Source organism: Carassius auratus, chromosome 28, assembly GCF_003368295.1.
Source record: "Carassius auratus strain Wakin chromosome 28, ASM336829v1, whole genome shotgun sequence".
NCBI classification, from domain to species: domain Eukaryota; kingdom Metazoa; phylum Chordata; class Actinopteri; order Cypriniformes; family Cyprinidae; genus Carassius; species Carassius auratus.
This window is the reverse complement of record NC_039270.1, coordinates 24,961,899-25,033,987: the sequence shown is the minus strand read 5'-3', so window position 1 is coordinate 25,033,987 and position 72,089 is coordinate 24,961,899. Positions and strand designations below refer to the sequence as shown.

Sequence of the window (72,089 nt, the reverse complement as noted above, 5' to 3'; positions counted from 1 at the left end):
TGCCTAAAACGGACGGCTCAGTGCGCTTTTGTGTGGACTATCGCAGGGTGAACGCAGTGTCAAAGTTTGATGCTTATCCAATGCCACGGATTGACGAGTTGCTCGATCGGTTAGGCACGGCTCGTTTTTATTCGACACTGGACTTAACAAAGGGATATTGGCAGATCCCCTTATCTCCCATGTCCAAAGAAAAAACAGCCTTCACAACGCCGTTTGGATTGCACCAATTTGTGACGCTTCCGTTCAGGGCACCGGCTACGTTTCAGCGCCTCATGGATCGGGTGCTAAGACCCCATGCTGCATATGCCGCGGCCTATCTGGCTGATATTATCATCTATAGTGGAGACTGGCAGCGGCATATGGAGCATGTGAGGGCCGTACTTGGGGCGCTGAGACGGGCGGGGCTAACGGCCAATCCGAAGAAGTGCGCAGTTGGGCGGGTGGAGGTAAGGTATCTGGGCTTCCACTTGGGTCACGGGCAGGTGCGTCCCCAAATTGACAAGACGGCAGCAATTGCAGCCTGCCCCAGGCCCAAGACCAAAAAGGAGGTGAGGCAGTTCCTGGGGCTGGTGGGATATTACAGGAGGTTTATCCCTGACTATTCGGACCTCACCAGCCCGCTGACTGACCTCACTAAAAAGGGGGTACCAGATACGGTCCAGTGGACGGAGCAGTGCCAACAGGCTTTCACCCGGGTTAAGGCTGCCCTGTGTGGCGGATGGCTCCTGCACTCTCCTAACTTTTCTCTCCCCTTTTTTTTGCAGACTGACGCGTCGGACAGGGGGCTGGGCGCAGTCCTGTCCCAGGAGGTGGAGGGGGTGGACCGGCCGGTGCTGTACATTAGTCGAAAGCTCTCAAAGAGAGAGACTAAGTACAGCACCATAGAAAAGGAGTGTTTGGCCATCAGGTGGGTGGTTCTCACCCTTCGCTATTACCTCCTGGGGCGGGAGTTCACCCTCTGCTCGGACCATGCGCCCCTCCAGTGGCTCCACCGCATGAAGGATACCAACGCGCGAATCACTTGTTGGTATCTGGCTCTGCAGCCGTTTAAGTTCAAGGTGATTCACAGGCCGGGGCGCAGATGGCTGTGGCCGACTTCCTCTCCAGGAATGGGGGGTGGGGAGCTGCAGGCCGGATGGCTCCCCGGCCTGAGTCGGGCGGTGGGGGTATGTGGCGGCGGAGGCGTGGTTCAGCGAGGTCTGCGACGGGAGAGAGAGTGATGAGACGAGAGGTGGTAAGTGGCTCAAGTGAGAAACAAGTAACACCTGCTTCTCGTTGCAGTGATTGGCGTGGGGAATCGGCATTTAAGCCGCCCGCGAACCGGCAGAGACCGAGAGAGCTGAGGACTCGTGGGAGGAAGCAGCAGACGTGCGGGAGAGACCGTAACCCAGATTAGTGTTCAGTGAACGTGATTGATGCGCATGTGGCGCGAGTTTTGTTTTCTTTTTGAACTAATAAATATTCCCACGAGCCTCAGAATGCCGACTCCGTCCTCCTTCCTTCTCAGCTGATCCTGAGCTTAATATCTTTACAGTGGTGCCGAAGCCCGGGAGAAGGAGGGACGCGCTGCTGAAGATCCCTCGCCGCTGTGGTGAATCCGCGGTGCCCTCGAGCTGGCGAGGTATGTGCCGCCAGGGACGCTCGAGCCGGTGGGCTGGAGCGAGTTGCCGGGGACGGGCGAGCTCGCTGCTGGCCGCCCACGATATGGAGGGGCGGCTGCCGTCCGTGAGGGAGCGGAGGAGTCGGCGCCGTTCGCCAGGGGGCCGGAGCCTGCCGCCTCCGTGAAGGAATCCGGAGGGGCAGGGAACGGGGGACTCCTGCCGGCTGCCCAAAACCGGAGGAGCCGTCGCCGTCCATCGGGCGGCGGAGGAGTGTCGCGCCGTCCGCCGAGGGCCGTCCAGTGCCACCGCCAGGCACCGCGGAGGAGATCACCCAGCTGGTGGAGGGCCGAGCAGCAGTGCGTCTGGGAACCGGATTTTTTTTTTTCCTCTCTCCCCTCTCTCGTCCTTGTCGCTCCTCCTTCCATCTCCTTTTCTCTCGCCTCGCCTGTCCTACCCCCAGGTTCCTGCAGGTCCCCGTGTGCGGTCCCCCCCGGAGGGAAGGGGGGGGGGGGGGAGTAGAGCGCAGTCTCGAGGGTACCCCCCGGCCTGCGAGTCTTGAGTCCCACGTAGGAGATGGAAGGATATAAAACTGGAGTGACGACCGTGAAGGACGAGAGAGGACAAGGCCTGGGATATTATTTTATGTTTGCTTTTTATTTGTGTGCGTCAGTCGCCGTGAGGGGCTGACGCGCTGCTTTGTGTTTATTTTGAATATTAAAATGGGTTTTGATTGTGCGCCGGTTCCCGCCTCCTTCTTCCCGATGAATATGGAGATTTGTGTATCGTTACAAACAGTAAATATGAGGACATCAAACACAACACAATCTGACTGTAGTAACCCGAACCTGGATCTTCACCCAACCCCCACAACATGACATCAACTGTAAATATGAGGACATCAAACACAACACACATCCCAATCTGACTGTAGTAACCCGAACCTGGATCTACACCCAACCCCCACAGCATGACATCAACAGTAAATATGAGGACATTAAACACAACACACATCCCAATCTGACTGTAGTAACCCGAACCTGGGTCTTCACCCAACCCCCACAACATGACATCAACAGTAAATATGAGGAAATTAAACACAACACACATCCCAATCTGACCGTAGTAACCTAAACCTGGATCTACACAAAACCCCCACAACATGACATCAACAGTAAAATGAGGAAATTAAATGGGTAGTATGGAATTTTTGGCCACCAGGGGTCACTCAATCAAAATAATAACATAAGACGTACTTTGATGACGTCGGGAAAGAGCGTAAGGCTCATGGGAGTTGTTGTTCATTGGAACACGCGCTCTGCCGCTCCCTGTCATTCCTCACTCATTCTAACTTAGTATTTTGACAATCACGTCTTTTCGAACGGAAAGATATAGACTGTTTCAACGGCAACAACATAAACAAACGTTACTGCGCATGAGCGCTTTTGTGGACCTAACTTAACTTCCAGTAGACTTCCAAATAGAATCAATAACAACAGCCAAGTCCCTCTAGAGTAGATATTTTTTGATAACAAACAAAATGTTTGCTGCGTGGATCAGGCGGACTTAATAAATGCAAATGCTATCAGGCATATAACATGCAAGTCCTCCTTCAGAAATACAGCGATATAAAAACACCTGTGCCTCGCTTTGATATTTAAACATATAAATGTAAGGAATTATTATTATTAAACGTGCAGTACGTAACGTTACTCAATGAAGCCTTTTTGAAAAAAGATCAGTTTTAAAATTGTGGCGAGTCTCCAAAAATAAATAAATGTATGGGAAACACAGCCCGCAGCACAACCACCTGAGCCCAACTTCAGTCTACTCATCACCTTGCCTTTAACTGCGTTTGTAGAAGGCACTCCAGCCAGACCGATATACACAACACAGACCGGAAGTTAACTTAGGTCCAGGCGCGTGCGCCCGTTGAAACCAGTCTATATGAATTATGAGACCCCTATCAAATATTTCATCTAGCTAGTAGTAATATATGTAATATATGCCTTTCGTTAATAATTATAATTACGTTATACTATGATATCGGACAAGTTAGAGAATTGCATTTGAAGCTACTTTATTCAGCTAGATGTAGAACAAATGTAGATTTACATGAGAGCTAGTCCGTCTGCGTTTTACACAAGACATCATCGTTTCACAAAATATAGATAGATAAAGTTATCTGAATGGATGCATACCTGTTTATCAGAATGCAAGCGAGTTCGGCATCTCTCTGTAGTTTCAGCTTGTCACGAAGCTCTCTCTATCTTGGAAATGCAACTCCAATATTTACCCGTGTCTTGTTGCTTCTCTTGTCCCAAAACCATCTCGGGTCATTTATTTCACCCGTGCATTTGTGCTTCACAGAACGTGCAGGCAAAGCATAATCATGATCCATAACTAAGTTATTGATTGAGGTTTAAATACGAATATAAACAATATAAATATAAAATATAATAGTCTCGATAAAGGCTACTACTTTTTCTTCTTCGTCTCGTCTTTGTTTCTGTTCGCCTTTGTATTTGGCGGTTCCGCAGGAAGTTAGATAAACTAGAGGGGTCAAAGTTTATATTACGCCATAGACGGGCGACAAAACGGAAATAAAGAAACGTGCCGTGTCTTCTAATTAAACTATAATTTTCTCCGGATTTGAAAGTTCGTGGAAACTGTCGGGATTGTCAGAACCTTTGTTTTGCAATGTGTTATTTTGGCCACTAGAGGTCCCCAATGTGCACTCACGTCAACATTGTGCCTTTTGTAATCAGTGTAATTGTTTTCACATGTTTCTCATTCTGGGCTGTCTATTTAAGCTGATCACTTCCTTTGTATCTTTGCCTAGTTATTATTGTTCCTAAGCAAGTTGCTGCCGTAAGTCTGCTCTAGTTCCAAGATCTATTCTTTGAAAGTATTTTTTGAATTGTTTTCCTGTGAATAGTTTTGCAGTTTTTTCTCTGAGTTTTTGTTTTGGAGACTATTTTACTATTTTTGACCCGTTCTGGTCTGAGGATTTTCCTGTTTTGTAACCTAACTCTATACAAAGGATATTTTGTTCCCTTTTGCTGTTTTTGTTGAATAAACTCTTCTGAGTTAAGTTTACAAGGCGTCTGACTATTGGGTTCAACTACCTTCTGTGGCTCAGCGGTAGAAATTAAGACTCTGGCATCAGAGACCCAAGTTCGAGCCCCGGTCCTCACAGAATAACCAGACCACATTATGAACCCAGAGGCGCCAAATCCTCAAGAACTCCTTGCCACAGCTGCTCAGTATGAGTCCACAGTCCAACGCCATGAGTCAGCACTAGCTCAGCAGGAGACTTTGATGGCTAGACACTCCCAGTTGCTGTCTGATCTCATGACTTCGGTCCGTCAGATCTTTGACCGGCTGCCCTCTACCTCAGTTACTGCTTCTCCTGCTGCCTCTGTACCCCTTCCAGATTCTCGAGTGCTCTCTCCTCTAAGTGAACCCCGCCTACGTCCACCACAACATTTCTCAGGTGACCCTAGTGCATGTGATGGGTTCCTGACTCAATGCTCTCTCACGTTTGAACTACAACCATCGTCCTTCCCCTCAGACCGAGCCAAGATCGCATACGTCATTACCCTCCTTTCTGGCAAAGCTCTTTCTTGGGCAACCGCGGTCTGGAAGGCACAAGCCCCCTTCTGTACAAGTTATTCCGCATTCGAAAAGGAGTTCAAGCGAGTCTTCGATCACCCCTTCAGTGGCCGACAAGCCTCAAAGAGACTTCTCACCCTCCGTCAAGGTAATGGCAGTGCAGCTGAATATGCCATTCAGTTTCGGACCGTTGCAGCAGGGAGTGGTTGGAACAATGAGGCCCTCATGGTGTGTTTCCTGAATGGTCTGTCAGAGGCAATCAAGGATGATCTGGCTACCAGAGAACCTGCTGTTGATCTGGAAACTCTCATGGATCAAGCAATCCGACTGGATAATCGCCTGAGAGAGAAAAGCCGGAACCGCCCATCTGTTTCCTCATGGTCTGTCAGTCCAGCTCTTGCTCAAATGCCACCAGTGCCCCAAGATTCTTCGGAACCCATGCAATTGGGTAGGGCTAGACTTTCCCCATCGGAATGAGACCGTCGTATGAGAGAGCGCTGTTGTCTTTATTGTGGATTGTATGGTCATTTTCGCTCCACCTGCCCCGAGCTTTCGGGAAACGCCCAGTCCCGTACAGACAAGGAAGGACTGTGACGAGAGTTACACGCACCACTTCACCTTCCAACTCTGGGCTGTTCCTTCCAATCACACTCACTTGGAGAGGACAAAAACACCAACTAGAGGCATTGATTGATTCTGGCGTTGCCGGGAATTTCATGGTTGTTTCTCTTGCTAAGAGTCTTCAGATCTCTACTTATTCTCTTCCTGCACCCCTAACTGTGACAGCCTTGGATGGAAGACCATTGTCTCCCGGGAAAGTAACCCACCTCATCTCTCTCCTTGGTCTCACCACTTACCAGCACCAGGAGAGAATGTGCTTTCACCTTATACAGTCTCCAGAGTTCCCTGTTATCCTCGGTCACCCATGGCTTCTCCAGCATAATCCACACGTTGACTGGTCGACTGGCACTGTTCTAGGTTGGGGTCCCACCTGTCAGACTAAATGCTTGGCCCAGAACCCCCCTGACCTTATTCTCGAGTCCCAAGAAACCATAGATCTGTCTCAAGTCCCTGCTCCATACCACCACCTCAAAGCAGTGTTCAGTAAAAGGAAGGCCACCTCCTTACCACCTCATCGGCCTTATGACTGTGCCATTGAGCTACTCCCGGGTACCTGTCCCCCCAGAGGTCGTATATTCTCTTTGTCTCCCCCTGAACGAACTGCTATGGACAGATACATTAATGAAGCTCTTGTGGCAGGCATCATCCAACCATCCACTTCCCCTGCTGGAGCTGGATTCTTTTTTGTTGGGAAAAAGGATGGCGGACTTCAACCATGTATTGATTACAGGGGCCTTAACCTGATAACTGTCACTCACGTTTTTGAAGATAGACTTGAATGTGCATGATACAAACCTAAATGTTTATATTTCATGACTGAAAACATTTTTTAACATGATTTTGATGTGCCATTTACATGGTAATTCAATGTCTGATTTTAAAATGGGTTTTGAAGGATGAATTTTGAGATTTTATGTTTTCAAGTGATATATAACTTCTGATGATTTCTAAAAAGTGATAGAGAAAAAGGCAACGAGGAAGTCTTTTTTTTAAACAAAGGTCAAAGCTCCTTTTGTAATGTAGATTTCTGAGGCTGCACTCTTGTCATAAATTGATCTATTACTTTTCCTACATAATTTTTAACAAAAAATATTGGTATAATATATATTTGGGAGTCTTAGACCTTTCCAACGATATATAGTTTGTCAAGATTAGATTAAAATTGATTTTAATATAGTATAGTCAACGTAGACGTCCCGTATACGGGACGGGGTGACATTTAACAGGTTAATAAGATAACCATTCGAAACCGCTATCCCTTGCCACTAATGACAACTGCATTTGAAATGCTGCAAGAAGCCTCCATCTTCACTAAGCTTGACTTGCACAATGCCTACAATCTTGTTCGCATTAGGCAAGGAGATGAGTGGAAAACTGCCTTCAACGCCCACTGGGCACTATGAATATTAAGTTATGCCCTTTGGCCTCACTAATGCTCCCGCAGTATTTCAAGCTCTCATCAATGATGTTCTCAGAGACATGTTAAACAAATTTGTTTTTGTCTACTTAGACGATATCCTCATCTTCTCGAGTTCCCTCCAAGAGCATGTAAAACACGTCAGTAAGGTTCTGAGACGCCTTCTTGATAACCATCTTTATGTTAAACCTGAGAAATGTGAGTTTCATGTGACCAAGGTTCAGTTCCTGGGGTTCATCATCAAGCCTGGCCAAATACAAATGGATCCTCAAAAGGTTCAAGCTGTTGTGGATTGGCCCTCCCCCTCATCGGTAAAAGAGGTACAGCGTTTCCTTGGCTTTGCCAATTTTTATCGCAAATTCATCCGGAACTTCAGTACTGTGGCGGCTCCTTTATCTGCTCTCACCAAGGGGAATACAACCAGCTTTTCTTGGGGACCTGAAGCAGAGTTGGCTTTCAACAAACTGAAGAAATATTTCACCTCTGCACCTATTCTCATTCTCCCAAACCCAGATAGACCATTCATCGTGGAAGTCGATGCTTCAGATGTAGGGGTTGGAGCTGTATTATCCCAGAGAGGAGAGGACAACAAGCTGCAATCATGTGCATTCCTTTCCCAACGCCTTACACCAACTGAAAGGAACTATCATGTAGGGGATCGAGAGTTACTGGCAGTCAAGTTAGCACTTGAAGAGTGAAGACATTGGCTTGAGGGGGCCAAACACCCATTCCAAGTACTGACGGACCACAAAAATCTCGAATATATTCAGCAGGCAAAGCGACTCAACCCCCGCCAGGCACGTTGGTCCTTATTTTTCAATAGATTCCAGTTCATCTTGTCCTACCGCCCTGGCTCTAAGAACCTAAAGCCTGATGCTTTGTCCCGAGCATATGTTAAAACTCCACAGGAAGATTGTGTTGCACCAATTATCCCAAGTTCCAAGATATTAGCCCCTATCAGGTGGAATCTGGAAGATACAGTAAAACAAGCCCAAGCCAGAGAACCAGACCCAGGAGGGGGGCCTACCCACTGTCTGTTTGTCCCTAAAGCAGTCCGCCTCTCAGATCCTCCAGTGGGGACACTCCTCTCGTCTCACTTGTCATCCTGGTACCTCACGCACTCTTGAGTTCCTCCAAAGACGATTTTGGTGGCCAACTATAAAGGAGGATGTGACCACATTTGTGAACGCATGTCCCACATGCAACCAAAATAAAATCTCTCACCGCTCTCCTCAAGGGCTATTGCACCCTCTCCCCATACCTCATAGACCTTGGTCCCATCTTTCCATGGATTTTATCACTGGTCTTCCACTATCACAAGGCAACACCACTATCATGGTCATAGTAGATAGATTTTCCAAGGCCGCCAGATTTATTCCTCTGCCTAAACTACCCACCGCAAAACAAACTGCTGAATTGGTCATAAATAATGTGTTCAGAATCTTTGGAATTCCACAAGACATCGTCTCTGATCGAGGACCCCAGTTTTCCTCCCGATTCTGGTGGGCTTTTTGTCAATCTCTGGGGGCTACAGTGAGCCTGTCTTCTGGGTTTCACCCAGAGTCCAATGGACAAACTGAGCGGCTTAACCAAGATCTTGAGACTACACTGAGATGTATGGCAGCTAACAGTCCTTCCTCTTGGTCTTCATTCATCATGTGGGCAGAATACGCATACAATACCCTTCGCTCCTCTGCAACAGGCATGTCCCCTTTCGAGTGCCAGTTTGCTTACACCCATCCACTATTCCCTGAACAAGTGGTGGAGGTTGCAGTTCCCTCTGCTCATCAATTTGTTAAACGCTGCCGCCAGACATGGAAAAAAGCCAGACTCAAGCTCCTTGGGGCCTCTCAGCAATACCAGCACCAGGCTAATCGCAGACGCAGACCTGCCCCCACTCTGCGCCCTGGCCAAAGAGTCTGGCTCTCCACTAAGAACATTCCCTTGCGGGTGGAGTCCCGCAAACTTTCCCAGAGATTCATTGGCCCCTTCAGGATTGCCAGGAAAGTGAACCCAGTTACCTATGAATTGTACTTGCCTAAGTCTTTGAAAATTAATCCAACTTTTTATGTCTCCCTGTTAAAACCTGTTTTGTCTTCTCCTTTTCTTGCGACAGGAAGACCTCCTCCTCCTCGTATCATCAGGGGCCAGCCAGCTTACACAGTCCACAGAATACTAGATGTCCGTCAAGTACGTGGATCCCGGCAGTATCTTGTGGACTGGGAAGGCTATGGTCCCGAGGAGCGCTCCTGGGTTCCTGCTAAGGACATCTTAGACCCCAAACTAGCGCAAGAATTTTACGCTAGCAAGACCAGTTGTCCTGGAGGGAACGTCAGGAGCAGTTCCTAGAGGGAGGGGTCCTGTCAGAACCTTTTTTTTTAATGTGTTATTTTGGCCACTAGAGGTCCCCAATGTGCACTCACGTCAACATTGTGCCTTTTGTAATCAGTGTAATTGTTTTCACATGTTTCTCATTCTGGGCGGTCTATTTAAGCTGATCACTTCCTTTGTATCTTTGCCTGGTTATTATTGTTCCTAAGCAAGTTGCTGCCGTAAGTCTGCTCTAGTTCCAAGATCTATTCTTTGAAAGTATTTTCTGAATTGTTTTCCTGTGAATAGTTTTGCAGTTTTTTCTCTGAGTTTTTGTTTTGGAGACTATTTTACTATTTTTGACCCGTTCTGGTCTGAGGATTTTCCTGTTTTGTAACCTAACTCTATACAAAGGATATTTTGTTCCCTTTTGCTGTTTTTGTTGAATAAACTCTTCTGAGTTAAGTTTACAAGGCGTCTGACTATTGGGTTCAACTACCTCCTGTGGCTCAGTGTTAGAAATTAAGACTCTGGCATCAGAGACCCAAGTTCGAGCCCCGGTCCTGACAGGGATGATGTAAGTACACAACTAAAAAATATATATAACATACATATAGTGATTTCTGCTATTTTTAAAGCAGAAAAATTACATATTGCGCCTTTAAACACAAAGGGAACAAAGGGCCATTTTATTTGTCCTCTGTTTAACCCTCTGGGGACGGATTGGGCGGTACCGCCCAAAATGGCATACTTTTACAAATGTGTAGTTATCTCAAAAACTATTAATGCTAGAGAGATGCGGGTTTTTTTGCCGTCTTCCTCAGATTCCGCTGAAAACAGCGGTGTCCAGTTTGTATATTAAACACTTCCCTTATTGCGCAATACCACTGCGTAAACAGGCCAATGAAAACGATTGTACTAGGCAGATTCAACAAGCAACAGCCAATGGAAAAATTGCCGCTGGGAGGAGTCTTTTTCTAACCCAATCAGAGGAAGGTTATGTCTTCTAGCGATTCAGAGGACTGTGTAGCTCTGCTGTAGCCTTGTAAAAGCTGGCTGGACGAAAGTAAAAGACATGTAATCAATAAGCGTTCAGAGAATCAGCATCAGGGTGGAGAAAGCAGAACGCGATTGGAGTGTTACAGAGAGCGATCGGAGTATTAGCGAGCACAAAGAGCTAAATTCGAGCGATCGGAGAATCAGCATCACGTGGAGAAAGCAGAAAGCAATCGGAGTGTTAGCGAGCACAAAGAGATAAATTCGAGAGAGATACAGCATTATTACAGAATTGTTTTATCAAAATGGCAAGCAGTAAAAGATTTACGGCAGAACAAATTCTGGAACAATTACTGGAAAGGCCTGGAGAGGCCTTGCTTTGCTCACTGGCATGCCTAGGACTGTTTTTAAAAAAAAGTTAATTATTGAATTGTTCTTTACACATTTGATTAAACAATAACACATTTCTGTCAAGCAAAGAGTTTGAAAAAATATATTTTCTTTGTTCAAAAACTGTTCTATATTGTGTGTTTTTCAGTAATAAATGACAAAAATCTAATTTTCGTTTTTGAAATTCTCTAGTTTATTGTAAAATTTTTCACTCATACTTCCTTTATATAAACATATTGCATGCATGCTTATGGTAGCTTAGGGTCTTCTGAATCCATAGATACCAAACACAGGGTGTTTCATCTCCTTTACATATGATTTATAAGCCCAAATATAAAAATAGAGAAAACAGACCAAAAAGGGCTTAGTCCCAAAAATAAAAAAAAAACGCCTAGGACTGTTTGTAAATAAAGTTAATTATTTAATTGTTCTTTACACATTTGATTGAACATTAACCCATTTCTGTCAAGCAAAGAGTTTGAAAAATATATTTTTGGGTCAAAAACTTTTAACTATTGTTGTGTGAGGTAGGATTTTCAGTAATAAATGACAAAAATCTAATTTTCGTCTTTGAAATTCTCTAGTTTATTGTACAATTTTTCACTCATACTTCCTTTATAGACATATTGCATGCATGCTTATGGTAGCTTAGGGTCTTCTGAATCCATTGATACCAAATACATGGTGGTCCATCCTCATTACATATGGTTTATAAGCCGAAATGTAAAAATAGAGAAAACGGACCAAAAAGGGCTTAGTCCCCTAAGGGTTAAGGTATTCCCATACTTTTGATAACAGTGATCTCTGTTTTTGTGATAGAATGCAACTTTCTTAACTCCCAGTATGCCATTACGCGAGATGTAAACAAACAGTTTGACGCATCGACGCATTTCACGCACGTCGACGTATTTTTGTAGTCGACGTAATCGATGACGTCGAAGCGTTGTTGCAGCACTAATACAGATACACACCCAAGTATCGGATCAGTACTCGGTATCGGCTGATACCCTGAGCCCAGGAATCGGAATCGGTATCGGGAAGAGAAAAAGGGTATCGGAACATCTCTAGAGAATTATATAGAATAAATGGATTCACTTTTCATAAATACTTACCATCTGTGATGTTTTACTACCATCTCCACAGACGAGTGAGGCAGGTTCTTGCATCTCTGAAGTTATCTGTGTAGATTAACAACAGAGTATTGACAAATTAAATTCTCAACATGACTGATAAACCATTTCAACAAAAACCTGTGTGTTTGTGTATATCAACAGTAAATATGAGGACATTAAACACTAGAGATGTACCCTTTTTATCTTCCCGATACCGATTCCAATACCTGGGCTATCGTCCGATACCGAGTACTGATCCGATACCTGGGTGTGTATCTGTATATACAGCTGTATATACTACTAGCCCTGTGTAAATTGCTAGAATTATTTTATGGTGTGCTTCAGACTGGTCCCTTAATAAAACATGAACAAATACATGGTGAACTACTGTATTCATTACAGTATTTTCATTATCTGACATGAATTTGACAGTATTATTTATTTTCTTAAGCAAAAAAGAACTTCAAATGCAGCCAAAAATCTAACACCGCAAACTAAAAAAGGTATTTTAGTTTTACAATATAACTGTATAGAAAATAGCAACAAATAAGTCTAGGAATATTAAAAAAAATATATTAATCAAATAATCTCTTTACAACAAAACAAGTAAAAAACAAGCAACCGTCTAGGCATAATTATTATTATTAATAGAGATGTATTATTATTTCTACATAGAGACATAGCTAAATCTACTGTAGGCTACAACAGTAGCTTAATATATTGTCAATTTACTCATGTTAAACCAAACATTTATTTTAATGGGCTGCCATGAAGATCTTTGAGTGTCTGTGTTTATGATATGACAGTTTTCTCAAATGAAACAGTAAATTCTCATGAAGTGACGGTTTATGCGTTCGTGTCCTCATATAGTGACACACAGCAGAGACTACAAAACAGCGAGCTCTAGTGCATCTGCTCCCATCACCGACAGAGATGTAGAAATTGCAGGAGTAATATTTAAATAATATTTCGCAGTTTAATATTCACAGACACTAGTATATATTCGGCCACTGTCTGGAGCCCTGCACTTTGACTAACAAGGAGATGACTGAACACAGCTGCGGGTACCGAATATACTCGGGAGTCTGTAACTACCGGTACTACAGAGACATACTGTAGTAACCTTAACCTGGATCTAAACCCAATCCCCACAACATGACTTTAACAATAAATATGAGGACATTAAACACAACACACATCCCAATCTGATTGTAGTAACCTAAACCTGGATCTTCAGCCTTTGACAAATTAAATTCTCAACCTGATTGATAAACTATTTCAACAAAAACCTGTGTTTGAATGAGAATATATAGAATGAATGGATTCACTTCTCATAAATACTTACCATCTGTGATGTTTTACTACCATCTCCACAGACGAGTGAGGCAGGTTCTTCCATCTCTGAAGTTATCTGTGTAGATTAACAACAGAGTATTGACAAATTAAATTCTCAACATGATTGATAAACCATTTCAACAAAAACCTGTGTGTTTGTGTACATCAACAGTAAATATGAGGACATTAAACACAACACACATCCCAATCTGACTGTAGTAACCCCAACCTGGATCTTCACCCAACCCCCACAACATGACATCAAGAGTAAATATGAGGACATTAAACACAGTAGAGCTGAAGATCTTTGCCCGAACCCGATGGGACCCGTCGGGACCCGACGGGTTCGGTTGGGTTCGGGCTTAATTTCTATCATCTTACTCGGGCTCGGGCCGGGCTCGGGCTTGCGCTCCGGTTTGCGAGGTAAACGAGCGGTCATGTGATGTGTTTCGATTAGCGCGAGAAAGATGCAAAAATGAATGCTGAGCAGGTGTAATAGAGGCTTGCCTCTGGTGATTATGTTTTGGTTGCACCAGCAACTAAAGCAAACTCTGAGGCGTGGAAAAGTTTTGACCATGCTTATAATGAGAATAATGAGTGAATAATGACGCACCATCAGTGAGCGCAGGAACGCGCTGAAGACATCTACAGTGGATTCAATCATTTTCCTCCAGAAAAACATGTAGACCTAGCCTAATCTCTGTGAGTAAAGGTTTTTCAAATGATAACTAAATATTCATTGAGTCTTAAATGCATAATGTTGACAGAGTATTTACGCTAATGTTGGCATTATTCTTTTATTAAATAAAGCAAATCCGGCGGAGCCTCAATCTTAATTTCGTTATTGCCAAATACCCATCTTAATTTAAAATTTATCTTAATTTATATTTTTTTAAATGACTCGTTTTTATTGGTGCGTTGGTCTGTTGGTTATAGGTTAAATGAGCCTATGTCTAGAATGCTGAGATGTTACGATGTGACACAGGACTTATTTTATTTCTTTATTCCAACTTCCAAGTGGTCTAGTCTACGTTAGTTATGAGTAAATTATGTTAAAACATGAATAAATTACTCATTGTTGACAAAAGGCAAAAGAGCTGTGTGTGTGCGCACATTTGAATAATGTCGGGCTGTAATCGGGCTCGGGCTTTAAAAAAGCTGTCAATCAAAATGTACTTGTCGGGCTCGGGCCGAAACCTGTCGGGCTCGGGTCCTTTCGGGCCTAACTTTTAAGGCCCGATTACAGCTCTAAAACACAGCACACATCCCAATCTGACTGTAGTAACCCGAACCTGGATCTACACCCAACCCCCACAACATGACATCAACAGTAAATATGAGGACATTAAACACAACACACATCCCAATCTGACTGTAGTAACCCGAACCTGGATCTTCACCCAACCCCCACAACATGACATCAACAGTAATTATGAGGACATTAAACACAACACACATCCCAATCTGACCGTAGTAACCCGAACCTGGATCTACACCCAACTCCCACAACATGACATCAACAGTAATTATGAGGACATTAAACACAACACACATCCCGATCTGACTGTAGTAACCTGAACCTGTATCTTCAGCCTTTATTGACAAATTAAATTCTCAACCTGATTGATAAACCATTTCAACAAAAACCTGTGTTTGAATGAGAATATATAGAATAAATGGATTCACTTTTCATAAATTCTTACCATCTGTGATGTTTTACTACCATCTCCACAGACGAGTGAGGCAGGTTCTTCCATCTCTGAAGTTATCTGTATAGATTAACAACAGAGTATTGACAAATTAAATACTCAACATGATTGATAAACCATTTCAACAAAAACCTGTGTGTTTGTGTACATCAACAGTAAATATGAGGAAATTAAACACAACACACATCCCAATCTGACTGTAGTAACCCGAACCTGGATCTACACCCAACCCCCACAACATGGCATCAACAGTAAATATGAGGACATTAAACACAAAACACATCCCAATCTGACTGTAGTAACCTAAACCTGGATCTTCAGCCTTTGACAAATTAAATTCTCAACCTGATTGATAAACCATTTCAACAAAAACCTGTGTTTGAATGAGAATATATAGAATGAATCAATTCACTTTTCATAAATACTTACCATCTGTGATGTTTTACTACCATCTCCACAGACGATTAAGGCAGGTTCTTGCATCTCTGAAGTTATCTGTATAGATTAACAACAGAGTATTGACAAATTAAATTCTCAACATGATTAAAGCTTATGTTTGAATAACTGTTTAGAGCAAAAATATAATTTAAGAAATTAGTGTTATCTATACCTGGTGTCTCCATGGCCATTCAGAGTCCCCGTAGTTATAACTGATTTCTTCCCCAGGACTAATGTCCTTTTTAGCAAATAAACACAAATGGGGCTCTTTGTCCACTTTGATAATTCTTAATTTGCTGTTGGGGTTCACGTGATCATCATTCACCAGACGTCCTAAAGAGCCATCTTCTTTGGCAGCATCAACCCTGAAACATATAAAAACCATAATGCTACTATAACTAAAGGTATATTAACAGAACAACACAGCATGTAAATTTAAGTTACTAGTTTACCAGGACTTTTACTATTACTTGCAGAAAATGCAGTTTGTATTTCTGGATTACTTATAACTTTATATTCATAAGACATTGTACATTAAATAAAACCATATACATACCATAATTGTTTTCCATTAAAACGGAATTCAAATAAAAACACTTCAAGTCATACAATTTGAGTCTTTTTTCAAACTCTTCTTTTTTTATGACCTCTCCTTTATATTCAATCAGAAAATCTCCTTTCCGAAGCTGAGATGTGGTGAACACTCCCCGACCTAACAAAGAAATAGTCTGATTAGTCACAGAAAAGTTTTAACTAAAGATTTAGGGCATGGTTGGAAATCTCTGACTTAAGGCCTGTGTTACTTACCTTTGAATGAATTGATATATTTAGCTTCAAATCCACCCTTGTCTTTACCAATTGAAGCATAATATCCTGCCTCCTCCTCTGGGTTTTTTTTTCGTCTCGTGGGCCTTATTCCTGCCATTTTCTACAAAGGTATATTTATGAAGGTATATATATATATATATATATATATATATATATATATATATATATATATATATATATATATATATATAGACAAGGTTATATATGAAGATTAAACATTAAAGACATGAATCCTTAAGAACATTATTTATAACTCATAGTGATCTATAAGCTCAAACTAAGTAAAATGACAACCTTAAAGTTACCATACAGTTACAGAAGCTGTTGCATTTCTTAGGGATGCACAAATAAGTATTTCAGTAACATTAGCATTCAGATTAACGTTAGATTAATGGATTACAGTAACAGCTAGGAACATAAATTTAATTTGACTGTTGGGGGGCACAATAAACATAACATTTATTAAGAGCAATTTTTGAAGGGTACACAAATAATACAGACAAAATTTTACTTATAAAAGGATATATGTAAGGTAACACAGAAGAAAACCTTACAACTATTATAAGTGTAGCATGCAGACTGTGCCATATGCTCATTATTTCTCTTTGGTTCAATGAAAAAACTGACTAAATTGACCAAAATATTCTTCTTCAAAACCATTTAACTTATTTAATGAAATATTTTTTAAGTTGTTTACAACCAAGTAACGTTAACAAAAACACAATGAATACACATTGAGCAAAACCCAACACACAACAGTAAATCTATTAGCCTTATTACAGATATGCTTATCTCTATCTCTATAACTAATTACACCGCATCGTCAGTATTAAACATAAAATAATCATTTCATCCAATGTTTTTGAATAAAATATCCTTTACAGCCTACTTACTCGAACTCCTTTCAACCACTATCTATACAGTAGAAATGCTCTTTCGAGCCAATAGTCTCTTTCCCGCCGGCGCCAACGGTGGACCAAACCACTGTGAGGCAAGTGAGGGGTGATTCAAAATGTTTCTAAACTTAAAACGCCTGTTTGCATTTGTATTGCTATACTACTTACACAATTATTTTACGTATTTAAAATACTTAGCGTGGTTTTTAATTATATTTTTGGGGGGGACAACACTCAGATAGGGGTGACCTGAACCCCCCCTCCTCTCCCGCGATTTACGCCCCTGGTAACAGCTAAAGCCATGAAGCACTATTATGACATTTCATAAAATAATGTGATCTTAAACGACCATAATGTGAAAACCAATATTGTTGATTGTTATCTTTTTGGATGTCATGTTATTGTTGTAATTATTTTGTGTTATGTCTATTGTTCAATAATAATAAAAAATATATATATTTTAAAAAACTTAAAGTGATGAGCTACTTAATATGATAAAAGTATGTTTTATCCCGAAATTATCACACCACTACGGTTTACTTAGTATGTAAGTTATCTTTTTGATCCTGAAGGACGACGAGAGCCCGAGAGCGGTCGTGCTTCACGCCGGGGTTAACGACACCACGCTGCGGCAGACGGAGACGCTGAAGAGGGACTTCAGCAGCCTGATCGAGACGGTTCGCAGCACGACGCCCGCGGCGACGATCGTCATGTCAGGACCACTGCCCACGTATCGACGAGGACACGAAAGGTTCAGTAGACTTTTTGCTTTAAATGAATGGTTGTTGTCATGGTGTAAAGAACAGAAACTGCTATTTGTTAATAACTGGAATCTTTTCTGGGAGCGTCCTAGACTGTTTCGCGCTGATGGATTACACCCCAGTCGAGTCGGAGCGGAGCTTCTCTCTGACAACATCTCCAGGACACTTCGCTCCATGTGACTAGTAAGTCAATTCTCAAATAACCATTATGATGAGTTTTGTTCCACCCGCTTAAATGATAAAAGTACTTGTGCTGTAAAACCTATTAAGACTGTGTCTGTTCCCCGAATAGTGAGGTCAAAATATAAATATAATGTAGGATCTAGAAAAAATCTTATCGTAATTAAACCAGAAAAATGTAAAGTAAATGAACAAAAACAATTTTTAAAGTTTGGGCTCATAAATATTAGATCACTCACACCAAAAGCAGTTATTGTAAATGAAATGATCACAGATAATAGTTTTGATTTACTCTGCTTGACTGAAACCTGGCTAAAACCAAAAGATTATTTTGGTCTAAATGAGTCTACTCCACCAAACTACTGTTATAAGCATGAGCCCCGTCAGACTGGTCGTGGCGGGGGTGTTGCAACAATATATAGTGATATTCTCAATGTTACCCAGAAAACAGGATACAGGTTTAACTCTTTTGAAATACTAATGCTAAATGTTACTCTGTCAGACACGCAAAAGAAATCTAATGTATCTCTTGCTCTGGCTACTGTGTATAGACCACCAGGGCCGTATACAGAATTCCTAAAAGAATTTGCAGATTTCCTCTCAGACCTTCTAGTTACAGTTGATAAGGCGCTAATCATGGGAGATTTTAATATTCACGTTGATAATACAAATGATACATTAGGACTTGCGTTTACTGACCTAATAAACTCCTTTGGAGTCAAGCAAAATGTCACCGGGCCCACTCATCGTTTTAATCATACACTAGATTTAATTATATCGCATGGCATCGATCTTACTGCTATAGATATTGTACCTCAAAGTGATGATATTACAGACCATTTCCTCGTATCGTGCATGCTGCGTATAACTGATATTAACTATATGTCGCAGCGATACCGTCTGGGCAGAACTATTGTTCCAGCCACCAAAGACAGATTCGCAAATAACCTGCCTGATCTATCTCAACTGCTATTTGTACCCAAAAATACACATGAATTAGACAAAATTACTGACAACATGGGCACTATTTTCTCTAATACATTAGAAGCTGTTGCCCCAATCAAATTGAAAAAAGTTAGAGAAAAACGTACTGTACCATGGTATAACAGTAATACTCACTCTCTCAAGAAAGTAACTCGTAGTCTTGAACGCAAATGGAGAAAAACTAACTTAGAAGTTTTTAGAATTGCATGGAAAAACAGTATGTCCAGCTATAGACAGGCTCTAAAAACTGCTAGGGCAGAGCATATACACAAACTCATTGAAAATAACCAAAACAATCCAAGGTTTTTATTTAGCACAGTGGCTAAGTTAACAAATTACCAGACGCCACCTGATTCAAATATTCCACCAACGTTAAATAGTAATGACTTTATGAATTTCTTCACTGATAAAATAGATAACATTAAAAATACAATAGCGAATGTAGATTCTACAGCATCTAACACTTCAGTTTCATCCATCGCACCCAAACATAAACTGCAGTGCTTTACAACCATAGGACAGGAGGAGCTAAATAAACTTATCACTGTATCTAAACCAACAACATGTTTATTAGATCCTGTACCCACTAAATTACTGAAAGAGCTGTTACCTGTAGCTGAAGAACCGCTTCTCAATATCATTAACTCGTCGTTATCTTTAGGACACGTCCCAAAACCATTCAAGCTGGCGGTTATCAAGCCTCTTATTAAGAAACCAAAACTAGATCCTAGTGTACTGGCAAATTATAGGCCTATTTCAAATCTTCCATTTATGTCTAAAATTTTAGAAAAAGTTGTGTCTGCTCAATTGAGCACCTTCCTGCATAAAAATGATCTGTATGAAGAATTTCAGTCAGGTTTTAGGCCCCACCATAGCACAGAAACTGCACTTGTTAAAATTACAAATGACCTGCTCCTTGCGTCAGACCAAGGCTGCATCTCATTTCTAGTCTTACTTGATCTTAGTGCTGCGTTCGACACCATAGATCATGACATACTCATAGATCGATTACAAAACTATTCAGGTATTCAAGGGCAGGCTCTAAGATGGTTTAGATCCTACCTGTCCGATCGCTACCATTTTGTTTACTTAAATGGGGAGTCATCTCATTTATCATCAGTAAAATATGGAGTGCCACAAGGATCTGTCCTAGGTCCCCTTCTATTTTCAATATACATGTTGCCCCTTGGTAATATTATTAGAAAATACGGAATTAGCTTCCACTGTTATGCTGATGATACTCAGCTATATATATCAACGAGACCAGATGAAACTTCCCAATTATCTAAGCTAACAGAGTGTGTTAAAAATGTAAAAGATTGGATGACAAATAATTTTCTCCAATTAAATTCGGATAAGACGGAGATATTAATTATTGGACCAAAAAACACTACACAGAATCTTGTAGATTACAATCTGCAACTAGACGGATGTACTGTTACTTCCTCTACAGTCAGAAATCTGGGTGTTATATTAGACAGCAATTTGTCTTTTGAAAATCATATTTCCAATGTTACAAAAACTGCATTCTTCCATCTTAGAAACATTGCCAAGCTACGAAACATGTTATCTGTTTCTGATGCAGAAAAGGTAGTTCCTAGGATAGCAAAGTCCACTAAAGGAGGTAGAGCCTTCTCACATTTGGCTCCCAAACTCTGGAATAGCCTTCCTGATAATGTTCGGGGTTCAGACACACTCTCTTTGTTTAAATCTAGATTAAAAACACATCTCTTTCGCCAAGCATTCGAATAATGTATCTTTTTAATTGTGAGTGTAGTTGCTTCTGATCAAAGGTGCATTTTTATTCATTAGCTTGGGTTAAACTAATTTTACTTTGTTGGATCAGCAGCTATGCTAATGATGTCTGTATTTTGTTTCTATGTTTTGCCACGGGATTCACATCCTGTGGTAACTAGGATTTACACAAGCTCCAGTCTGGATCCAGAACACCTGAGAAGAGATGATGCTGACCCTCAGAGGACCTCAGATGATGCTAACCCTGAATGAACAAACAGAACTAACAATTATTCCTAAATGTGTGACTTAATCATCTAATAACTTAATTAATAATATTGATAGTTCATCGTCTAGCTGACTACGTCTTGTATTATTATTATTATTTTTTAGTTTTTCTAAAATCCTGTCAAATGTGCACAAACTACTACTACTAAATATTGTAGAAACATAATTTTCTGTAAAGTTGCTTTGTAACGATTTGTTTTGTAAAAAGCGCTATACAAATAAACTTGAATTGAATTGAATTGAACTTGTAAGTGGCAATAAAGCTGCCGATTTTACTGTTAATAAATGACTAAAAATTATTAATCTACACTAAATTATGAATTCATTCATAACAGAGATAAATCATGTTTTCGCTTACAAAAATGAACCATACCTGCTAATATTCAGAGATCGGGCATTGACTCTATTTTTTGGCAAATTATTATATACTAAGAGAAAAATTAGTAACAAAATTAACAAATAAAAACCCCAAAACATGGTTATTATAGTTAAACCATGGTAACTATAAATTAACCATGGCTTTGCTAAATGGTAACATTAATCATTTTGCCAAAAAAACATGTTTACTACACTTTTACACTTACCTTCATAAAACCATGGTTAATTTTCGTAAGAGATGTTTCACCAAAGCTAACTTGATTAACAGTTCATGCTCTTAATTTCACAATAGTTTTATTAACAATAATAGTTTAAATCGTTATAAACTAAAACAGATTTTAACAACGCGTAGCTCTGTGCTTATCATTAATCTTACCTTACAGCGATGAGTGATATCGTCGTCGTCAGACATCCACAGAGAAAAGGCATCGGTCAGGTGGGAGAAGAGAGTTCAGTGTGCAGGGTTTTTAATATATAACTTAGTAAATGTAATATATGGCTATTGTTTTATACTTAGATTATATATTTTCCAATACCATCGTCGTCATAGTTCTGTGTTAACATGGCGTGATTTGACAAAATCCGACATTATGAGGACTTCTGCCGGTCAGCCAATCAGAAGCCGCGATTTCATACACACGCATGAATAATTAATGAGTAAGCGCAGTACCAAGTCCGGCCTCCAGAGGCGCACTTCGATACACATGTCATACACAAATTCAGGTTTATGTGTATTATAAAGACATGTGGAGAAACTTTGGATTTCAGCTCCCCCTAGCTGTTGGAGCACTTCTACATTGGCCGAATTATGAGGACAGGGGCCATGTCCTTGTAATTCAAAATGTCCTCATAATGTGGCGTGTATTCATATGAAATGTCCTCATAAATCACAAAGACCAACACACACAGGTAACGAGCCGCCACACAGCAGCAAAACAACAGCGGGCAGATATCTATAAAATAATTAACCAATTTAGCCATTAACCCCCCACATACACTAACTAAAATTACATCTTCGATTAAAAAAACAAAACACAAAGTACTATATAAACTTACCTGCAGCACAATTGACTGACCCTCGGTACGATCGTTAAGAACAGCCACCAATACGACAGTCTTCACACTTAAAATGTTTAGACATTCACAGGCCCACGGCAAGAGTCAAAAGAAGTGAATTTCCCACTTATGCAGCCTACTATCTCACTCAATGCTTAACGCCTATTAGGTAGCCTCTTTTTCTGCGACACAGTGCATACCATGCCAGAGGGAGAACGGAAATAAAAGTAAATCTCTGTGTTTTTAAAGGGGCCGTGAGCTTCCGCCCGGCTCCACCTACTTTGAAGGGTCACCCCATTACATATGTACAGATCTTAAACCCTCAAACACTTTGTGTATATCATGTAGATCTAGAAATTAATTCAATTGTCCAAATACAAAAAAGTATATTGGCCTCAATCTTATTAGTAAAAGATTTAAGATTTAAAAAAGCTTTTAGCCAGAGGCTTGGTGGGACAGCACAAATGGATATTAAAATCCCCAGCAATTAAAACCCAATCATATTTTGGCATGATTCCAGCCAGACAATCAGAAAAATCATGTATAAAGTCCTTGTTGTATTTGGATGGGCGATAAATGACAGTGCACAGCACTGGATAACCCAGACTTAGTTCAAAACTACTGACTTCAAAGCTGGAATAGGAGTAAGATGGCAGATGCGGACAGTTTAAATATTCTTTAAAAATAGTTGCTATTCCACCTCCTCTTGGAGAGTTAAAATAGGTACAGTTCAAAAGACCGAAGGAGAGAAGCATCCACACCACCTCTTCTGAGTCGGGGTGGCCAATAAAAATTAACCGGAGGCTCCTTATCTACGCCGATTACAGGTACCAGCCACTTGCGCATGGGATCCCAAGAGCATCAAAGCACATACTGGCGATAATCCACATCAAGACCTGCTAAAATCCAGCCAAGATTGGCATTTGGGAAGTAAATCATATAAGAAAATATTTTAATCTAAAAAGTTCTTAAACCAATAATTATTTTATAAAGTGTCAAATATGTTGCCACAATCTCAAAAGTGAAACAGATTTTTTCAGTGATCACATTTTCTGTTATTTAAAAGTTTTTAAATCATGATTTCAGTAGTGTCATGTGCTCGTAGCATTTCTGCTAGCAAGCTAAATTTTAGGCAAAAAAAAAAAATTGTCAAACTCTGTTACAGTTAAAAAGCCAGTAAGATGAAAATTCTAAGCTTCCTATCACTGTTTATAAGTCCTGTACAACATATTTAAATCCATCCAAGGTTAAAAAACATTGTCATTTTGTCAAAATATCATTTTAAAATGACCTCAATTCTCAGAGATCCCCAAACGGTTCGCGCTGTTCAAAAGATTCAGTTTCCTTAAACCCCACCTTTCGGTAGCATACTGTGTTCTGATTGGTCAACTAACATAGTCAGTTTTGATTGGTTGTTCCGGACACAACTTCATGGTAAACAATGTGTTAGTGTCACAAGGTGACGATCTTTAGGGGCGGAACCAAAATTCGGGAAGTTTGGTTCCGCCCGGAAGTGTTTCCGCCCGGACCGGAAAAACAGAACACCGGAACGTCAGGGAATTCGATGCACCTGTGCCTAGTTAGGGACAGAGGTTGGTGATTGGAGGATACGCTGGACAAGGCAGTACTTAAGGCCAAGTTATTTCACAGTCTGGGAGCTCTTTCTGGTGTGTGTGAAGCACTGTGTCGTGCACGTCTTGGTGCGCTGCTGGTGGCTGTCTAACTCTCTCTCTCCCTCAGGCTGGAATTGTATGATTGTGAAGACATCGCGAACCTTAAAGGTTGAGAAGTGAACGGATTATACGGCGAATTGAGACGACGTGAAAAAGGGGATTGGAAGCGGCATTGATGTGAGTACTAAGAGCAAGCCGAAAGTGCCCTGTATATTGACCTGGCGTTGTGTAGATCTCCCCAGGAGGAGGAGGGCGGCCCTACCCCTAATATAGCGTGGTGGGAGAGCCGAAGGAATACTTATTGAAGTAGTCACAACGACGACATCACTAGCTAGGCCGCATATTCCATCGCCAGATCCGAACCAAGCGAAGTGAAGGAAGACGGGTGTCCTTTTCGTACACTGAGTGTGGTGGGTGAGTCTTCGTGCTGTGAAAACCTAAAATTTTGACGTGGTGCTGTATATTGCTGTGGGTTGCTGTGTATTGCCGTGTGTCCTGTCAGATAAACCCCCGCCTTCACGCACTCCGTCGCGGGAGGACAAGGAGACTGCTGGTTCTAGCCTAGTTCAGTACAGTATATGTTGTGAGCGTGCTTCAGATCTCCGGAGATAGCACGGTACGCTGTGTTCAGCCCAGAGGTGGGAGCTATTCAAAGCAAACTAACTGTGCTTTGTGTCCAATCTGATACCTGTGGAGAGAAAAGGAAAAAGAGAGTGAGTAACACAAGGAGAAACAGAGGAAACCTGTACTTACAGTACGCTGTGTTCAGCCCAGAGGTGAGAGTCATTCAAAGCAAACTAACTGTGCTATTGTGCCCAAGTTGATACCTGTGGAGAGAAAAGGAGAGAGAGTGAATAACATGAGGAGGAATAGAGCGAACCCTGTACTTACAGTACGTTGTGTCCAGCCCAGAGGTGAAAGCCATCCAAAGCAGAGTAACTGTGTTTTGTGTCCAAGTTGATACCTGTAGAGAGGAGGAGAGAGAGTGGATAACGCGAGGAGAAATAGAGCGAAACCTGTACTTACAGTACGCTGTGTCCAGCCCAGAGGTGAGAGCCATTAAAAGCAAACTAACTGTGCTATTGTGCCCAAGTTGATACCTGTGGAGAGAAAAGGAGAGAGAGTGAATAACACGAGGAGGAATAGAGCGAACCCTGTACTTACAGTACGTTGTGTCCAGCCCAGAGGTGAAAGCCATCCAAAGCAGAGTAACTGTGTTTTGTGTCCAAGTTGATACCTGTAGAGAGGAGGAGAGAGAGTGGATAACGCGAGGAGAAATAGAGCGAAACCTGTACTTACAGTACGCTGTGTCCAGCCCAGAGGTGAGAGCCATTCAAAGCAAACTAACTGTGCTATTGTGCCCAAGTTGATACCTGTGGAGAGAAAAGGAGAGAGAGTGGGTAACACAAGGAGAGACCGAGGAAACTTGTACTTACGCCGCTGCCTGTGGAGAAAGAGAAAGCGAGTGAGCACCCAAGGAACGAACTGTGTGAACCAGTACTTACTGTGAGCTGCATTTAGCGAAGAGGTGAGAGCAAAACCAAGCCGAATTAACTGTGCCTTTGCGTCCCAGCCGTTGCCTGTGGAGGAAGAGAAAGAGAGTGGGCACCCCGAGAACGAACTGTGTGAACCAGTACTTACCGTGAGTTGTATTCAGCGAAGAGGAGGAAGAAGGAGGGCGCTACGGATACCTAAGACTCTGGCCGGGCCCCGAGTCCCACGCCCCGGATCCCCGTGGCCCCCTTGCTCCCTGACCTCTTCCCGGCCATAGCCCATCTGGAGGGCCGAGTCAGAGTGTAGTTTTAATTGCCCTTTCCCTATTCCCCAAGCTATTTTTAAATATTTAAATAAAGATTGTTTTATCACTTACTTGTTCTCGTGTTGTTTGGCCATTGGGTTGGCTTTGGGGACCTCCTCGAGGTGGAAGTTGAGAAGGGGTGTGGCTTAGTCAAAGCATAGCCGCCCCTGGGTGTGACAGATTTGGCATAGTCGGCAGGGTTTCCACCTCGAGTTGAGTAACCAAGGTCGTCCAATGACCAACGACGCGGGGCCTTCAGCCCAACCCCGTGCTATGCCCGTTTTTATGGGGAGCCCCTGGATCCAAAAGTATGGGGGGACAGAATCCGAGGTACGATTGTCTGAATGGAAGGCCCAACTAGAGTACCTGGCCGACCTACAGGGCCTTAGTGCAGCCCAGCGGCTTCAATTTGTGTTAAACTCCCTGGATGGAGAAGCGCGGCGAGAGGTGCATGCCGCCCCCGAAGCCGTTAGAGCCAACGCCCAAACCGTGTTCCAGTTCCTCACTGAACAGTATGGTGACCACACCCCCGTAGCTGTCCTTCGCTCCCAGTTGTAAGCAGGGCCCCCGTCAACCGATTAGAGCTTTCGCCCTGAGGTTGCGAGAGCAATTTGCCCGACTACAGACCCGTCAGGACCACGGGTTGGGAGATGGAGAGACTCTATTGCGGGACCAGTTTCTTCTGGGGCTGAAGGAGGGTCCGGTGAGACAGAGCCTACGTATCCAGTTTCGAAGGGACCCGGGTCTTACGTTCGAAGATCTGAAGAAAGAGGCACTGGCCCTGGAAGGTGATGAGTCTGAGGTGAGTGGTCCCCCAGTGTGTGCGGCCGTCAGTGAAGTAGCACCAGCACAACCCGGAGGCCCTGACTGGAAGCAAGCACTGAAGGCTGAACTTTTGAAAGATGTCCGCGATCAGATGTCTGAACTGTCTAAAGCCCTCGTAGGAGAATTGCGCCAAGGACGGGCGCGGGAGGAACCACGGCCGGCGCCCCGAGACCGAGTGTACTCAGAGGGAGGCCGAGAGCCGTTCAGGCGCCCGAACCACTTTAATCGTCCCCGTTTTGAATGGGACGAGCAAGGGCGACCCATCTGCAACCGCTGTGGCAAACCAGGTCACTATAGCCGCCAGTGTGGGCCCCGCAGGGCGTCAGAAGGGGGTTTTTAGGTCGGCCGGCCACTGTGGGTCGTGTGGCCGGGACCCCTCGAGAAGACCCTGGAAGAGGATATGGCTCTAGGAGCCAGATGATTGGGCGTAGCCCAGTGACGAAGGTGAGAGTGTGCGGCAAGGAGATTCAATGCCTGGTAGACACAGGCTCCCAAGTGACGTTATTTGCTGAGAGTTCATCCGAAGAAGTGTTTGGGAAACAAGGGGCACCAGGGGCGGAGGCCCCCTGGCTTACTCTGAAGGGCGCAAACGGCCTCGACATCCCATATATTGGCTACCGATTGACGGACCTAGAGGTTCACGGAGTGATGGTCCCCCAGAAAGGTGTGATTATCGTGCAAGACCATTGTCTGGGTGCACATCGAGCCCTGTTGGGCATGAATGTCCTCGCTGATTGCTGGGAAGAGCTATTTCGGGCTAGGCCCGTATCGAAGATACCACCTGCAGAGAGGCCCAAGTGGGAGTGTGTGGTAGCTGACTGACGAATGGGGGCAAATGAGCCAAGTCCGCAGAGAACAGGAAGAGGTAGGAAGAGTGATGTGTCGTTTTGCTTTGTCTGTCCCCGCAAAAAGTGAGGCTGTTGTGTGGGCGCGAGTACCGCCCCGAAGAGCGGGCCCAGAAGAGTGGGTGCTGGTGGAGCCCCATGTGGATTGTCCACAAGTGGAAGTGGCACGAGGACTAGCGACGGTCCGGCGGGGGAGAGTCCCCGTGAGGATACGGAATGTACACCCATACGCGGTGCAACTACATCGGCACCAACGATTAGCCCGTCTGACAACGGTTACACCCCACCAAGTAAGGGAAGAGAGGGATATTAGTTTTCGTCAGGTGTGCCCCACTGTCATCGAGGTGGCCCTGACACAAGTAGACACCCCATGGGGTGGTATGGAGAGGAGTGTGCCGAGCCACCTGGTGGGTGAGTCATTACAAGGGGAGGATTTAGAACAAGCACAGACACAGAAGTTACAGGCCCTCCTTCGGAGATGGCAGCATGTGTTCGCCACCCACGATGAAGACCAAGGATGCACCCAGGTGGTACAACATCATATACCTACCGGGGATGCAGGGCCCAGCCGGGAGAGGTATCGCCCAATTCCGCCCACTTTGTATACCGAGGTACGTACACTCCTGCAAGGCATGCTGAAGCAAGGAGTTGTCAGGGAAAGCAGAAGCCCGTGGGCGGCCCCCATAGTGCTGGTGCAAAAGAAGACGGGGGCTTGGAGATTCTGCGTGGACTACCGTAAGCTGAACCTCGTGACTAAGAAAGACGCTTTCCCTTTGCTGCGGATCGAAGATTCGCTTGCCAGCCTCACGCAGTCGGCATGGTACTCTACCCTAGATTTGGCCAGTGGCTACTGGCAGGTGCAGGTGGCCGAAGCAGACCGGGAGAAGACTGCCTTTACAACCCCGTTTGGACTATTTGAATGGGACCGGATGCCTTTCGGGCTCTGTAACGCTCCGGCCACCTTCCAGCGGCTGATGCAGCGGTGCTTGGGAGGTCAGTTAATGGAGTCGGTATTAGTTTACCTGGATGATGTGATTGTCTACTCCCCAGATTTTGATTCACACCTGAGGCACCTCGAGGAAGTCTTTCGGGCCATGGAGAAGTACGGATTGAAACTACAGCCCAATAAGTGTCACTTACTACGGAGAGAAGTCAACTTTTTGGGCCACGTGGTCAGTGCGGCTGGAGTGTCCGTAGATCCTGGAAAGGTATCGGCCGTGAAAGACTGGAAGGCCCCGAGGACAGTGAGGCAAGTGCGATCCTTTTTAGGATTTGTGGGATACTATAGGCGTTTCATAAAGGACTTTTCAAAAATTGCTAAACCCCTTAATCAGTTGCTGGTTGGCACAGGTCGTAACCGGGGCCGGGGGTCGCCCAACGTAGACTGGGATGCAAATTGTGAGTCGGCGTTCCAGACATTGAAGCAGGAGCTGCTACAGGCCCCTATCTTGGCATACGCAGATTTCACAAAACCATTCCTTCTCTATACAGATGCCAGCAATCTCGGGCTGGGAGCGGTGTTGGCTCAAAGGCAGGACGGAGTCGAGAGGGTCATCGCGTACGCCAGCCGGAGCCTCCACCCAGCCGAGAGGAACGATGCGAACTATAGTTCTTTCAAATTGGAGCTGCTGGCATTGAAGTGGGCCCTAAGTGAGAAATTTAAAGACTACCTCTGGGGTGCCAAGGTGACGATCATTACAGACAATAACCCATTAGTACACTTACAGACGGCGAAGCTGGGAGCCGTGGAGCAGCGGTGGGTGGCCCAACTGGCCAACTTTGACTATTAACTACAGTACCGACCAGGGCGTGAACACACGAACGCGGACGTCCTCTCAAGGCTGCCCGAAGCGGAAAGCCCCGGAGGGGCCCGCCCGGAGGAGGGCTATATGGTAGGAGCAGTAGAGGCACCAGGCAGCAGACAAGAGGCCGTGCCTGAGAACTGGGGATGGGATCCCCGTCGGTGGAGGGAGAGACAGGCCAGGGATCAAGATGTGCGGCTGGTAAGAGAATGGCTGGAACAGGGCCGACGGCTGACGCCAGCGGAGAGGTTAGCCCAGACGGATACTGGGAGGAGGCTGCTGGGGCAATGGGACCGGCTGGAGCTGAGAGATGGCGTTCTGTGCAGAAGGGTCAGTGACCCGAAGTTGGGCGAAGAAGTACGCCAGATCGTGGTACCCGTAGATGAGGTAACGGCGTTAGTTTCGGCGTACCACAACCAGTTGGGGCACCAGGGACAGGAGAGGACCGTGTCCCTGCTTAGGAGATTCTTCTTTTGGCCCGGGCTAGAGGCATCGGTGCATGCCCTAATTCAAGCTTGCCCGAGATGCATATTGTTTAAGTCCAGACGGGAGGTCCGAGCGCCAATGGTACCCATCCATGCGAAGGCCCCCCTTCATATCATGGCTATGGACTTCTTGACACTGGGCCGACCACGAGATCGCTACCAGAACATCTTGGTTATAACGGATTTGTTCACAAAGTACGCTTGGGCTATCCCCACCCTCGACCAGACTGCAACTACCACCGCTACAGTTTTATGGCGGGCCGTCTTCCAGACGTTCGGATGCCCGGAGTTTCTGCACTCCGATCAAGGAGCCAACTTTGAGTCCAGGGTAATTAGAGAACTATGCCAGTTGTACGGTTGCACGAAAACTCACACCACTTCGTATCATCCTCAGGGGAACGGCGGCTGCGAGAGATTCAATCAGACCCTATTGGGGCTGCTGGGGACCTTGGACCAACAACGGCAGGACGATTGGGTGAGTGCATTGCCAAACCTCCTACAGGCCTATAACAACAGTATACATAGTACTACGGGTTACGCCCCCACGTACCTGATGTTTGGCAGACACATACGAATGCCTACTGACCTGGTCCTAGGAGTGACAGCCGACCAAGAGGAAGCAAGTGTAACGGAGTGGGTGGGGCGCCATCACCAGCGCTTGCATTTCGCCTACGAGCAGGTGTCGAAAAGGATACAGACGGCAGGAGAGAAAAGTAAGCGGTTGTATGATCGGACTGCTAGAGAAGCCCCTCTACTGCCAGGAGAAGAGGGTGTTGGTGAGAGATAATCGGCGGCAGGGGAAGGGGAAACTGAGTGACCGTTGGGAGGCCACCCCTTATGTAGTCTGCCGGCAGCAGAGGCCGGGCCAGCCGGTCTATACCATCCGGCCAGAAGGGAAGTCAGGCCCCGACCGTGTGGTGCACCGGAACATGATTCGCCCATGCCCTAACTACCCTGAAGCCGTGGAAGAAGTCTCCACGGAACCTGTACCAGCGGCCCCCTGGATTGAAGGTTGGGCTGTGGTACCAGGGAGACCCGTGGTGGCACCACCCCCGATCGCCCCGAGAGAACCAGAAGCAGCCCCTGAACAAGCTGAGCCCGATTCACCAGTGAGACGATCCCAGCGAGAGAACCGAGGCCGACCCCCTGCCCGCTATGGTGAGTGGACAGCCCGAGGACGTTCTAGGGACTAGAACGGATTGGCGGGGGAGGATGTCACAAGGTGATGATCTTTAGGGGCGGAACCAAAATTCGGGAAGTTTGGTTCCGCCCGGAAGTGTTTCCGCCCGGACCGGAAAAACAGAACACCGGAACGTCCGTTAGCGCCGTAAGAGGGAAAATCAGGGAATTCGATGCACCTGTGCCTAGTTAGGGACAGCGGTTGGTGATTGGAGGATACGCTGGACAAGGCAGTACTTAAGGCCAAGTTATTTCACAGTCTGGGAGCTCTTTCTGGTGTGTGTGAAGCACTGTGTCGTGCCCGTCTTGGTGCGCTGCTGGTGGCTGTCTAACTCTCTCTCTCCCTCAGGCTGGAATTGTATGATTGTGAAGACATCGCGAACCTTAAAGGTTGAGAAGTGAACGGATTATACGGCGAATTGAGACGACGTGAAAAAGGGGATTGGAAGCGGCATTGATGTGAGTACTAAGAGCAAGCCGAAAGTGCCCTGTATATTGACCTGGCGTTGTGTAGATCTTCCCAGGAGGAGGAGGGCGGCCCTACCCCTAATATAGCGTGGTGGGAGAGCCGAAGGAATACTTATTGAAGTAGTCACAACGACGACATCACTAGCTAGGCCGCATATTCCATCGCCAGATCCGAACCAAGCGAAGTGAAGGAAGACGGGTGTCCTTTTCGTACACTGAGTGTGGTGGGTGAGTCTTCGTGCTGTGAAAACCTAAAATTTTGACGTGGTGCTGTATATTGCTGTGGGTTGCTGTGTATTGCCGTGTGTCCTGTCAGATAAACCCCCGCCTTCACGCACTCCGTCGCGGGAGGACAAGGAGACTGCTGGTTCTAGCCTAGTTCAGTACAGTATATGTTGTGAGCGTGCTTCAGATCTCCGGAGATAGCACGGTACGCTGTGTTCAGCCCAGAGGTGGGAGCTATTCAAAGCAAACTAACTGTGCCTTTGCGTCCCAGCCGTTGCCTGTGGAGGAAGAGAAAGAGAGTGGGCACCCCGAGAACGAACTGTGTGAACCAGTACTTACCGTGAGTTGTATTCAGCGAAGAGGAGGAAGAAGGAGGGCGCTACGGATACCTAAGACTCTGGCCGGGCCCCGAGTCCCACGCCCCGGATCCCCGTGGCCCCCTTGCTCCCTGACCTCTTCCCGGCCATAGCCCATCTGGAGGGCCGAGTCAGAGTGTAGTTTTAATTGCCCTTTCCCTATTCCCCAAGCTATTTTTAAATATTTAAATAAAGATTGTTTTATCACTTACTTGTTCTCGTGTTGTTTGGCCATTGGGTTGGCTTTGGGGACCTCCTCGAGGTGGAAGTTGAGAAGGGGTGTGGCTTAGTCAAAGCATAGCCGCCCCTGGGTGTGACATTAGCATCTTTTTGGGGTGAATTATGTCTTATTCGTTTCATCGCAAAACAAACAGTAAAATAAAAAACTTGAACAGTCTAGCTGCTTTTTCTTCTGTGTGGGTGTATTCAAGCCACGCGCTTCAGTTTGAATCTTTGAATATTTGATGCGTTAACGCCATCTACCGGACACTTGTGGTAATGGAAGGTTTGGTGTACAGTTTCTATTTCCTGTTGTATTCTCTTTTGTATTCTCGTTTGGAACGAGATTAGTGTTTAGTTAGTGCACGACTTTTCCAGAGCGAGTTGTACTCAGTGCTGTGTAAATTCTGCTGTCAAGTTTCTTCAAACTATGCTCAGTTGTGTTTCCCCTCGGGGGCAATACCGGTGAGTATCACTGTGTGTAATATAAGGCGTTTTATATTTTTCTTAAGTCGTTTTCTTAAGATGTGTAGTAAGAAAATTAACGTACAGCATCCAGCAACATCGCTTGCAAAGCTACCGTCACACCCACCAGCAGAGTCCCTGAGACCGACACCAGCTCCAAGACGGCTGCCACCACCGTCACAGGTATTACTACAGCCACAGCAGCCATCCACGTTACCTGCTAGTCTGTATTACAGCCCACACCAAGCCAGCAACCAAGCATGGCAGAGAGGAAAAGACCAAGGGCTACCCAGTCCTGCTCCACGCCCTACCTCCCTTCATCACACGTCTGCTCAAGATGGACACAGCTCCCCGACTGCTGACCTGGCAAAGTTCATCACTAGAAAGCAGATCGTCTCCACGGGGCTGATGAAGTTTGACGATAAGGCAGAGAATTACTGGCTGTGGAAAACTTCATTCTGCAATGTCATAGACAATATAGGCTTGTCAGCAGCAGAAGAGACTGACCTTCTGATTAAATGGCTTGGCAAAGAGTCGTCCGAACAAGCACGCAGGCTCAGAGCAGCCTACATCAGAGACTCCCAGGGTGGTCTCCGAGCTATTTGGCAGCGCATTGAAGAGTGCTATGGCACCCCCGAAGCTATTGAAGGGGTGCTATTTGCCAGACTGGAAAGCTTCCCGAGAATCTCCAACAAAGAGCCAGCCAAGCTACGCGACTTAGCCGACCTGCTACAGGAACTGTACGCAGCAAAGCAGGATGGATTCCTTCCAGGACTAGCTTACCTTGACACTGCTAGGGGAGTAGCCCCAATCATAGAAAAGCTCCCGTATAATCTACAGGAGAAGTGGATGTCCTACGGCTCTCAGATACGCGGGCAGTATAGAGACTTCTGGAAGGAGAGCTTGTGGCTACATGCTGGAGTCACTGGACGAGATTCCTCCATTAGACCCCAGTGCCCAGATTCTGCTATTGCTAGGGAGAGACATTTTGAGGATACACAAGATCAGAAAAGATCAACAGCCCCGACAATGCCCCATTCGCTCAAAAGCTAGACCTAGGCTGGGTGGTGATCGGCGATGTGTGCCTCGGCACAGCACACCGCCCCTCCTCAGTCACTTCACTCAAAACATGTATCTTGGGAGATGGCCGCCCCAGCTACCTTTCACCCTGCTCCAGCCACCTGCGTGTGAAAGACCCTCCACACAGCCACTCAGTCCTTCATGATCCTCCATCTCAGCAAGCCGCTGTTCACACTGCTTCTCTGTTGCACGGGGATCACCTGAAGTCCTCCGTCTTCCACTGCACCGACAAAGATCACCAACCTGCTCCTTCCATCGATGATCTCAACTTCCTGAGGATTATGGATACTGAGGTATATAAAGATAGCACTCAAAACTGGGTCGCACCCCTACCTTTTCGGACCCTGAGAGAACGTCTGCCAAACAACAGAGACTACGCCTTGAAAAGACTCAAGTCAGTCTGCCGCACACTAGAGAAGAAACCTGACATGAAAGAACATTACATGCAGTTCATGCAAAAGATTATTGACAGTCAACATGCAGAGAATGCCCCCGTCCTCTAAGAAGGACAAGAAAGCTGGTATTTGCCATCCTTCGGCATCTACCATCCCAAGAAACCTGAACAGATTCGAATAGTGTTCGATTCAAGTGCTCAGTATGAAGGGATTTCACTGAACAGTGTCCTGCTCAAAGGCCCAGATCAGAACAATGACCTGTTAGGTGTCCTCATCAGGTTTAGAAAAGAGAAAAATGCTGTGACTGCAGATATTCAACACATGTTTTACTGTTTTGTAGTCAATGAGGAGCACAGAGACTACCTGAGGTTTCTATGGTTCCGCGACAACAAATGGGACAGGGACATTGTAGACTATAGAATGCGTGTGCATGTGTTTGGCAACACACCGTCTCCTGCTGTAGCAATCTACTGCCTCAGGAGGGCAGCGAAAGAAGCAGAATCTGAATTCGGCTCTGATGTCAGAGCATTCATCAAGGGAGATTTTTATGTCGACGATGCTCTGAAGTCGTTTGCAACAGAGACCGAGGCCATCAACTTGGTGAAGAGGGCACAGGAGATGCTCTTCCACAACAGCCTCCGGTTGCACAAGATTACATCAAACAGTGCAGCTGTCATGGCTGAATTCCCCCCTGAAGACCTTGCAAACAGCATTAAAGACCTGGACTTTGCCACGGACAACGTCCCTGTGCAGCCTAGCCTGGGTATCAGCTGTAACATAGTCACAGACACATTCACCTTTCAAGTACAGCGAGACGACAAACCTTTCACACGCAGAGAGATCGTTGCTGAGAGAGCTGACCATAGAAAACGGTGAGTGGGATGTGCCATTACCTGAACACCTCCAAGGAGAGTGGGTGAGATGGAAGTCCTCCCTTCCATCCCTTCAAGACATACAGATCCCCCGCTGCTACACATCTCTCTCCACCTCTGCAGCAAGCACGAGAGAGTTGTGTGTGTTTGCAGATGCTTCAACCAAAGCAATTGCAGCGGTTGCCTACTTGAAGGTGACCGATGAAAATGGATGCTCCGAAGTCGGATTCGTGCTTGGCAAAGCAAAACTGGCACCTGTGAAGGAGACTACAATCCCCAGACTCGAACTCTGTGCTGCAGTCCTTGCGGTTGAGATAGCTGAGACTGTTGTGAGTAGCATGGACTTGCACATGAACTCTGTCAATTTCTATTCTGACAGCAAAGTTGTGTTAGGTTATATTAACAATGAGCAGAGAAGATTTTATGTTTATGTAAGCAGCAGGGTCCAACGCATCAGACAAGCAACGTCACCTCAACAGTGGAAGTATGTCCCCTCAGAGCTCAACCCGGTCGACCATGGCTCCAGATCCGTTACTGCTGCATCATTGAGAGACACCAACTGGCTGACCGGACCCGCCTTCTTGTCTGGTAAGCCTCCAGCGGATCATCAGTCACTGTTTGATCTAGTTGACCCAGAATTAGACTCTAGTCACTGAAATCACACAGCCCAGCTTAGGAACTGAATGCTTCGAGCGCTTCTCAAAGTGGAATTCTGTGTTAAGAGCACTTGCGGTCCTGATTCACATAGCCCAGTGTTTCAGACTAACTGACAAAGACAACACATGCAGAGGGTGGCACACCTGTAAGAAAGCAATCATGCCAGAGAACCTGGAAAAAGCAAAGAAACTACTGATCAAGAACATGCAGCAGGAAAGATATCCTAGTGAATTCAGAAACATTCAGAGTAAGTCAGACATTCCAAAACAGAGCAACATTGCAAAGCTGTGCCCAGTGGTAGACAGCTTTGGACTTCTCAGAGTGGGCAGACACATCACTCAGTCTGGCCTTGAGATAAACCGCACCAATCCCCTCATCATCCCAGTTCAGCACCACCTAACGACTCTCCTTGTGCGCCACTATCACGAGCAGGTAAAACACCAGGGCAGACACTTCACAGAGGGGGCCATCAGGGACGCTGGGCTGTGGCTGGTGGGCGGAAAGAGATGTATCAGAGGCACCCTGTCCCAATGTGTCACCTGCAGGAGACTGCGTGGCAAGCAAGAGCATCAGCTGATGGCAGATCTGCCTGCAGACAGGCTACAAGCTGCCCCACCGTTCACGTACGTCGGCTTGGACGTGTTTGGCCCATGGGAGGTTATCAGCCGTCGGACGAGAGGAGGACAAGCAAACAGCAAAAGGTGGGCGGTGATGTTCACCTGTCTGTGTGTGCGTGCTGTACACATTGAAGTGATAGAGACACTGAGTGCATCTAGTTTCATAAATGATCTACGGAGATTTTCCTCCATCATAGGCCCTGCCACACAGATTAGGTCTGACAGAGGCACTAACTTTACTGGTGCTTCAAAAGAATTGAATCTGGAAGATGACGCAGACATGCAACGTTACCTACAAGACCAACAATGCACATGGATTTTCAACCCCCCGCATGCCTCCCATATGGGAGGTGCCTGGGAGCGACTTATCGGAGTGGCCGGTCGCATCCTAGACTCCATGTTCCTGCAGCAACGCTTCTTTTCATTGACACACAAGGTCCTCATCACACTCATGGCAGAGGTGTGTGCAATTATGAATGCGAGACCCCTGCTGCCAGTATCAACTGACCCTGAGAACCCTCTCATACTCACCCCCTCCATGCTTCTGACACAAAAGACAGGAGCCCCATCGTCGCCTCCGCCTCACTTTGGCAAGGCAGAGATCATCCGTCACCAATGGAAGCTGGTACAACATCTCGCAGAGACATTTCGGCACAAATGGCAACGTGAATACTTGAGCACCCTGCAAAGTTGTGCCAAGTAGCAGGACAAAAGGCCTAACTTGCAAGAAGGAGACATCATCTTGATGAAAGACAATGCAGTGCCAAGGAAGCACTGGCCAATGGCAGTGGTCATCAAAACTTTTCCCAGCAGAGATAATGTTGTCAGGACTGTAGATATCAGAGTGATTCGTCACGGCACTCCTAAAGTGTTTAAAAGACCTGTAACTGAACTTGTCTTACTTTTCTCCCCTAAACAGGATGTTACTTGTGTTTAAGTGTGTGCATTTAAAAGGTAACAGATGTGGTATCCTTCAGATACCAGGCAGGGAGTGTGTTGGTCTAAATGAGCATTCATTCATGCACTTTGTGTTTCTTTAGTTATTTGCAGTGCGTTAACGCCATCTACCAGACACTTGTGGTAATGGCAGGTTGGGTGTACAGTTTCTATTTCCTGTTGTATTCTCGTTTGTATTCTCGTTTGGAACGAGATTAGTGTTTAGTTAGTGCACGACTTTTCCAGAGCGAGTTGTACTCAGTGCTGTGTAAATTCTGCTGTCAAGTTTCTTCAAACTATGCTCAGTTGTGTTTCCCCTCGGGGGCAATGCCGGTGAGTATCACTGTGTGTAATATAAGGCGTTTTATATTAGTCATTTTCTTAAGATGTGTAGTAAGAAAATTAACGTTTTGCCACGAAGTTTAGAATCCTCTGTTTCCCGTGTAATGGCAGCTCATGCTTAGTATAAAACGATGTATGTGTTGCATTTGGTTTGGGAAATGATTGAAGAAGGCAGTTTGAGTTAATAGGTACTTTTATTTGTGTTTACAGTTTTACAGCTTGTTTCTGCACTGTTGTGTGTAAAATAAAGGAGAGGAGAAAAAGGACCTCGGGATAAAGCATCATCTCTTTTCTTTGTTCACCTCACCTGGCTGTTTATACGCACTGGATAGCTAAATACACATACGTTTAGTGAGGCCAGTACAGTCACATTAGATATAATGAAGGGAGACGTGAAAAACGAACATCGCGTTGTTTTCATATGGATTACTTTATCACAGAATATATGTGATATTTTTGGCAGCACTTGTTTAGTTTTAAAGTAGACATGTCAAGCTTTCTATAGATATCTCTCTCATGTCTCTTCGTTGAGTATTCACGGAGTTACACTTCATTTTAATGACGTGTTTGTACATGACGATTAGCGCAGACAAAGGCTGCAGACAGCACACATACTGATAAGACGCTCGGGAGAAAACAAACACATAACTTTATAATCATACTTACAGGTTGTGATTCGGAGATGCTTGTTGGTCCAAATAAAGTTGGTAATGAACCATCTTTTATGGCCAAACGCTTTGAAAATCCCGCTGTACTCACCGAGATTAGAAAAGCAGTCATCAGTGAAATGTTGTGAACACAACAAAAGGGATTTGTTGTACTGCTCTGGTATTGTGGTGAAAATGAATTTTAGCCATTGGTTCTTCTGATCTTCATTCTTTGGCAGTGAAAATAAAACAAACTTGCCTTTACAATTAAAAACACACTGTCTCCTCGACATGATGCTATCACACCAACCAGAGCGTCTGTGTGTGGGGGGGGGGGGGGGGCAGGTCAGAGGTCAGTTTCTCCCAAGACGGTAGGCGGAGATTATTATGCAAAGTGCTCCTAGTGACGTACATAGAGATGGGCAAAAGATTTGAAATCTATAATGACTCGTTTCAGCGATTCAGAGTCGACTCCTTACTTTAGAAGCAAATAACTTTATAAATCGTGTACTTTTTGGTTTAATTACTTTGCACATTGTTTACACAGATGGGCAGCTACATCACACACTGTAATACAGGTCATTTTTGATTTCCCATCTGTGTGGCTCTTTAAACTCTGTTACCAAGGTAGAGTAACACTGCAGTGTAACAGAATTGGCGGTCATCAGACAATTCTGTTACTTAAAGGGTCAGTTCTGTTTATGAACTATTTTCACACACAAAAAATTTTGTTTAAAAACTTTGATTTTATTATTGCACCCTTATATTATTTTAACAACATTTTTTTTTTTTAATGGACATTGTATACAATATATTTTAAGATAAAAAAAATATTTGCTCCAAGTGTACGGTTCTGTGAAGACAGGTATTTTTTTAAATATTTTTAAGGAATGCATAGATGAAACATTCTCAGTTTCAAGTGATGAAATGTAAGGACTGTTTGTCTAATGAAACAAGAAGGATTTTTCCTGTTATGATTTATTGTGATTTCTACACATTGGCTAATTTGTCTGTAACAAAGTTGACAAACAATACCATAAAGACATCTGTTTTTTGGCAGGCACTGAATTATTAAACTTAAATATGTTTTCAATAAGATAAATAAAAAAAAATCTGATAGTGAAAATATTTTTTTCCTTAACTTTCTGCAATGCCAAATATTTATTCAATTATAGAATCACCCTCACATTAACTCCTCTGCCATCTATTTTATTACACAATGGTTTTAGCTTGTGAACGGGACTTTTATTTTGGAACGGTGATGTGACGTCATATCACCGGCGTCTGTTGTGATTCAGCTGAAGAAAGGTGCGTGTTAAAATTATGTTAAATGGCTCAATGATTATTGAAGGTAATACCTAACTAACAGTAATGATGTTTGATTACAGCGATTTGTTCACGAGAAACAGAAAATAAGCACTTTATTTCGCTCCAATATCTGTTTGTTGATCATGAACAAGAATCACTGGCGAGTAGCGATGAACAAACGGATCTTTTTGAAACGAGTCAGTTGAGTCGATAGCGTCGCAAAATGTTTCACTGATTCTAAGCGCTCTAATCTCCGCACTCGGCACTACTTTAACAAACCAAATAAAGATGTTTTCATGTACAACTATTTTTAAATTCTCAAGTGTCATCTATTAAACGTAAAATACAAATTAGGGCTGGACAATATATCGATCTATATGATCATGTGCATCTCGTCAGGAGTTAATTCTAGGGATGAACATTCAATAAAATTTTCTTAGTCGATCATCGGGAGAATTAACGATCGACTATCGATTAATCTTTAATATTTGTATAATAAAATTAATTATTTAACTTTTATAATTTAGAAAAGCAATGAATACAACAATACAGCGTGTTTGTCCTCGATGAGACCTTTATTACAAGATCAACTTGTGACAGACAGTTAAACTACATTAATTTAGGCAAACTGAAAATATATGTGCATGCATATGCGGTGCTCTAAAGCAGTGGAACCTGCAGCTGCGAGCAGGCGTTCATTAAGGGTTAGTTCACCCAATAATCAAAATTATGTCATTAATAACTTTCATGTCGTTTCAAACCCGTAAGACCTCCGTTTATCTTCTGAACACAGTTTAAGATATTTTAGATTTAGTCTGAGAGCTCTCAGTCCCTCCATTGAAGCTGTGTGTACGGTCTACTGTCCATGTCCAGAAAGGTAAGAAAAACATCATCAAAGTAGTCCATGTGACATCAGAGGGTCAGTTAGAATATTTTGAAGCATCGAAAATACTTTTTTGTCCAAAAATAGCAAAAACAACGACTTTATGCAGCATTGTCTTCTCTTCCGTGTCTGTTGTGAGAACGAGTCACTCTATTGTTCATTATCTGTCTCGGCTCAGTGTTCATCTTCACATCAGTTCAGTACTGTACTGTTTGAGAAAATGAATTACTCCGGGATATTGGTTTGTTTTAACTCAGAGGGAGTGTCAGCCACATTAAAAAAGTTAACAGCTTAAGTCATTTGTGGATTAATGCGTATTAGAGATGCGAACCGTTTAAAACGATTCAGTTCGATTTGGTGAACTGGTTCAAAAAGATCTGGTTACATCGAATGATTCGTTCACGAACCAGATATCAAAAACTGCTTTGTTTTGAACTCTCTCTCACAACAGACACGGAAGAGAAGACAATGCTGAATAAAGTCGTTGTTTTTGCTATTTTTGGACCAAAATTTATTTTCGATGCTTCAAAATATTCTAACTGACCCTCTGATGTCACATGGACTACTGTGATGATGTTTTTCTTACCTTTCTGAACATGGACAGTATACCGTACACACAGCTTCAATGGAGGGACTGAGAGCTCTCGGACTAAATCTAAAATATCTTAAACTGTGTTCTGAAGATAAACGGAGGTCTTACGGGTTTGGAACGACATGAGGTGAGTTAATAATGACATCATTTAGACTTTAAACAGAGACCTCAATTGTTCTAAAATAATAATAATAATAAAAATAAAAAATAATCATGTTAAACAAACACTTAAACAAAAAAACATAATAATGTTCAGATCTGACAGGTTTTGTCAAAATGTAACTCAAAATTATCCAAGCAAGAAAAAAGGGCCAGATATTAGCCTTCCTAACAATTAGACTAAACTTTAAAATTAGGCTACCTAAAACCTCGTGAAACAATAACTAGCTTTAGGAAATCGCCAGTCTTCTAGGCAAGGCAAGGCAAGTTTATTTATATATCACATTTCGTACACAATGGTAATTCAAAGTGCTTTACATAAAAGAAAGTAAAATAATCATGAAGAAAAATTATAACAAAAATAAAACAAGCAATTTTAAAACTTTTAAAATGATTAAAACATTTAAAAACAGTTAGAAAATGATTTTACATAAAAAAATAAAATAAAATAAAAAACAGTGAAAATATAGTGCAGTCATCGAAACTAAGGTCTGTCTCCAGAATCAAACGAAGATTCCTGCCTTGATTGTTAGTTGTTTGACCCCTAGAGTCAAGGTATGCATTCATCTTGAACACTTCATTCTTTGTTTCCAAATGCAATGACTTCAGTTTTTTCCTTGTTTAACTGAAGAAAGTTCTGGCACATCCAATTATTAATTTCATCAATGCATTGGCAGAGGGAGTCAATGGGGCTGTAGTCATTTGGAGATAAGGCTAGGTAAATCTGGGTATCATCAGCATAGCTGTGATAGGCAATTTGGTTCTTTCTCATTATTTGACTTAGTGGAAGCATATACAGGCTAAACAAGAGCAGTGCTAGGATCGAGCCTTGTGGGACTCCGCATGTCATGGACGTCCACTTAGACTTATGCTCTCCTATACTCACATAATAGCCTCTCCCTTCTAAGTATGATCTGAACCATTTGAGTACCATCCCAGAAAGCCCGACCCAGTTTTCCAGTCTCTCTAGTAGTATGTTATGATCGACAGTGTCAAACGCAGCACTGAGATCTAGCAATGAGTGGGAGGTAGTGACTTCAGTGTTTGCGCTCCCCTCATCCGTGTCAGAGAACACAGCCTCGACTCCCCCAGTTCAGCCAGTTTCACATTAGCTGCCAGTCTCTGTGTTGGTGTAAGAAAGCCCAGGTGTTTGAGATGAGGGTCCAGCACTGATGAGATCATGGGGGCGAATGACACAAACTCATCAGACTCCATCTGTATAAATATATGATGGGGAATCAATAATCAGAAGACATATTTTTGTTGTTTATTTTATGAATAAAATTAATAATACATTTAATATTTTTATGGAGTAAGAGTAACAGTTTTATTCTTCGTTGGCTTATTGCTTAAATCAAAAAAGGTAACACGCAGATAACAGGAAAGTATCCATGTAATTATGTATATGTAAACTAAGATAAAAAGTTTAGCTTACATTCATTCGTTGGATGAGAGGAACACACTTTTGACTTGAATTCAAAGAGTCTGGGCACTCTGGTGGGACTGCTGGCAACTACAGTATTGGCCGCGGTGTCATGAACGCATGCAATAACTCGGCCTCTAAGTGCCCACTGCTCTAAAGCTCCACTCATTCTCTCAGCGAGGTGATCCTTTGTATGACGGCCTGGCAGGCTTTCGGTGAGCAGGACAGTCATCACTGATGTAGTGGCAGGTTATGGTGATGTAGCTCTCAGCTGTTGAAGCTGTCCAGCAGTCTGTAGTTAGAGCAACTCTCTCAGCTTTGCTCAATTCTTTTAACAGCTGCTGCTTTCGTTCTTCGTTAGTGAGTTTCTACCAGTCTGTTGAAGGTACATCGTGATGGAAAACTATTGCCCTCAACAATACTTTAGGGCAGAATATCCATCTCAATGAACTCCCAGATCCCTTGGGTAATTTTCTGTGCTCGTTGTGTATCAGAGTCCGTGCTAACGCAGACTTGATGCTAGGTTGAGACTGAGAGCAGGATGCACCGCCACCGACATCAACCAGGGACGGATGCACTTTGTTTAAGTGGTACATAATTTGAGTCATGGCCGTGTTGTACTTATACATGCCATCACAATGTTTGCAGTGAACTATTTCGCTTTTAAAATGAAAAATTAGATTAGATTTTAAAAAATGCATTCGATTAATCGATAACAAATTAATGGGATCAACAAAATTCCTTAATGATCAATTGTTGATTAATCATGCACATCCCTAATACACAGAGCCGTAGTTCACTGACGAACTACGCTATATCGAGTTCATTGTTGATATATAAAGCAACCAGATTTCTGAAATGAAAATGGGACCTTTCCTTGTTCTGTGGTCAAAATATCACTGAAATCTTAATTGTCATTATCTATGAATTTAAAAACAGGTACAGTATGTTTTTTTTTATTATTATTGTTGTTGGTGGTGTTGTTGGTTCCATACATTAATTGATTAATGCGTGAAAACAAACCTCATTGGTTCTTTCACATCATAAGCACTTTCGAGTGCCCGTTTGCTATATTTAATGTGTATGAGATAATATAAAATGCAAAAAAATTGAGTACTTCTTAAGTTGTAATGAAGTTGCGAGGAGTAAGAAATGTAATCAAGTAAAAGAACAAGCAACCAGTTAACATTTTACATGCATAAAGTACACATACCCCAAAATAATACCCAAATACAGTAATCCAGTAAAATTACTCAAGCATTTTACACCCCTGCCAAAAGGAAACATCTCAAAACAGGCTGGTATTATAACAAAATTATGGCTTTACAAAAACACACTAAAATAAAAAATAACATATATATGATAACGTGGAAAATAAAACAAATGTTATTTTCTACCTGTATTTAACATTTAGGCTACATTCCTATCAAATTTTGTTTATAAACATACAAACTTCTGGAATTGCATCTTTTCCATCCCTAATCGGGGGTAATATTTTGCATTTTAGGCTCATTTTGACTACAAAGTTATGTGCTTTATGCAAATGTAATTGTGCCAGTGTAATTCATTAATTATTTTTTTTATTCTTCATGTCAGAGACTTCAGAGGTGTGACGCAGAGTTTCAGGAATGTTTAATAGGACTATTGTGAGCAAAACCATCCTGTTACCCACATGTCTTGTTATACCCTTCACACAAACAGTATAACTTTGCTTTAATATGTATTTAATGCAGTCTCTATTGATAACTGATGATAATAGCGTTCTGCTCTCATCCAAGCTTTCCATGGCTACAGCAGCAGCTTGCCACCATGTAATCAGCTCGCAGCGCCCTCTGCTGCACAATCCTGTGATAGCCAGCTGGCTAAATTGGTCAGGCTTTTCCAGTGCATTTGTGTGTTGTTTAAATTGTACTGTAAAATGGGGACATTTCCAGGGACAACTCCAGTTGGGGACAGTACACCAAAAACCAGGACTTTCCCCAGAAAACAGGGACATCTGGTCACCCTATTATATTGTCCAGCCCTACCACAAATTAAAATGCAAATTAAATAAGAAAATGTTGCTTACTTAGTGTTATTTGTTTTTATTAACCTAGTCATGCCATTTAAGGCCATTTACTATAACGCTTTGACTCTTACCAGTGCGACTATTATTGAGATGCACACAGATATTAGTTTGCATTTATTGGTTAATTTTTCTCATCTTAACCTTTACAGAACGTCCAAACACAGAGAAACTCTGCTGAAGCGACTGAGATCCATGTGACACTCTTATAAAAATGGCGTTTATTAAAGTAGAGAGTGAAGACCTGAAGATTGAAGAAGTATTCAGCATCAAACAAGAAGAAACTGAGGAACAAACAGGTTGGTTTTCTTTCTCAAAGCTGAACTCATTTACAAAAAGCTCAGAAGCTTTAACTGTTGTAAAAACTGATAAAGGTATATAGCTGCTCAAAGGAGGCACAGAAATAGCAGATGCATTTTTTTTGAACAAAGTCTGTTTATTCAAGATTTTACAATATACCACAAAAAACCAAGGAGAACTGAAACAGTACAGTGTACGACATAACCCCAACACAACCCATCCCTCTACCCATCAGACAGAAATTATTAGGTATATACAGTAAAATAAATAAATAATAATAAATAAATAAATAAAAACACTTGTAAAGATGATTAGAAAAGGATACATAAATATACATAGACATGAAATAGATAAAAATACATATATAGATGAAAAAAAAATTGTGGGACAGTATTCTCTACTTGATTTTTTTCAACGAATGTCAAGAAGGGTTGCCAGATTGCATAAAATCTCTGGATAGACCCTTGAAGAGAGTATCTTATTTTCTCTAGTTTAAGATACTGCATAATCTCCTTAATCCAATGAGAAAAAGTTGGAGGAAGAGAGTCCTTCCATTTAAACAATATTAATCTTCTGGCAAGAAGTGTGCAAAAGGCCAACATTTTACAATTATAGCTGCTCAGGTGCATGTTCTGTGGTATAACACCAAATAAAGCAAGAAAAGCAGATGGTTCTATTGGGAATCTTTCTGAAAATGCGTCAAAAATCAATTTCCAAAAATTATACAAACTTGGGCATGTCCAGAACATGTGTAAAAGGCTTGCAGAAGCTTGCCTACATCTATTACAAATAGGATCTAATTCTGGTCTGAATTTAGATAACCTAACCTTCAACCAATGGAGTCGATGTACCACCTTAAATTGTACAACCATATGATGTTGACAAATAGATGATGAATAGATCCTTTTAATAGTTTTCTGCCACATTGTCTCTGAAATTTGTTCGTTCAAATCTTTCTCCCATTCATTTTTAGGCTATCTAAATCTGTCAGGCAATGCTGAATCAGGAGATTATAAATTCTACCAATGGTTTGTTTTGGATCTTTCCCTTTTACTACCTTAAAAATAGAGTCTAATAGAGATGCAGGAGGATGTGAAGGAAAACAATCAGTATGTGAAACCAAAAAATTCCGTACTTGCAAAAATCTAAAGAAATGGGACCTGGGAATCTTAAATCGATTAACCAGCTCATCAAAAGATGCAAAGGTGTTCTCAATATAAAGATCTTGTAATGTACAGATCCCACTCTTAACCCAGATATCGAAGGCTTTATCTAATATTGAAGGAGTAAACATAAGGATTTTACTTAATGGGGCACATAAGGAGAGGCTACGGAGAGCAAATGATTTTCTAAATTGATTCCACATTTTCAAGGATTGTGACACTATAGGATTAGAGGAATAGTGAGAGGCAGGTTCAGGCATTGGAAGTTCAGAGCATATTAAAGAGGATAAAGAGACAGATTTGCAGGAGATTTTCTCCAAATTAAGCCATTTAGGGGTGTCAGAGCTATCATTATACCTCGTCCAATAAGACAGTCCTCTAATTTTGGCCGCCCAGTAATAAAACATAAAATTAGGGAGTGCCATGCCACCTAAGGTGCGAGGCTTTTGTAGTACACTTTTCCGAATCCGAGGATTTTTGGTGTTCCAGATAAATGCTGATATAAGTTTATCTATGGAGTTAAAAAAGTATTTGGTCAAAAAGATAGGAATATTTTGAAACACGTATAGAAACTTAGGCAATACATTCATCTTAATAGTATTAATTCTTCCACTTAAAGAGAGGGGCATTAGGTCCCAGCGTTTGATATCCCGTTTCAGACCTTCTATCAAGGGCAGGATGTTAGCTTTATAGAGGTCCTTGTAATTATGTGTTGCCCAGATCCCCAAATATTTAATCTTTTTGGTGGTAATTTTATCGAATAGGGAGAGATAAGAGAAGCAGCTACATTGATTGGCATTAACTCGCTTTTTTGAAAATTTATTTTATAGCCAGAAATCTTACTGAATCTTTCCAAAATGTTCATTAATTTAGGGAGACACGACAAAGGATCTGATAAATACAGCAATAAATCATCCGCATAGAGAGAAATTTTGCACTCCACATCTCCCCTACGAATTCCTTTTAATAAAAGTGTCTTGCCGCACAGCTATAGCCAGTGGCTCGATTGCGATGGCAAATAGAAGAGGGGATAGTGGGCAGCCTTGCCTGGTACCTCTTTGTAAACTAAATGGGGCAGATCGATGATTGTTAGTGCGAACCGCTGCCATTGGGGAGGAATAGAGAATCTTAAGCCACGATATAAAATTAGGACCAAATCTACCTAGAGTGTAAAAGAGGTAGTCCCACTCCACCTGATCAAAGGCCTTTTCGGCATCGAGTGATATCAAAATCTCTGGTATGTCGGGTGAGGAGGGACTGTAAATAATATTTGAAAGATTCCTAACATTAAAAAAAGAATAGCAATTCTTTATGAAGCCAGTTTGATCTGTGGAAATAATGGAGGGAACAAGCGCCTCAATACGTCGGGCTAGCAGTTTCGCAAGAATCTTAACATCAGAGTTCAGGAGGGAAATCGGACGATAGGAGCTGCACTGAGAGGGATTCTTGTCTTTCTTCAAAATAAGAGAGATAGTTGCTTCAGGCATCGTGTGAGGGAGAGAATTTGAGGACAATGATTCTTGGAATACAGTGAGCAGCAGAGGAGCAAGTACGTCTGAAAATATTTTAAAGAACTCGGATGGATAGCCATCTGGCCCTGGCGACTTGCCATGTTGCATACTTTTAATTGTGTCAATAATCTCTTCTACCGAAATGTCTTTCTCTAGATCGGATGCCAAATCTGAGTCTAACTTGGGGATATCCAGGTTGTGAAAAAACTTATCAATGGCAGATTTATCGTCTGGTGGTTCTGGAGTATAAAGGGCAGCATAATATCGACGAAAACATTAGTTAATCTCCATATGGTCCACATGTTTTTGACCTTGTTCATCATTAATCTCCAATATATACTGATTAACAGTCTTCTGACGCAACTGATGTGCTAAAATTTTCCCAGCCCTCTCCCCGTACTCATAAGAAACATGCCTGGATTTTAATAAAAGGTTTTCTGCTTGACGAGTTGAGAGGAGATCAAACTCTGTCTTAAGCAACAGACGACGTTTAAGTATATCCTCAGAAGGTGACTGGCTGTATATCATATCTAATTTCAGAATATCGTCTGTCAGCCGCCTAAGACGTCTGATGGTGGCTTTCCTTTCCATTGAACCATACCAAATGATCTGCCGCCTCAGATAAGCTTTCAATGCTTCCCAAATTGTTAAGAAAGACATGCCCGAGGTCTTATTGTGGGATAGAAAGAGATCGATCTCTTAGAAAATTAACAAAAGTTTCATCCGACAGAAGGAGGGGGTTGAATCTCCATGGGCGGTATCCAGGATTTGTGCCTGGAATATTTATCTTCATTTTCAAAGGGGCATGATCCGAGATGACTATGGAATGATATTCACAATCAACAACCATGTGAAGAAGTTTATTATCAATAAAAAAATAATCGATTCGTGAAAATGAGTTATGTACTGGAGAAAAAAAGGAATAACCCCTAGAGGTAGGGTATCAGAAACGCCAAATGTCTGTCAAACCATATGTCTGAAGAAGATGATTAACTGTTTGGGTTGATTTAGATTCAGGACACACTTTAGATGAACTACGATCTAACTTGGTGGTGGTGGGTATCTACATTGGAAATTTGGGAGAAAGTATGGGTGAAAAAAGTATTATCATCCCAGTTTGGGGCATAAATGTTTACTAAAATAACAGGGAGTCCATACAATCTTCCCATCACAATGATATAGTGCCCCATGGGATCTGAGTCTATATTGGACACCACAGGTATATTCTTACACACTAGGATTGCTGCCCCTCTCGTCTTGGAATTAAATCTGGAATGAAATGTTTGCCCTATCCATCCTCCTGTTAGTCTAGTCTGGTCCGCTACCTGGAGATGAGTCTCCTGAAGAAACGCTATGTCAGCCTTCAGATAATCAAGGTGCAAGAGAACCTTTTTCTGTTTCACAGGATGATTTAAAGATTTCACATTCCAACTAATAAAATTAATCATGCACCCTGTATTTCCCACTGAACTGGTGTTAGCCATTAGGAAATTTAGTTAAGGGAACACTGAGAACACAGCCCCACAAGATATGACAGTGAAATGCTAATAATAAAATAAACAAAATAAACCCTTCCAGAAAGTCAAGTCTGATAGGACCCCTACCCCAACCACCTAGATGAACCTGGTGGCTGTAACACCCATTGTAAGATGTGCCATACATTATATTATGGCAAAGGAGAACCACTTTAGTGTCAGGTAATGAACCAGCTTCCATCTAGCTTAAAAAAAAAATGTGAAGAACATTTCACATTTAAAAAAAATATATATATATATGTATACACACACTCATTATATATATATATATATATATATATATATATATACATATATGTATATATATATATATATACACAGAAAAAAAATAAAAAAAATAAATAAATAAGTAAAAAGCGCTTCACATTGTATTGACATCGAGCAACATCAATAAAATATTATTACTGCATCCATAAGAAGGACAATTGCCATGGAACATTACCGTTTAGGGTCCCAAGTTGGACTCTTATTACTAGTATTGAGCCAAGGTAAGTGAAATCCCTGCACTCTCAAAACAAATTAACGTTAGTAGAATGGCGTATTAAATTCACATGTTTGATGTTTACTCTCCTTGAATCGTGGACTTCACGTAAGCCATTGCTTTCTCCGGGACCAGAAATTCTTTGTTATCACCCTTGTAGGAGATTCGGAGACGGGCTGGGAACATTAGCCCGTAACGAACATCACGTCGGCCTCGAAGAAGGTTCCTGACATCGTTGAAAGCGGCCCGTGCTCTGGCCACACTTGCGGTGTAATCTGGGAAGATGGCTATCGGTTCACCTTTATAACGAAGTTGGCCTTGTTCTCGGGCTCGGTGGAGAACTTCAACGCAGTCCTGGTAATAATGGAGCTTCGCAACAATTACCCGGGGCTTTCCGTTAGGCTTTTTAGGCATCAGGCCTCTGTGTGAACGGTCGATTAGGATGTCTTTCTCCAGGTTTAAAACTTCCTTCAGCAGCTTTGAGACAGCAACGGTAGAGCTCGAGCCGGTCTCCTCTGGAATCCCCACAATGCGTACGTTACATCTCCACATCCGTCCCTCCAAATCGTCATTCTTTTCCTTCAAATTAGCAAGCTCTGTTTAAGTTCTGCAACTATCGCCTGTAATGAAGTGACCTCGTCCGACCATGATGATATTCCTGTCTCCACATCGGTGATAGCAGCCTTCATGTTATCTATTTCAGCATGTACCGCCGCCGTATTGTTCGCAATTTCCGATTTGACTTCTTTTAACTCATTCTTAAGGAAGCTAAAATCTTCAGCAAGAGCATTTTTAAGTTCCGCACGGATGAAGACCGATATCTTCTCTCAGGGATGTAAGAATATCTGCTTTCCAATCCATGTCCATCACCGACTTTGATTGCGAAATAGGAGGCGAATCAGTGGCTTGCGTCGAGGCTGTCTCCGGCCTGGTGCTCGCAGGGCCGCTGTATTTATATACAGCTAAGCTACACATGTCTTACTCCATTGAATGCTCAATAGCGCCCCCTAACAGATGCAATTTGGTAACAATGAAGAGAACATAAGAGAAAGTAAAGGCGCTGGTCCAATAGTCCTAGGAGTATCTCTGGAGGGGAAGACATTACCTGCATGCTACACCAAACACAAATAAACACTTATGTATGTAGACTCAAAGATGCACTAGTCCTCAACTAATGCTAAAGAAAAACAAGAAACTGTTGATTTTTGAAGAGGGGAATGATACAAATACAAAAATGACATAGCAAAACCATGGTTCATTTGTGGTTACCTTATCTTAAAAATAACTTTACTTTTTTTTTTTTTTTTTTAGAAAACAGTGTTTTATCTTTATAAAGGTACATAGGCCTGTGTAATTAAAGCATTATGTAATTCATTGCAGAAATGAAGGTAGGGATTGGTGATATATCGAATGCGATTGTCAATGCATGAGAGTATAAATTGGTGCTTCACTTGCTGTAATTAAGTGATTTCAAGGCTCAAAAATGCAACCATTTTAGCCACATATGCTCTCTAAATTTAATGTGCGCTTCATTGTAATGTGACAGGGAGCTAACTAGCCCAGAAAATGTAAAGAGATGAAGAGAAAAGATTAAAAATATAGCTGCAAGCAGCAATTACGGGGCCAAGCACTCCAACGGCAAATGAAGGAGCTAAGCATCGCATGAAGCATCACACCAAATACATTAATGAGCAATAACAGCAATTTTGGAATTATTGTAATTGAAATGGCTAAAAAAATCATAATACCACCTCTAGTAGCATGATTACTTGGCTTATCAAGCTTGACCAATAGGTGGCACTGTTATAAAATCAATTTGGTGTACTCTGTGTGACTTTTCAATGACACACACAAAGTGTGGTGTCAATATGCCACAGCATTCCAGGGATACTGCCTCAAGTGTCATTTTCTCATTGTGCCTCAAATTCGTCGATGTGGTATGCGAAAACCGTTTTGTCTATCAACTCAAAATCAATAACTTTATGTCAGCATAGTCTGAAGATCATTTGATTCGAATTTGGTGAAAATCGGACATACGGTTGATGAGGAGTTAGAAAAAGTATGTTTTCAACATAAATCAAAATGGCGGACCGGAAGTTCAGCTTACTATGGCATATTTGGTATCTATGTTATCGGCATAAGCCAGGGAATATTTTGAGCCCAGTTTCTATTCAAATAGGCTAATGCAATAAAATGTTATTAGCATTTTAAAAAGTGTAATTACTCATGGTTAATGAATGGTTTATTACTCTTGACCAATAGGTGGCGCTGTTACCAAATTTATGTGGCATGGTCAGTGTGAGGTGGCGATGACACATACAAAGTTTGATGCAAATATGTCAAAGCGTTGCAGAGATACAGCCTCAAATGCATTTTGGCACCCTTCCAGCAAATTCGTTGATGCGCTAAATGAGAACCGTTTCGTATATCGACACCAAATCCATAACTTTTTGCCAGCATGGTCTGAAGATGATTCACGTCAAATTTGGTGAAAATCGGACTAACGGTCTAGGAGGAGTTCGAAAAAGTAGGTTTTCAACATTAAGCAAAATGGCGGACAGGAAGTATGGCCAATTTTTGCATAATTGGTATCAATGCTCTCGGCATGACCCACAGAATATAGGGAGACCATTTTAATTTTAATGGTCTAATTTATTCAAAAGTTATTAGCATTTATGTGATATTTCATTATAACTATTGGCCACAAGGTGGCGCTACCACCAAACTTTTTGAGTACCTTCAGGGCATGGAGCCGAATATTTTTTTAATTATTTGCGAAACGATACGATGCTGCGTTCAAAAAATACAGCATTTTGAATCATAATTCAAAATGGCCGACGCCTAAAATGGCCGACACGGGAAAATTGGATATCATTCGACTCGACATGACTCACTGAATCTAAAGAGATCAGTTGTGTGATTTTTGGCCAAACCATTCAGAAGTTATAAGCCAAAATATGCATTTTTCATATCTCCTGACCACTAGGTGGTGCTGTGTCGAAACACTGCAGGTAGTCTCAGGTCACGCTTATTATAACACACCAAGTTTGGTCTCAATAAGCCAAACCGTTGCGGAGATATAGCCTCACGTGACTTTTTGCGTGCTTTTCGTCAAATTTGTTTACGTGTCATTCGACAATGGTTGGATGAATCAATTTGAATTCCATAACTTTTTGCCAGCATGGTCAGAAGATGATCTGAGACAATTTTCGTGAAAATCGGACAAACCGTCTAGGATGTGTTCGAAAAAGTAGGTTTTTCGAAAAGTTGAAAATAGCGAAAAAACTAAACCTTGCGATTTTTTTTCATTCAACTTGGCCTGTGCCAAGGATTCTGAGGAAAAAAGAATTTCCATTTTCTGGCTTACGGTTCAAAAGTTATTAGCATACAAACATTGAAAGTTTGGACAAGTGGTGACGCTAGAGAGTAGGAGTTAGAGACTTCAAATTTGCTATAGTTAATGTTGGGACTGTCCTCTATCAGTGTGCCAAATTATACATCTTTCCCGCAATCGGTTCTATGGGCTGCCATAGACTTGCGGCGGAAGAAGAATAATAATAACGCCAACGATTACAATAGGTGCCTACGCACCTTCGGTGCTTGGCCCCTAATAACAATGTTATACAGGGCTCTCATATTAACACTTGAGTTCCTTTTCGAACATTCACTCCCTTTATGAATAGGAAAAATTTTTTTTCCTTTCTGCTGATTGAGGCAATCCTGCATTTGAGGAGGTGGCCTATCAGTATGCAGTCCTTCTGTTTGGACTGTCCCTGGCCCAAGCACTTTTACAAAGTGCATAGACGCAGCTCTGTCCCCTCTCAGGCAGATGGGAATCCGCAAATTGAACTATCTCGACGGTTGGCTGGTTTTAGCCAGATCAGAACGGGAACTGAATGCTCACAAAGAGCTGCAGCTCACTCACTTGGAGCGCCTCGGGTTGGTCATCAACCCACGCAAGAGCCAGTTGTTGCCCAGATGATTAACTGTTTTTCTGCCAATGGTTCTGGACTCCGCCCTAATGCAGGCATAGACACCAGGGAAGTCACGCCCCCTGAGGGGTTTTCAGAGGACTTAAGGATTTCTGATCATAATATTAACCATATTGAATATTTGTGATTTGTGATCGAGGGGGCTACGACGTTCTCTTAAACAGGTTTGGACACTCTTAACACAACTCACACCAAAGGAAAATCTGACAAAATAATCTGTAGAACCATCAAGATAATTGGGATATAGCTAGGATTGTCAGAAGGGGGGAAATCGGCCCAAAATCAGCCTGATTATCTTTTGGTGTGTACCCAGCATTACTGATTCGCTCAAGACAATCAGATGCTCACTTGCCACCACATACTGCTGGTGTAATTTAATGTTAAATAGTTTCACTAAAAACATAATTCGTTACAACAGTTAAGAATTTTAAATAATAGATAAAGCACACATTTAATAAGACTAAAAGAAAAAATGGTCAAAAGAGATGTCAAAAGCAGGTCACGTGTTCAATTTATTCTTCTTGTTTCACCTTAGGTCTAAAGACACTGAAAGAGGAGAGTGAAGCTCTGAATGAAACGGATGAGAAATATAAGCTTGAGAAACATTACGAGTTCATAACTGAAGAAAAACCATTTACTAGCTCACAGGCTGAAAAGAAAAGAACCTGCGAAAAGAAGAAATTTACCTGTCAACAGTGTGGAAAGAGTTTCACTAAAAAAGTAAGCCTTGAGAGGCACATGAGAACTCACACCGGAGAGAAGCCTTTCCCCTGTCAACAGTGTGGAAAAACTTTCAACCAAAAAGGAACCCTTAAAATCCACATGAGAGTTCACACTGGAGAAAACCCTTTCACCTGTCAACAGTGTGGAAAAACTTTCAACCAAAAAGGAACCCTTAAAATCCACATGAGAGTTCACACTGGAGAAAATCCTTTCACCTGCCAACAGTGTGGAAAAACTTTCAACCGAAAAGAAACCCTTAAAATCCACATGAGAGTACACACTGGAGAAAATCCTTTCACCTGCCAACAGTGTGGAAAAACTTTCAACCGAAAAGGAAACCTTAACGTCCATATGAGAGTTCACACTGGAGAAAACCCTTTCCCCTGTCAACAGTGTGGAAAGCGTTTTACTCACAAAGCAAACCTTAAGAGGCACATGAGACTTCACACCGGAGAGAAGCCTTTTACCTGTCATCAGTGTGGAAATGGTTTTAATCAAAAAGCACACCTTATCCCACACATGAGAACTCATACCAGAGAGAAGCCTTAAACATGCCAATAATGTAGAAACCGTTTCAGTTGTAGGAAACCTTAAAACCCTGTTGAGAGTTCACACTGGAGAGAAATCTTACACCTGCCAACAGTGTGGTAAGGTTTTAATCAAAAAGCACACCATGTCAGGCACATGATAACTCACACCAGAGAAAGTTTCAGTCAACTTTTAAAACCTGTAAGAATTCACATTGTAGGGAGGGTTTTGATCAACTTGTTATTATTATCAAACTTTATTATTCATTTACAATTTATTTTGTTCATGTGGCAGACGCTTTTATCTAAAGCAAATTACAGTTGAGGAAAACAACAAGCGATTCATCATAAGATGCAATAAACACAAGAAGTGCATGTTGTACAAGGTTTCAGTCATCAATCAAAACCATAAATTTAGGACCGGAATCCTGCAGGGTGATCATGACCCCAAAGTCGAGGGGCCTTATATCACCCTAAAGGGGTTTATTCTGTGATAACAACCCGCTGAATGTACATTATCCCACTTGTTAAATTGTTACTAAGCACATAAGTTATTAATTGGACACAAAATATTGAGTTGAATATTTGTACAGTGTACAATTTTATAAAACATTATAGTACAGTGGTCAGGATGGTACGTATATGTAGTGTTGCTGGTTGCGACAGCACTGCTGGACTGCATTGTTTTCCAGCAGACTTTAAAATTATGCACCAGTGGTTGCATGCACTTGGCCTGGAAGACTGCGAGTTCCCACCTAGAGCTGGAGTGTGCAAAGTGCATTTTACACTGGATTGATTCTTCAACGCAGTGGAGACGGAAATCGGCTTCTCCACACAGCTCATGCTGAAAAGCAACGCAGTGCAGATCGCAATGCGGGAGTTAAGGCCACAGCTTGAGCCAGCGGCTCGAATTGATATGGCTCAGGCCCTGGCCCTGGCCCTGCGTCCACAGACACCTCGACATCCTCCACTTCAGGTGAAGGTGGGGGAGAAAAGTCTCTACTTCAAATTAACGCTCTGTTGCAAAGCTATTTGTGTCACAACAATCACTCTCCATTTTAGCAACTCTAACAGCAGCTGTCAAATATTCCGTCACTGCGGGTCTCAGGTTCACGCCCCACCCGCTCAGCCCTGCCTTCGGTTCGTCCCCTGTATCTCCGCTGTGCTCCACTTTTCAAATATTGCCAGTGGGTGGAGTCAGGCTCTGACCAGGGGTTTAGTTATCCTTTAATGAGCTTAACAATAACCTGTATTGTCTCTCTCTGTATTATCAACACAAGGAAGACTCAAGTCTAACAAAATAAATGTTATTAACAAAAGATAAAGAGTAATCTACATCTACTAAATGTATACCATGAATGCGTCAACTAATGTGGTGCACTCGGCTAATGCACTGGTTCCAAAACCATGAGGTCGTGGGTTCGAATCCAGGGTGGGTCAGGTTGATTTGTTGTCCTGATGTAAATTCCGTTTTAATGGGTGGTGTTAGCGCAGTGGATAAGACACATGCCTTTGGTGTGAGAGACCCGGGTTCGAATCCACTCTGAGACACCAATGTGTCCCTGAGCAAGACACTTAACCCCTAGTTGCTCCAGAGGCGTGCAACCTCTGACATATATAGCAATTAGTTGCTTTGGATAAAAGCGTCAGCTAAATGAATAAATGTAAATGTAATGAATAACAAAGGAATAAAGTGCATAAGATGCAAGTTAGGTGTTGCTATATCAGAGTACTGTTATTGAATGCAAAGATAAACTCGCTTTCTGAAACTAGCCTTGATCACAGAGCGCTATAGATGCTGATCTCCTGGAACAGAAAAGGGTCCTTAATCTGAAACACGCAGACAAAAGTACCTTGGCATGAAGGTTTAACCTTGGAGCTTAACCTTGGTGCAAATTTCTGTATGTCAAGTCAATAAACCTTAATTTATATAGCGCTTTAAACAAAATACATTGTGTCAAAGCAACTGTACAACATTAATTAGGAAAACAGTGTGTCAATAATGCAAAATGACAGTTTAAGGCAGTTCATCATTGAATTCAGTGATGTCATCTCAGTTCTGTTTAAATAGTGTCTGCAATCATTTGCAATCAAGTCAACGATATCACTGTATATGAAGTGACTTATGTCTTCTGCCTCTCTGGGCTGGAGATTTAGAACTTGGTCAACCCACTTCTGCCTCTCTGGGCTAGAGACTCAGAACTTGGTCAATTCACTTCTGCCTCTCTGGCATAGAGACTCAGAACTTGGTCAATCCACTTCTGCCTCTCTGGGCTAGAGACTCAGAACTTGGTCATCCACTTCTGGCTCTCTTGGCTAGAGATTCAGAACTTGGTCAATTCACTTCTGCCTCTCTGGGCTAGAGACTCAGAACTTGGTCAATCCACTTCTGCCTCTCTGGGCTAGAGACTCAGAACTTGGTCATCTACTTCTGTCTCTCTGGGTTAGAGACTCAGAACTTGGTCAATCCACTTCTGGCTCTCTTGGCTAGAGACTCAGAACTTGGTCAATCCACTTCTGCCTCTCTGGGTTAGAGACTCAGAACTTGGTCAATCCACTTCTGCCTCTCTGGTCTAGAGACTCAGAACTTGGTCAATCCACTTCTGGCTCTCTGGGATGGAAACTCAGAACATGGTCAACCCACTTCTGCCTCTCTGGGCTAGAGACTCAGAACTTGGTCAATCCACTTCTGCCTCTCTGGGTTAGAGACTCAGAACTTGGTCAATCCACTTCTGCCTCTCTGGGCTAGAGACTCAGAACTTGGTCAATCCACTTCTGCCTCTCTGGGTTAGAGACTCAGAACTTGGTCAACCCACTTCTGCCTCTCTGGGCTAGAGACTCAGAACTTGGTCAATCCACTTCTGCCTCTCTGGTCTAGAGACTCAGAACTTGGTCAATCCACTTCTGGCTCTCTGGGATGGAAACTCAGAACTTGGTCAACCCACTTCTGCCTCTCTGGGCTAGAGACTCAGAACTTGGTCAATCCACTTCTGGCTCTCTGGGATGGAAACTCAGAACTTGGTCAACCCACTTCTGCCTCTCTGGGCTAGAGACTCAGAACTTGGTCAATCCACTTCTGGCTCTCTGGGATGGAAACACAGAACTTGGTCAATCCACTTCTGGCTCTCTGGGATGGAAACTCAGAACTTGGTCAATCCACTTCTGCCTCTCTGGGCTAGAGACTCAGAACTTGGTCAATCCACTTCTGCCTCTCTGGGCTAGAGACTCAGTACTTGGTCAGTTCCCTTCTGGCGCTCTGGGCTAGAGACTCAGAACTTGGTCAGTCTACTTCTGCCTCTCTGGGCTAGAAACTCAGAACTTGGTCAATCCACTTCTGCCTCTCTGGTCTAGAGACTCAGAACTTGGTCAATCCACTTCTGGCTCTCTGGGATGGAAACTCAGAACTTGGTCAATCCACTTCTGGCTCTCTGGGAGGGAAACTCAGAACTTGGTCAATTCACTTCTGCCTCTCTTGGCTAGAGACTCAGAACTTGGTCAATTGACTTCTGCCTCTCTGGGATAGAGACTCAGAACTTGGTCATCCACTTCTGCCTCTCTGGGCTAGAGACTCAGAACTTGGTCATCCACTTCTGGCTCTCTTGGCTAAAAACTCAGAACTTGGATCAATTCACTTCTGCCTCTCATGGCTAGAGACTCAGAACTTGGTCATCCACTTCTGGCTCTCTGGGATGGAGACTCAGGACAAGCTGGATCTGTTGTGTTGCTGAATGAAGACTCTGCATGAAGGGTATCTGTTGATGCAGAGGTGGGCCATTAATTTTCCCAAGGGGACACATGAGAAACTGGGACGGTTATTGGGGGCTGGATCAATACACTTGTGATGTGTAGGGAGAGGCCGAGAGCCATGGGATGGAGCGAGGCTGGTGGAGTAAATGAAAATGTGTGACACCTGCTCCACTCACTGATCTCCAGTCCCATGGAGGAGCTCCGTAAGGATAAAAGGAGGAGTGACTAGAGAGGACCAGTCCTGGATTTTATGTTTTTGTTTTTGTATCTGTTTGTGTGCAGCAGTCATCTGTGATGGGGCTGTTATGCTATTTTAAGTTTTGTGTTTATTTTATTATTAATGTTTTGTTTAAATGTTTGCAGGTTCTCGACTCCTCATTCCTGATGTACAATCTCTTACAACACTAAGTTCTGCCTAGAGTATCTCTTTACTAAAAATTTGTAAGTGAAAGATTACAATGAAAACAATCAAAATGGGAGCACACACAAAAAGGCCTTTCGCACCACTTTAGTGTTGTACATTTAGTTCTGGAACTAAAGTACTGGGACAATTTTGTGGCTACTATTTCCCAATACCATTTAAAGGGGTTGCATATGCACCAACAGTGTGTGCTAGGATGTGCAGGGCATTCAACAACACAGAACAACGTTAACAACAGGATCGGAGCTGTTTTTGTTGTGTCTCGCAGGTTTTACAATAATGGACATGGAATGTCAACGTATACGTGAAACAATTGAAAGAATGGAAAGGAGGACTAAGAATCTCCAATGACAACTGGCAGTTCAACATTTGCTACACGTGCCTGCACTTCGGCGTCTGTCCATCTATCACTTTTCTCCATACTTGTAAAATAAGTTGACATGTTTAAAGTATGTTTACACAGCGAACAGCATTTTCGAACATGTCTGGCCAATCAATGTATACTTTTGTAGTACCAGTTGTGCTGGTTAGACCTTGCTCCCGAATAGGAGCTAATTTGGTTCTCGAAAAAGGCAGTCCGGTACTAAAAAGCCAAAAAGTGGGTAGTTCCACAATTAAATCTGGTACTATGAAAAGGTTCCTGCTGTGTGAAAGGCCCCAATTCTAAATATATCTTATGAAAATTCACACAAAGTTTTACAAATTTGGATTTTTTTTATAAGTTTTAAAAGCTAGCATTATAACTTTATACAAAAAGCAAGTATTTTAAAGATCATCATCACATTAACTGTATATTAAAAAACAAAAAATGCTCCAGTGTTGTTTGTTTGAATGTTTTACAATTGTTATTTGATTGTTGAGTTAATTTTTCTTGTTAAGAGAGAGAGCAGACAGCTCTGCATGCTTTTGCATCATTCTCACAGTACTTTAATTTGATTCACTGATTGGTCTGTGCAGTGCTGCTTTAAGTCAAACACACTTAAAGGTCCCATGACATGAAAATTTCACTTTATAGGGTATTTTAACATTAATATGAGTTCCCCTAGCCTGTCTATGGTCCCCCAGTGGATAGAAATTTTGATAGGTGTAAACCAAGCTCTGGGTGTCCTGCTCTGCCTTTGAGAAAGCCAGAGCTCAGACGGTCGATCTGGAATCTTCCCATAGACCGTAAAAGAAATGGACACAGCAACCCCATTGGATTCAACGGAGATAAGTTAAGTCAATTAGAAACACGTATTTCCTGGGGGTCGAGCGTACTGCGCAGACTCAAACTGAGCTTGATGACGAAGATGTCACGTGAGCAACCTGTCTGACAATTTTTAATCGCTGTGCCAAGAGAAATCTGAATAACCCACCGAATCTTCCAGAGAAGGCAATCGTGAACAGTAGAAAATTTTGGTAAGTATTTTGATTAATTATGTCCCTTGACTTTATGCCTCCACGTCCCCCCGATAGCCTCATAGACAGTAAAAGATTGTCTGTGAGCTTCTCCTCCTGTCCATATGGTAATTTCTCTACTCTGCGACAGAGAGTCGCAGGTTATGACGCAATTGTTAGCCTATTTTTTACAAAAACTGCTTCTATGGGACCATAACATATTTGTGCTTCTTTAGAAATAATTAATGGACAAATGAAGTCTTTAAACGCCTCAGATGTAAATTTATTCACTGAGTCAAGGTGATGCCAAAATGAATGGGAGTCAATGGAATGCTAACAGCAGGTGGGGTTCCGCTGGCCAATGGCGGCGCCCAGGGGTGCTTCAAAAATATATAGTGATGTTTCGTTTGTGAATTAATCGTTTTTTTTTTTTTGAACGAATCTTTTAGGTGAACAAATCTTTCTAGTTCACGTAATCCACTGACACATATTTCTAGTTCACTGAAATCCCTCCCTCCACAGCAGCGCGGCGCTATAAGCAGCGCATGCACAGCTCGGTAAACCGAGTAACTGTGAAATGTTCCCACTGTCAATGATCCAGTGGAGTCGCTGTGTCCATTTCTTTTACTGTCTATGAATGTTCCATCCTGTCAATGTGATTTGTTGAATGTAGTGAACGAATACGCCCTTCACTGAACAGTTTCATATAAGTCTGAACGAGATCTAGAGATCTTATCGTTCGTGAATGAAATGACTTAACTGGTACACGTCATTCGTGAATGAAATGAACTTGTACATATTATCTTGTTCGAGAGCAAAATGAATGAGTAAACCGGGTCAGTTGGCAATTTATCATGTCAATCTCTCAAAATGCAAAGCGCAGTCCGTTTCCACCTCCCACAGGCTTAAAAAACATTAAAAAAAGGTTGTTGAAGCAAGGTACATCTGTTGATCTGTGATAAAAAACATACAGTTTCAAAAAAGTTACAAAGCTGTCAGCCCCACATGATTTGACTTTAAATAAGAATGAATTTACACATGAATAATGTCCTTTGCTCTTACTGTCGGTTGGTAAAAACATGGTTAAAGAGGGCTTGGTGACCTGTTGTTGTAATAGTTCTAATTTACTTCTCCTACAGGCCTTTACCTCCTGAAGATGTCTGTCTTGCTGCTCCCTCACGGCTGTCAATTCTTTCCTGATTGCCTGGAGTTCAGTTATTTAGTTTTTCACTACAGCCACAATGTCCCGTTTCTCCGTTGTTGGGAGATTAATGGCTGGTGTCCTGTTCCCTGTGTAACAGTACCTTAGTTTATTTTTTGTTGTGGCACTTGCCATCTAGTGGACTCTTTAAGTAACTGCAGATGATGTATAATTCAGGAAGTTAGCAGCCGAATGCCTGTCTTGAACGCATGACTTGAACATATGGCTGATCTATGATTGTCAAAGTTTTGTTTTCTATTTCATCTAAGTTGTATGTATATGTCTGATATTAATGTGTAAAGCAGTGTAAAGAGATGCTGTCATTTAAAAACAGCGTGTCTTCTTAAGCTGTTTTCAATGCTAAGATGAAATATTCTTGGAAATGCATAGAAGTCTAATTAGCTGGTGTTCTGGAATATCAGGAGGATGTTGCTCAGCACACGAGGAGGCCTCAGACTGAGGTGAGTCTGTTTGGTGACAGTTATTCCTCATTTCTTCTGGGCTTCGCTCTCACCCATTGCCAGGATCATTTGAAAACTGCTGTCATCAGACCACTTCTCAAAAACCCACCCTAGACCCAGAAGTCCTTGACAACTACAGGGACATCTCCAACCCTCCATTCCTTTCCAAAGAGTTGGAAAAAGTAGTTCTGGTCCACTACAACAAAATAAACTGTTTGAGAAATTTCAGTCTGGTTTTCTCTCTGGCCACAGCACAGATAAAGCCCTGGTCAGGGTTACAAATGACCTATCGATGATGGCAGATTCTGGCCAAAATAAATATCAAAAGTAAGTTAAATATGTTTGAAATAATTAGCTGGAATGCACTAAGAATCTGTTGTTTTTCTCCCCAGATCCTTGCTGGTGTCTCTGGTCTGGTTTGTTTCCACAGAGGTGCTTGAAAACGTAATTTTATCTTCCTTTCACCTGTAATTCCTTTTAGCATTGTTTACTGGAATGTTTCCACTAAAGCAGGGAAATACAATATTCATTATGTCAAAAAAAACTAAGTACTTTTTGAAATATCCATTACTGTTCCAGTTAATGCAGGAAACTTTTTTTTTTTTGGTAAAAGCAGCATTACATGTAGGTTACATATTACTGAAATATTATTTAACATGCCTGTTATATTGCTGTGGAAAGACTCATCGAGCGGCTGGGGTTATTAGCGGTCTCCCAAAAGGGATCTGTTAATGCTTTTACATGTTTTTGATGTTGGATGCTTGAGAGGTAAGGAGAAATTCTCATTGCATTAAAACTGTGAACTAAAAGGTTCTTTAGCAGTTGCTGATCATTTACAGTTCAATAAAAGTTACTCCCATAATTTGATAAATAAAGTGATGTAAATACATAGTCATTCCTGGAATGGAGTGCCTTTTGGATCATAAATTTTTTAAAATTAAGAAATCTTTAAAAGAACACTTTTAAAATCATGCAATAACAACAGGGAGGTAAAACATTTGAGAAATGACTAATAAGGTAAATAAATACATGTAAGCAAGTTAAACAAATGTATGCATTTATAAAACAAAATCTGTGCTACTGTTTCAAATCAACCAGTTTTAGAAATTACTTAAACAGAATTTCTCAGCAATATACTTTCTCTTTTGTTTCTTTCTGGTAGCCATCAGAGCCCTGCAATTTAGTTTAAATGCATGAATTTAGTTCAAAAACAGAATAATTTTTCAATGCATAAAAGATGTAGGTTAAATAAATGAAATGAACATAATTTGTCTGTCTAATAATCTGCTGTCCATCTGTGCCTCACTCACACCACAGCTGACAAGCTAAATGTTTTTCCATCCTGCACATCAAATATGAGCAGTGCAGTCAGGAAGCCGAGGATTCTCGCCCATGAGCAGGTCTCTGGTGGCCATAAATCATCTTTAACTCAAATAGCATTTTCAGCTATTTCTCACCTGGCATTCATACTGTGAAAAATCATTTTGACAATATTTCTGTCCTTACACACTTCAGCTCATGTGTTCCTGGAAAAGTGGGATCACTTAGTTTAATGTCTCGTCAGAAGAGAAGAAACGTGGGTGGTGAAGAGACTAAACTCTCTGCCAGCCTCGAGAGGGAGTGTTTAGAGGAAGTTTGTGATTGAAGAATTAAGAGAAGTCTTCCAGTCTTCGCACAGTGAGTCTGAATCTGAACCTGAATTCACCTGTCTACACTACGGATGTGTGATATTTATTGCCTGTGGTGAAATCGTTATTATTGTTTGTGCAGCAATGTGCAAGCTGACATTATCGATGTCAAAAACAGTTTCGTGTGTCTGAGCAACACATAGTTGTGCTTCGTTACTGAATTAATCAATTGACTGAATGATTCAGTGACTCAGCTCATTAAGACACTGACTATAGTTTTAATATATCAAGTGTCATTTCACCTTTCAGAAAGTAATTCACTTTAAGGATGCAAATATTGCCTTGTAGTGGAAAAGTTTATAAAGCAGCCAAGATACCAGAACAAAACACTCAGTAAAATATTATCAGAATAAAGAGAGATGTCATTTGAGTGAGTATCACACACTGTTATTCTACACATTTAATATTCACGGTTAATCAAATTGATCAGAGAAACTAAATAAAATATATAATACATTGGACCTATTCTGTGTACAGGTCAGCTGGTTATTACATGAAACTAACAACAGGTAAGAAGTATGTCAGATTTCCTGGGATCCTGGCATCATGAAAAGTATCGCAGATGAGAATGCTACGATTGACTAGTCATAATCAAGCCTTCCAGAAAAATCATAAATAAATAATAATAAAATAAATAATAAAGCTCAACATATGGTTTATTCTGATTTTATACATTTGAGATAACATATCATTTAGAAAACTAAATATATTTGTCAACTCGATCCTCTTTTAACACATTTAACCCTTTCGAGTCGATTAACGCATATATGCGTTTTGAGTCATTTTCTCCTGATAACCCCGAAAAGAACTTAAATTACACTCTCAGTTTTAATCGTACAGATAAGAGCAATACATCAATCGAATCTGTAAAGGGTCTAGTTTTTTTTGGATACAGACATAATAACAAAAAACCTTTGTGCACTTATAAAATAAAGATAACAAACAAGGTGCGCTGTCTACAGTCTTTGTCTCCGCTGATCGTCATGTACAAACATGTCATTAAAATGAAGTGTAACTCCGTGAATACTCAACGAAAATACATGAGAGAGATATCTATAGAAAGCCTGGAATGTCCAAACTAAACTAAACAAGTGCTGCCGAAAACAAATATTCTGAGATAAAGTAATCCATATGAAAACAACGCGATGTCTATTTTTCATATCTCTGCTCATTATATCTAATGTGACCACGCCCCCGCGCTTCACGCGCTATTCAGATTCAAACTGAAGCGCGCGGCTTGAATACGCCCACACAGAAGAAAAGGCATTGAGACTGTTCTTCAAGTTTTTATTTTATTTTACTGTTTGCTTCGAGATGAGAGGACTAAGACATAAATCACCCCAAAAAGATGTGATGTGGTTGAGGATTTGAGAAATGGATTTCCTCAGAAAAAAGAATGAAGCACTTTATTCAGCAGAGATCATAAACATGAGTAAGTCTCTTTTTTTTAATTTATACTTGTACTAGTTTTCACATAACGTGTAAACATTTTACTAGTTAGACTTTTTCCAAATACTTTTTCCAAACTATAATTCCTGACTAAATGTATAATCAAGTGAAACATTATGAAGTTTCAATAACAATATACAATACTATACCATTCAAAAGCTTGATGTAAATAATATAAATGTAACAAATAGAGATAACTCTAACAAATGTAAAAACAATGCAGTTCTTTCGATTTATTCCCCCTAAAAAAACCTGAAAAATATTATCAGCTCTTTTCAACATTAATAATAATAATAATGATGATGATGATAATAAATGGGGTTTATTTGGTAGAAAATAAGATTGTTAAAAGGATTTCTGAAGGATTGTGTGACTAGAGAAAGGATGCCAAAAAATTTGAAAGTCAGCTTTGATTGTTCCTAATAAACTGTTTAACTGCTCCCCCAAGTGGATATTAAATTATGTTGTGGGATAATTAAATATATTCTTAATAAACTACAAACATAAAATTATATACTTTTATTTTGTTCTCACATTCTTTCTTGTAACTCCTCCCTCACAGTGGCACAGCTGAATGAGAGGCTCATTATGCAGCTCATTATGCGGCCCTTTTTCTTCTCTGGTGTAAATCACAATGATATTCATGATAGTTGACGCCTACTCGCATATGACTTTTACCAACAAAAAGTGTTTTAGAAAATTTAAATCAATATATTGTTTTCTGTGAATGAGTAAACAAGATGATTTTCACATCATTCAGAAAGAAAAATTCTAGGCTACAAGCTCCAGTTCTCAACTTTTCCGGCAACCAATTTTATGTATGTGTTTTATTGCCTTATTCAAGTGATTTAACATTTTTAGTTTTTCACTAACCATGCATAACATTTTTTTTCTCAAAAATACAATCATGTACATGCATGCATTTCACATATTATTATAGCCCAGTTTGTGCTGATTACAGTGATATTAGACTTTACCCATTTAGATATTTATAAGAAACTGAAAAAAGCACAAATGTCAGGGCATGACAAAACTTCTCAAGGCCCCAAAAATACCCTTAGACTCCAGAGGGTTTGTTCGTCTTCTTTGTCTCATCATTATTCAGAGACTCATTCAACGCTGTCTTGTTTTATTTCCCCTCACCACTCAAAAATGTTATAATAACTCCCACTACTAGAAAAAAAAAAAAAAATAGGACAAAAAAATTTTTTATTGGACATACAATAAAAATAAAAATAGTAAATTCAAATACTTTGTCAACTTTCATCCTATTTCAAATGTATTATTTATTTCTAAAATAGTACAAAAGAGTGTAGCAACACAGGTGTCTCATTACCTTTCAGACAACAATTTGTTTGAAAAATTACAAACGGGTTTCATTATAATTCATGCCACAGAAACCACACTTGTCAAAATTAATGTTAAACTTCTTATGGCAGTGAATTCTGGTTAGCTGACTATAATTATTTTGCTCATTCTAAGTGAGAACCTTTGATACAATCTCGCATAGCATCCTCCTAAAATGTCTGGACTCCTTTGAAGTTATGTGAACTTGTCTGTCTTAGTTTAACAACTGGTATTCCCCAAGGCTCCGTTTTGGGCTATTTTTTATTTATTTTTTAACTATTGACCCTTGAACATATTTTTAAGGAAGTACGGCATTCATTTCCTATGCTGATGACACCCAGCTTTATATCTCTTCTATCCCTACTTCTGGTCTTCCTCCACCTTCTCTGTTCAACTGAAATTAAAAATTAAAAATCGAATTTACCACTAACTCAACAGTGGTAAAACTGAAATTGTATTAGTATGAACAAAATATGCTTAGGCTAAATTTTCTCTGTCTTGCTATTGACCTGTCCATAGTTCCACCTTTCCTCCAACCAATATAGTGAAATATGACCCATCAGAGCATATGCCCCCATCAGCAACTGGACATTTTCATATGAATGTTTTGTACTCTTTTATTTGCGCTATAATTCAGGTTTCGTTGATAGAGTATTGTATTATATAATGATGCGTAATCATATAATCATAGGTTTGATCCCAGAGAAAGCACATGCTCATAAAATGTATATGCTGTATAAGTCATAGTTTAGCATGATTTCTGAGGGGGAGGTTAAAGGGTGGGGTTAGGTGTGGTCACTCGAACGAACAAGACACCTACTAAAATATGTACAAATTACTGTGAGATCGGTGTAAAAAGTCCACACATTGCATTTATTTAAACTTTTTCAAATAAAATAATATTTTGATTCGTAATGACGTTATACGTTATTTCAGGACGACGGATGCAAGATGATATTTTCATTATTTTTAAGCCCGCTAGAGGGCAATTAAACCCTTCAGGATCGTAGACGGCCCCAAATTATAATTGTATATCGTATTATTATATTATTATTATATAGTGACAGTTATTTAGTGATTTACGTCAGGAGTGCATTCAGTCACGTCAGTAGCGGTTTATTTGTGTTCACATAGACTCACTGAACAGCGTCAATAAGGATTTATAGACCAAAGATGCATATCTGCAGAGATATATGGATATATTTATCATAATTTCTATTCATTTTCCACTGATTTACGCGATCTGATGATAATGATCCCAGCGTTGTCTCTGTGTGTTAGTGAGCCGTGAGCGTGCTGCCGCTGACAGAGACCTGATTCATACGTGTCTTGTCCATCATAACTGTGCATCATATCCTACCCCCTCAGATCCTCTGATGTATTTCCTGTACACTTCCGTGTTGATATCTGACCACAACAACACAGAGAAATCTCTGTAACCATGAAATATTAAAATAATAAACACACGATTACATTAGTTAGGGTTGCCACCCGTCCCTTAAAATACCGAATCGTCCCATATTTGAGAATCAAATAGCACGTCCAGTTTTGAATCAATACGGGACGGGGTTTGTCCCATATTTTCGGAGTTGTCTTCAATGCAGCATCTCATGCTGATCATCCCACCGGCGTTCTGTGAAGACTCGTCCTATTCTGCCCCTGATTGGCTAATACTCGCTGCCATCTGTGAATTGATTGGTTTGTTTCAGGTTCACGACCAATCAGAGTCAGAGGAGGGCGGGTCTCTTGGCAGAGAGTCGATATGAAAGAATGGCGTAGGCTGCTCCAGATAACCCCCCACGTCCAGCGCTGAAACGATGTTCATTGTTTGTTCATGTTAGTTCAGTGCATTAACTAATATTAACAAGATTTTAATAAAGTATTATTAAATGTGGAAATTAACATGAACAAAGATGAACAATTGCTGTATAAGTGCAGTTCATTATTAGTTAATGTTAGTTAATGTAGTTAACTAATGAACCTTATTTTAAAGTGTTAGCGATTTGTTTATTACGGTTAAGGTGTAGGCTGCAGTCAGACACATAAGCATTATTTTAATAAGAGATAAGAGAGATATATTTAATAATAAAAATATAGTGCCTAAGTGCAGCAAATAATTTAAATGAGTGCATTATTCAATAGGCTACTGTAGAATTAATAATAGACTATATAAAATATATTAACTTACCAATAATTATAATTTAAAAAAAAATTGTGTTTTACATGAATTTAGAAATGTTTGTAGATCGGTTATTTATTATGTGGTTTCACTGTTTGGATGGTGTTACTGTCTGCAAACAATGACAAATATTTTATCCTAAATCTGTGTTCACACCACCTTATACAATTACTAAAGTTCATTAGCAATTAATATTTTTATGAAAACATGTTTTAAGTTGTGATTTACCTCCACTGGCACGTCATCGAACCTGTGGTCATCGTGGCCCCGGTTCTTCTTCATAATGCATTAATGATAAATAATAACAAACATGAGATAATAGCACAAAGAGCTTACAGGGATCATAAATAAATTTTATTATCCTTTTGTGAGCCTTATCTAAAAACAAAAGACATGGTTTTAGAAATTGTTTCATAAAATTCAGTTTGTGAGATTAAGTTTTGAAATATCAAAGTGAAGTATTAGTAGACTTGTAAGATATGATTGAAATGCTGCAGTTGGTCCAGAATTCAGCTGCACGAATTGTTTCTGGAATTCCTTTCACAGAGCACATTTCCCCTGTTCTTCAACATTTTCACTGGTTCCCAGTAAAACATCACATTGAGTTCAAAATCTTGCTCCTTACCTGCAAGGCTCTTAATGATCAGGGCCCGCTTCCCCAAAACGTTCTTATTGCTAAGTAGTTCTTAACCTATTTCTTAACCTCTCTCTTAACCTTATGGCACGATTCCTGACATGTTCGTACGCTAAGTAAATCTTCTGTAAGTCACACTTTCGTAAGGTTGGTCTGGACCATTCGTAAGCTCTCTCTTAGCATTGTTTGAGCTCAAGACTCTGTACAGCAGTCTTTAGAAATCAACACAGCGAAGTACAAGTCAAACTATGGTATGTTGACAATATTGTAGCTAAACAATGATTTTATGTTATTTTTTAAGACTCATAATAAATTATGTTTGCAATGGATACAGGCCTATTTGTGAAGTTGACTTTATGTGGTATCAGAACTAATATGGTGGTAATTAGCCTAGGCTTTTTCGTAATGTAATTAAAGCGAATTGGCGATACATTTTTTGATAATTAAAATCTGGCAAACAATTTGGCTCTAAATGGCTAAGATCTATAAATGGGTAATCATGGTTTTGTCCAGTAAGCGACCATAGCAGCGATCCAACGTGTTATTGTATTGAATCAAAGACGGAGCCGGACGCGGAGCCATTTAGCCCATGTCAATTTTTTTATTCGGCAAAACTTTAGCCCTTTTGACATTTTGCCTGACGTGGCTATATAAAAAAAAAAAAGGCCTCCCAAGACAGCTCATTATGGAGCTGCTGGACCTTCTCAGACCTGCGCTTGCCAGACAAATGCGGCAGAATTTTGCTTTATAAGCCCTGAAGCCCAGCGCTACGTTTTTTTAATTTTTTTGCTACAGAGAGATTCATCGAGGTCGTGGGAGAGGGCTACGGCCTAATCAAGACCTCGGTGTAGAGGTGCGTCCACACTGTCACCAACGCCCTTCTGCGCCATGCCGGGGATTACATCCTGGTGGATGACACTTGTCCCTGTCGCCAATCCATCAGTGATTGATCAGGCGTACATATCGCGAAAGGGAGATGCAACCATAAACGTGCAGGTTATAGTGGACCATAAGGGTGTGATCTCCGACCTGGTGGCAAGGTCCAGCAAAACTTCAACTTCCTCTGATGAGAGGCTTGGTGCCCTTTTTTACGTTGCTTCCCCATCATATTCTGTATCTAACTCTCTCTCTCCCTGTTCATTGTAGATAGGTTGCTTTATATTTAAAGGGGGGGGGAAATGCTATTTCATGCATACTGAGTTTTTTACACTGTTAAAGAGTTGGATTTCCATGCTAAACATGGACAAAGTTTCAAAAATTAAGTTGTAGTTGTAAGTTGGAACAAAAATACTCCTTCCGGTTTGTCACAAGTTTGGGAAAGTTTTTTTCGAGTATGGCTCTGTGTGACGTTAGATGGAGCGGAATTTCCTTATATGGGTCCTGAGGCACTTCTGCCGGAAGAGCGCGCGCTCCCGTATAGCACAGCACTGAGAGCGCAACAGACTTCACTGATCAGAGCGAGAGCGTCGCCAAATGTCACAAAAGAAGTGTGTTTTTGGTTGCCAGGGCAAGACAACCCTGCACAGATTACCAAAAGAGAAACAGCATTAAGGGACCAGTGGATGGAGTTTATTTTTACAAAGCATCAACGGAGCTTAGTGAGTGTTTTTGTTTGTTCCCTACATTTCGAAGATGGCCCAGTTTGACGCCGGATTTGCACATCATTTATTTCTTAAGGATGATGCAATCCCAACGAAAAAGGGAAATGATCGTGTGTTGGAACCGCATGCGGTGAGTAAAACTGCTTCAAATATCTCTATGTTGTTAACTTAACTATCGGTGCGTAAGCACATAAAGTAAACAACATGCGATGTTGTCATCAAACTGCACTACCCACATGTGCACTTTAAGAAAAAAAAAAAAAGACGACATAAAGTGGAACTTAGTAATTTTCCAAAACCGCTAAGCAAATATATACAGTTTCAGTACACACCACATAGAGACGTCTTATTAAATTTCAGCCTCTGGATCTGATTCTGGATCATAAATATACGCTGAATCTGACTGTTAGCCATGGTTTGTTTTGGTTGGTTTTGTCCTCACGGTGTCACAGCTTCCAGACGCACTCAACACGAAATCCTACTGGCGCTCGTGATTCTTTAGCTCCGCCCACACGTCACACCTCCAGCCGGTCATGTTTTTCCGGAAAAAATCGGTACAGACTATCTTTCTCTTATGAACATAATAAAACTAAAGACTTTTTGGAGTTATGAAAGATGCAGTACTACTCTATAGGTACTCAAGATTAACAGGATATTGAGTGAAAACGAGCATTTCACCCCCCCTTTAAAACATAAACCAATTGCAATCAATACCGCATTAAACAGAAGTAACTGCAGCTGCTTGCCAATCAATTCAGATTGTAAAGTACCTTACCATTAATATAAAAGT

At 41.8% G+C, this 72,089-nt stretch overlaps 1 protein-coding gene across 1 annotated transcript; it reads left to right on the top strand.

The window, feature by feature from the left end:
* Positions 1-39,793: 39,793 nt before the first annotated feature.
* On the top strand, positions 39,794-57,964 carry LOC113047316 (gastrula zinc finger protein XlCGF49.1-like). The gene is made up of 3 exons (XM_026208677.1): positions 39,794-39,840; positions 45,115-45,261; positions 54,480-57,964. The coding sequence occupies exons 2-3, from the start codon at positions 45,177-45,179 to the stop codon at positions 55,214-55,216; spliced, it is 822 nt and encodes a 273-aa protein (XP_026064462.1). The 5' UTR covers positions 39,794-39,840; positions 45,115-45,176; the 3' UTR covers positions 55,217-57,964.
* Positions 57,965-72,089: the final 14,125 nt, after the last annotated feature.

Coding starts and splice junctions, on each gene's coding strand:
- LOC113047316 (XM_026208677.1), top strand. CDS start 45,177: ATGGCGTTTATTAAAGTAGAGAGTGAAGACCTGAAGATTGAAGAAGTA. Junction 45,262..54,479: donor AGAAACTGAGGAACAAACAG/GTTGGTTTTCTT, acceptor GTTTCACCTTAG/GTCTAAAGACACTGAAAGAG.